The following is a 70776-nucleotide window of genomic DNA, read 5'->3' as shown; positions in this document are numbered from 1 at the left end:
ATGAGAAATGTAAGGTGTCGTAACAACCTGAAGCTTAGACAGGTAGTAGGCTAGTGCTAAAGAACATGGACACACTCAGTTAGCTGCTATATTAATTCCCGTTGTGTTCTGTGATCTCGCCCAGGTTTGTTAAAACAGTTATGGTTTCGGTAACGTTTCAGCTACGCTGGATTTAGATTTTATCTGCAGAAATCTGAGAATCCCCCTGAAGTAGCTGCCGCGTGAGGAGCAGTTCAAATATACGGCACAACAGATAGTTAATCCCAACGCACTTGGTCATCTGCTGGCATGTGATTAACTGGATTAGTTTGCGCTTTGTTACATTATAATAAGAACACAACATGCGTCGTATTTAGAAATGTCAGTAGATGAAACGTAGAGAATGAAAACAGTATCTTTTTATATAAGGCAAGAGAGGAATAGCACTACATGGATACGCAATTAGGACTAGAGCAAATACCACAAATATATCTTGTAATAAAGCATTCAGTTTTTCACAGAGCTGTATTATCTGTCAATTTAACAACTTCATTTATACAAAAAGACAGACACAAGTAAAACTAGAAAAAACGGTATTAACAGTATGTTTTCTGTCTGGGTTTATTTATGGTTGAGATCATGATGAGGCATGGCCAACCATTTTCAGGCTGTAGGTTTTCTGGCAGACATTGTCAAGGCCAGTCTGCAGAAGAACTAAGCTGACCTTGTCTGGCTGGCATACTTGTTGACTATCTACCAAGTATCGTTATCACTTGACTCCACGTCTGGTATTAGTGTATATAAGAGTCCAGGCAGTGGTTTACTGTAAATTAATACATATGCTGTCTGACAATGTCAGGCTGTGATTGTTTGTTTTGTTTTTACTACACCAAAACTTTATCAGTTTAGTCCAGTTATATTTCTAAGTAAAGACACTAACATACATATACATATAAAGGTTAGCATGTACTACTTGCATTATATTACTGCTTCCCACAATCATGTGTCATGTGGGCAGGCCTGTGGGCACATTCTAAGTCTAGCCAAACTAGACTTAGAAACTTTGGAGTAGCAATATATATTTTACATAACGCTAAACAAATATTCTCGTGGCATATTTTCAAAGCTGTAGAATCAATGTAGCTAAAGTATATATTAGAGGAGGAGTCGCTGTGACAAATTCCTGCCCACAGGCCTGCTGGGTCTGACCACAAACACCACATGCTGCCTTTCTTAAATAGCTGCCCCAGTTTTAACAGTCTTTCCTGGGGGTTTTACTGCAACTGATAGCTCATTAAATGAAAGTGAATACTGAAATTTTGATACATTTAGGTACACATATTACCATACTATAGTTTGATACAACATCACACATGATTCTGTAGCTCTAACTGTTAATGTATATTGAATGTATAATGAATATTCTCCAGGAAAGCCTTAAAGACACTGCATGCCCATAGAGGGCATGCAGTGTCTTTAATTCAAGAGGTAGAATAGACCACTTGCATAAAGTTATTGGCGCACATGTTGGCAAAGTGCGTCTCCTCTGTCCTCACAACATTTAAAGCATGTTCCCACTGTGGTCCAAATGAATGTGCCTTTACCACAAGGTAACTGTGGTCCAGTAGTTTCCAGTGAGTAAACCACATTTGCTTCCTCCATTTTATCTTTCTACAAATTATGTATCTTAATACAAATAAAAAAACTGGTCTTGTCAAGGGGACCATTTGACAAAGCTTTTTGAACTTGCCATTCAAAAGTCTCTTTTCTTTATCACTTTCTGCTCACCATACATATTGTTACTGCTGCGTCACTTGCAGACATCCTGAACTACGAAAGTGGCCAAAGTCACATACTGTGCGTGAATTCCTCTGTGCGTTAATTGTGCATCAAAAAAGAAATTAAATAAATACATATATACATATAATATAATATATATTTGCAGCATCTATTCTGGCAGTCAGCATGCTGCTTGCCTGATCCCTACTGATATGCTATTGTGGTACAACTTGTCATATTTGTTCCATCCAGCATGAAAGTTGATTGAAGTAGCATTTTCTTTCATTTCATTTCATTTGTGATTAAGAATTTTATGCTAACAAGTATTCTATTTGTGTATACCTTTTACCTTAATCTTAAAGTGTATATTTGTTTCTTACTCTTCTTATATTTATTGTTTGTCTTTTGCACTGAATGGAACTGGAGCCTCGTTGTCTCGTCTCTCTATATACTGTATATAGCACAGATGACAATAAAGTTTACTTTAACTTTGACCACAATAAATACAACATACAACAATATACCATTCAGAAATGTTTTTTTATTAGCCTCTGCTTAAATAAGGGGCTTTACAGGACTGCTTGAATTCCTTTTTGTCATATTTTAACTAGCCAGTACGCAAACATTTTTCATGTGTCTGTTCAACATTGCAGGTTCTGATTCAATGTCATGGTAGGAAGGGGTATTTAAAACTTCAGGCTTTTGTCTTTAATATTTTTTGAGACCTAACTTCAGATTCCAAAGTGTGGAAAAACATGCTGGAAGTGGGTCAATAGACATTTTTCAATAAATTTATATCTTGAAATAGATTTGATATATGAAGATGTCGGCCCACCCTTTGCAGCTATAACAGCTTCAGATATTGCCAGGCAGGCGGGCAGCATAGACACTCAAGTTTGTGAATGCGATAACTTAAGAAGGAAGTCACCGAGGACTTTCAAATCAATACTATAGGTGCATCTACCAGGAGGCTGCGGGGTACCACTGGTGCTTGCCAATATTTTTAAAATTTGTGTTACTATCCATACATGTGTGGAGAGAGACAGAAACATGTTACCGTTTGCAAATATTTGATAATCATAAGAAGAAGAGCCCAGCCTGTTGTTCTTATAATATTATGTTCATATTAAATGAACAGTAACTGTAACATTAGTTAGTGACTAGGCAGGCCCAATGACTTTTATCTGTTTCTCATATAAACAGGTTTAAGTGGCTCATCTTTAAGTACCAGCTAGAAGTCTTAATATCCTTCTGTTCAGTACAGTCAGAGAAGCCAAGGTAGTGTTTGAACTATAGTACTTTTAATTAACATTCAAGCTCACTCATGTGCAAGCAAATTCATTTATGTATTGTTACACCCCGGCCTAGGCAACCGGGGTGCAACGTAGAAAAACAGAAATAAGGAAAATAAAACCACGAAGACTCTCCACCAAAATCCCAAAACGAAAATATCCCATAACGAAAGCATTGACAAACCCATTCACAACTATTTACAACAAACTATTTATTTACAACACGGGGGAGATCGCGACCATGACATACTGAAACACAAGGCTTAAATACATAGAAGGAGCAATCAGGGAATGGACCACAGGAGGGAAACACAGCTGGGGCAAATTAGACCTGACGAGACAAGGAAACACTAAGATAACACAGACTTTCAAAGTAAAGCAGGAAATACATGACAGTCACGCAAAAAACAAAACACTGACAACACCGAAACGTAACAGTATGTATTAGTTACCAAACACCAGCTTTCCCCCGACAGCTCACTCCTCGTCTTGCCTAGCAAACTAAGAATATTGATTTACTCATTATCTTAGAAATCACACATTTAACTTACAGAAAAAATGAGACAATGAGGCCTCAGGTTCCATGTGTCAGTTAGTCCAGTTTACTGCAGAATACTTTACTCTGTCAGTTTGCAACAGCTGGAAACACTCAGTGCTTCTGCTTTATTTGCAGTTCCAGAAAAGAGATACATACAAGTTTCTCCATGACAGCAGCTGCCAATAAAAGCTTTCATCGTTAATTATATTCAGGCAGGGGAAAACAGGACATGGGAAGGACTGCTGCAAACTCATTAGGATTAACTAAGTAATTTTCACAATAAGAGTGAAGGAAATGTCCAGTAATAAGCAAACTTGTGACAACTTTTTAACCTGCAGAAAAAAAACTTAACGAGGGATAATTTGTTTAAAGTCTCAGAACCACACAAGCCAATCTGCTTCATATGTCCTCAAGCCTGATGGCAATAAAGTAGTCACTTTATGACACAACATATCAGATGGCACAGTGGTCAAAATACAGAGTGCTCTCAGTGCAAAGTAGTTTTTCTCTGAATGTCATTGTCTCTAATTGCCAGTGCTGTGCTGAGTCATTCAGTGTTACTCAATGAGACGTTACAGTAGACTGTGTACAGCATAACAGTACAAACATCAAGATCAGTCTATACTGGCAGTTGAATAGTTGAAAATCTAAAATAAATGATTGAAATATTTTTCTAAGTTACTAAAATGTGTTGTGTGTGCTTGTTGTCAGTACTGGAATTTAAAAAACAAAAATCCAAAGGTTTAGTAAAGTGCATCTTTATATTATGCGGTAAATGTTTGATTAAGAACATGTATATGTTGTGTTCTCACATTGATCGCTTACATCTTTCCTTACACATATCCCTGGATGTTCCACTTTTGCTTCAAGTGTGATTTTTTTATTGATCCTCCAGGTGCCGTGCCTGTGCAGCAGTGCTACATGCCTGATGTGTAGCTGCTGTCCGAGCATCAGAAACTCCACGGTGACCAGGATCATCTATGCCTTTATAATGCTGATAGGCACCATCGTTGCCTGCATCATGCTGTCACCGGGTGTGGATCGGCAGCTCAAAAGGGTAGGAGTTGACCATAAAAATACCATAAGATATAAACTTTATTGTGAATGTAAATGTCTATTATTTAAAGTTAAAATGAAATTATAATGGTTGAAACTGGTGCATAACTGATGCAAAAAATGAGCATTCATGCAAAGCCACCATGAGATTTATAACACGTGCATCAGCACAATTTGTTTCTCGTTTAAAACAATCGTTGACAATTGTTTAAAAATGGAGAAATAAAAAGTGATGCTGACATAACAATGTTGTTTCCTCTGAGACATTAACTGTGATTCAAGTAAAGTTTGTAATCAAAGTTCATATGAAAAAAGAAAAAGAAGAAAACAAGTGGAAGTCAAGGAGCAGATGACATGTCAGCCCCAGATAACACAGTCATAGCTCCCAAGAAATAGTACCAAGAAATTAGAATATGTGATAAGTGATGACATCCAGCAATAACAGAAGCTATTTTAATGAAAGGTAAAATCATTTAAGATAAGGAAAACTTGAATATGTATAAACCGAAGCAATTAAATTAAATATCAATCTGTCACTCCTTTCCGTGTCCGGGTGAGGTTTCCCGTGTTGGGTCAAATTAAGCCGCAGGCTCCACACAGTATTTACTTTCTTTAATTGCATTTTTTATTTCTATTTAATTCTGAGCATTTTTTTAGCTTATGGTGTTTTGGAAAATAAATAGTCAATAATAATAATAACTATAATAATAATAGTACTTTACACCTTATTTACTGCTAGTAAAAAGTTAGGATTAAAGTGGAGATGATGATAATTTTGATGAAAGCCAAACCGCATGTCAGCACAAGTCCAGGCCTCAAACCATCTCCATCAAGAGTGCTGTGCGTAAACAGATGTCTACAAACCTCAGTGTACTAAAGCAATTTCATAAAGATGAAAGAGCCAAATTTTCTCCTTATCAATGTCAGAGACAGATAAAATCTTGTAGAAAACCTATTACATTATTGCTGCTAAAGACCTGAGACTGGACTAGAGACTTTTCTTTATTTACTTCTGACTGTAAAAGAAGCTCGATCATCACAACCCTAACACCATAGCCCTAACTCGGAGTAGACATCAGCAGGTTTTTCTCCAAGTCACAAAGCTTTGACATCATAACAATCTGATTGTTCACATGCAATCTTGACTTATGCTGAACTAGTAACAACAATATCATGAGGATATATCAAATATATATCAAAACACAAAATTCCCTGCTGCGTATATATTGTCTCTCTGTTCTTTGTCATGTTGTTGTCATTTGTTCCCTTCGAGCTATGTTTCTTTCCTAGTGCTTAGTTTGTTCCTAGTTTCTACCTAGTCTCAATTTTTGAACTTTGTTCCCTGAATTACGGCAATAAAGCTTCCTGTTGAGTTTAGCTCTGGTTGCGAGAACAAATAAAATTTGAATCATTGGTGAAAAAAAAACAGTAACATCCTTCCTACAGGAGCTAAGTACAGCAACTGGTGATATTTATTTAGATGGCTTCTCTCTAATTGATCTCTTTGAACTAACTTTAATAATTACTTTCACCGTGCCATCAGCATGTCATTTCAGTGAGGAGAGATCATTAGAAGGAAAGTGGAAATGATATAAAGCTCAGATTAGAAAAAGGTTCTTGTTGTTTTCATTAGTTATACTTCTTAACAAATCAGAATCTGCAAAACGTACTTTAGAAATTTTGAAATCATAATCAGCTAAGAAAAGTTCAGGTGGTGTACCCGTACTTCTTATGGCCTCAGACAGTGGACTCTTTGTACCTGTCCTGCTAAATCAGTATTGTCCCAGCCAACATTTATATGTGGGGCCCATATGGTTTGGAAATGGGCTGAAAAATGGGCCCCATATAGGATTGTCCGCGGGTTCCGTAATGGCCCCATATTAAATGCCCATCTCGGTGTTATGTTAGGAAAATCTGGGAACTAAATGTGCCCCAACTGGGCAAAGTACACAGAAACCCACCTGGGCCCCATCTTTCAAGTTTTTTGTGGGTACCATGTGGGCACCACATAGGCTAAAAAGTGGGTTTTAAGTGGGATTGTCCGCGGGTTCCATAATGGCCCCATTTAATAAGCCCATCTCGGTATTATATTGGTAAAATCTGGGAACTAGATGGACCCCAACTGGGCAAAGTACACAGAAACCCACCCGGGCCCCATCTTTCAAGTTTTTGTGGGTACCATGTGGGCACCACATAGGCTAAAAAGTGGGTTTTAAGTGGGATTGTCCGCGGGTTCCGTAATGGCCCCATTTTATAAGCCCATCTCGGTGTTATATTGGTAAAATCTGGGAACTAAATGGACCCCAACTGGGCAAAGTACAAAGAAACCCACCCAGGCCCCACCTTTCAAGTTGTTTTGTGGGTACCATGTGAGTACCACATAGGCTAAAAAGTGGGTTTTAAGTGGGATTGTCCGCGGGTTCCATAATGGCCCCATTTTATAAGCCCATCTCGGTGTTATATAGGTAAAATCTGGGAACTAAATGGACCCCAACTGGGCAAAGTACACTGAAACCCACCTAGGCCCCATTTTTCAAGTTCTTAGTGGGTACAACATGAGGAAAACATGAGCTAAAAAGTTGGAATGGCATTAGCAAGTGTATTTGCATCTTATTTCTAGTTTGAATTGACTAAGTTCTGGCACTGAGTGGGCCCCATGTAGTAAAACAGTCACAAAATCAATTTTTCAGACGGCTAATACGGGTTCTTTGTCACAAAGACACCAAATATATTAAAGCTGACCGCAAACAAAATCTAGTTTGTAAATAAAACCATTTCAAAAATCACGAGGGTACACAAAACAACATTTTTCACATTTATTTTGTCCAACAACTGTGATTTTACGTAACTGTATTCCAAAGTGCGTAAACGTTTAAAAACTAGAAATGTCAAACTACAGCAAAATTCCTTAGATATTTGGAACTGTAGCAACATGGGGAAAAAGTCAGATGGAAAACTCAAAAGCTTATCTTGAATCAGCAGGGTTTGTTTTTTTACAGAGCCGTAAGTCTATTTTGTACCCTTGCAGCCCTCGGTCCTCCTCTGTCTTTAGCTCCACTGAACCACTTGGACAGAGCCTTCTCTGCTTCTTGCAAGTTGACTTTTGATGTTAAATAATTCTTCAGTGCCTCTGCAAATGAAGAAGAAGAAAAACGGGCAAGCCAAAGTAAAGTTAATCTTAGCTTACTTCATTTGGTGATGATTTTCAAAGAACAATGTTTATTTCACTTTATTGCCTCAAAAAATATATACAAATTGCATGATAACCAATCTCAGTTACACTTTCAAACACTTTATTAAAAAAGTTTCGTTTTCTAAAGTTCAAATGTCTCAAGTGAAACTAACTTACCATACACAACATTAAAAAGACGCAAATCTCTGAACTTTTTTTCCCCATGTCGGCCAAGCATGTTGTACTCCACAGCCAGCTCAGGTGATATGAGGAATTTCATCATCCTTCTTGTGGCATCGTCTACACTTGTTTCCCCTGTATCTGCTACCATGGCAACCTGAGGGGAACATACAAAAAGGACAGATTAGATACTGGCATCTGGTTAGGATGCCTCCCTGGTGAGGTGTTTTGGGCACGTCCCACCAGGAAGAGACCCAGAACACCCAGGACATGCTGGAGGGACTATGTTTTTCGGCTGGCCTGGGAATGCCTTGGGATTCCCCCGGAAGAGCTGGGCCAAGTGCCTGGAGAGAGCGAAGTCTGGGCCTCTCTACTTAGTACCGGATTGGGTCGAGGGGCAGCAGCCTAAGCTTAAGATAATGGACCGGAATGGAGGATAAATGGACACTTTACATATTACTTAATGTTTACTGTGTGGTGATAAAAAAAAAAATGGTAGTAAACACAAGCTAAACTAAAAAAATTAATTGCGCTTCCTTAACCCTTTATCCCCAATAATGTTACGCAGGATAACTGGTAGGTCTGGTAGGTTTTTTCCTCTACTGTATACTATATGAATGTAATCAAGGATTAATAACAGAAAGAAAAAAGAAATTGAAATTTTGCCATTTTTACTAAAGGCAATCAAAATGTACATGAATAAAATATTTAAATTAGTCAATTCAAATTAATAACTCTAAAACACTGAACAAAATTAAGTATTTGACCCTGTGGTTTATTTTCGGACATCTCTTTTCTTCTAAAAGTCCAGGCGTGTTGGGCCCCTGGCAGAGCTCAGGTTTGACGAGACAGGTTTGGAAAAACCTGTCGCTGGTTTTTTTTTTGGGGGCTAAAGGGTTAAAATAAATAGGAATTGGCCAAAATTTGTATAAACTATGAAATAGCAGAACAAAAGTAAAAAAAAAAATCATTATCTGTTATCAGAATCAAATATTTGATTAGAATAAAAAATTTAACTTTCTGGAAGATTTCTCGTTACATCTGTCATAAAAGTAACAACATCTCAGAAAAGAAACATGATAGCAACAGAAAAATATGATAGCAGTGTGATGTGATGGTCCCTGGCCAGATTTTTACACATATTATAAGCCCTGTGACACAAAAACCACAGAACTCTGACACGCACAGACTGTTTTCCTTCGTGCTAATGAAGAAAAATGCTGGTCTGGTATGTAAAAGGGAATTTATTCTTCCAGGACCTGAAGCTCCGTAATGCAGCCCTCCAACAGCCAAACCTATCTGTTCTCTGATTGTCTTGATGCATGCTCAATCATCCAGGTAAGTAAATCTCCAAAAGTTGATTCTGTTCATCTGGACGTAGCGCTTGCAGCATTTTCTCCCACTGAAAATGCTACGTCCAGATGAACAGAATCAACTTCTGGAGATGTTCTCTGATTGGATTGTTTAATTGGTGATTGACATGAAATTGACCAATCAGCTGAAAGGAAGAAAAATAGGGTCAAAATTTGGATGTGTAAGTATAAATCCACACATAGCCAGGAAAGCCGAGCGCAGAGTTGTTTGTAGCACCAATTCAGCCAGAGTGGAGCCAGATGGATTTTCCATCCATCCACACTGTAAAGTCTATAGACCAGCAAGTGATAAATTAACAGTGTTGTTGGTATTTTCTAAAACAGTTGTATGCAATAGGAATTGCTGTTTATAGTCCTCCTGTATATCTGCATGTTCCCTCCCAATTAAAACCTGTGATAATGGAGATTCAAATTCATGTCATACCTATACCAACAGTTATCAAGTATCCAGATCGACCTTTACTGATGTGCTCTGTCAGTGCGCCCCAGGGCAGCTGTGGCTACAATGTAGCTTGCCATCGCCAGTGTGTGATTGTGTGTGTGAATGGGTGAATGACTGAATGTAGTGTGAAGCGCTTTGGGGTCCTTAGGGACTAGAAAAGCGCTATAAAAATGCAGGCCATTTACCATTTAAAGGAAAATTGTTATTTCCATGTATTTTCCTGTTCTGCCTTCAACTTTGAGGACTTCCCCCCACATTTCTAGTTGTGACAGTGCACCTACAACAAAAAAAATCTGCTGTGATTTACATTTGTTGAAAGAGCAATTTTGTAAAATAGTCTATTTTTGTATGCACAGTTTACAAATCTGTCCTGTACAGCATGGACTGATTGCATGCTAAAAAGTTGTTGCTTAAAAATAAAACAATAAATTTTTAATTAATAACATCAGCAGAAAGCCTTGTTATTAATTAGATGTACAATTTCTATAGAATACGAAACAACTCAGTTCATTTTTGATCATATCAATACCAGCATATTACACAACTAGTGATGGGATTTTCGTCTCTTTTTAGAAAGCCGGCTCTTTCGGCTCCCAACCGGCTCTTCAGGTTGTTTTGTTGCTTTAATTAATTTATTATTAACAACAATATAAAATTATGAACAAAAGGAATTACTAATGTAAAAAAAGAAACGTGGTTTTATTTATATATGTTTATATATAAATATATATGGTGGCCCCTAGAGACAAAGCATGTACAAACTCCAAAACCCATTTCTAGCGTCAACTGAACTTCCAAAACAGAGCTATCTAGATCACTTAATTTACACAATTGAAATCATATGTGTATTTTTTGTGTATTTATACACAAGCACTCATATATATTCATAAAAAATTCCAAAAGCTGTTCATTTACCTGTTACTACCACACACCAAATCCGGTCGTTGGTACTTCCTGGCTTGTGTAGCCACTAGGTAACAAAATCTCAACACTGTGCCTAGCATCCTGGAGCACTTCTGTTGTGTTTTGTACGTGCTTTGGAGTTTGTACGTGCTATGGAGTTTTTACGTGTTTTGGGGTTTGTACGTGCTTTGTCTCTAGCAGCCACCGTAAATATACTTTTATTTATTCTCTCCACATAAAATGTAATAAATAAATCATATAATACAAAAAAAACAACTATTTACATTTCAACTTTTAACTATTTAAATTTTCAGCTTTTTCCTTTTAAACAAATTTAAAGTGAAACAACACAAAACACTGCAAACCACAACACAATTAAATATAAATTATAATATGAAAACAAACAGAAGATGCACATTCTCTGTCATATGGGCCTGCATGAATAAACTTTCTGAATCCTTTATCATCCGCAATTGAAAATAGTTGTGGATGGTTACTATACCTTTCTAATGTGACGTTGTTGTCCCTGGCTCTCTTTCTCTCTCTCTCCCTCCTGCTCTGTTACTGTGCTACTGCGTGTGTAACAACCGCCCCTCCCCCCTCTTCCCAGCGCAAAGCACAAGGCTCGCGTGCAGAGTGAAGCGGAAAAAAAGTGCGAGAGAGAGAGAGAAAAAACACGCTTGTGTCGTTCACTTCAAAGAGCCGTTTCGTTTTGACCAACACATCACTAACAACCATGATGAAAAACGCTCATCTGCTTCCATCACCATCAGCTGATTAACATTGAGCTGCTGCAGTCAACACCATCAAACTAATTTAGTGTTTAATGTTATGTTATTGAATGCTTTTATTTTTAAATCTTTACCAGCGCTTAAAGACTGTAGATGTTCACACCTGGTGTTAGAAAACCGAGCTCACAGCAGTATTTTTTTTTTATAACAGGAAATTTAAATTTTTATTGGTTACCGTGTTTATTACCACTTTTATCAGTAATGTACTTCCTATAAAATATGGATTTGATAAGTTACCGGTTTATTGAAATCAGCTAGTGAACACATCGATCACTTTATTGAACTACACGCCTTACACTCTTGTGAGCTCTGGTTACTAACAGCAGGTGTGAATGTTTGGAGTCCAAAACGCAGATAAAGATTAGAATAACAAGGCAATGTAAAATCAGTTTAATGCAGTTGACAGTAGCAGCTCAGATGGAAATCAGCCAATTGTGAGGAGAGCAGAGGACCAAAACTGTCAGAGTTGTGGGTCAAGTGAAGAGAACACTGTTGGCATTATTGTTAGCATAAAAGATGAAAATTAAATAAATGTTAAATTTTAAAATAGATCATTGCCTCCTGTGCCTAAATAAATATATATACTTAATACCAATAAAAAAAAAAGGATGCCCCAAAGACCATCACTTTTCAAAAATAATAATAATAAGTAATACAAATAATATGAAAGTTACTTACATGTCAAAGATGGTGCTTGTGATCTTGAAGAATCTAAACGTGATAAGGAAATGAAAGAAAGTGCATGAGAAAATACAAACATTTTTGTTTTTTCCCAGGATAATTCAATATAAAAGATTCTCTTACTAATGCACAAAATGAACAGTGTAATTAAAAGTTTGAAAGGCACTGCATGTGTTTATATGATAAACTGCCTAATTCAAGCAGCAAACACTAGCAGTGCAAAAATGTATCTAACTAGCTGACAGACTTTAAAGTCACAGGAAGATATATCAAAATGGTGACTTATGCCAGAACAAATGACTTGACAGACATAAATCCTAAATTCCTTTAAGTAAAAAAGGAATTACTTTTTTATAAGTGGTCCCTAGTGGTTTTCAAATTATTACATGGCTTGTTAATTTTTTATTAAATTATTAAGAAGCCAGATGAGTTCAAAACATTTACAAATTACTATAAAGCACTATCCAAACTTCAAATCAAGTGGCAAAATCTCCAAATTAAAAGTACTCGCAAACTATAAAAATTTGATTATACTTAAAAATATGCAAAAACTAATTTAGTGGAATTTTTACCTGCTCAAGAATACATTGAACATGCAATATTTAATTGAAAAGAACAAAATTTGTGTACTTTTAGAAAGGATTATTAAATATTTGGGGATACTAGACATAAAGAGGGTCTCGTACATTTACGGGCATCTAATTTCCTGGATTTAATGGTTTAAAAGTTTAATAGGTCTTTGAAGTTGATAATAAAATTGAGTCCATTATTAGCAAAAAGAATTAAAAAAAAAAAAAGAGCAAAAAAATGCTTAATATCGTTAGCTTCATAGCATAATTGCCTAAGTCATTTGACTAAGTCAATGACTTAGGCACTTATGCTATGAAGCTAACGATATATAATAATTGTTTTAAACTTAAGCTTTGTAATTGTAGCAGATTTCATTATGTCTGTAATTTTTTTATTTAGCCCCACAGTAGTAAAAGCCATAAATGGGAGTTAGATTTATTACTAGTATTTTACACAGCATTCAGCTATAATAACATGTTCTGCATTTTCCTACTTCACCATCTGATCTGAACAGCTGCACTCTCTTAATTAATTAATGACCTAACATTTCTCAGTAACCAATAACTAGATGGAACAGCACAGTATCTAAGAGAGTGATCAGACAGTGTTTGAGCTAAAGACGCTGTGTGTTTCTTTTGGGGGCTTTTTACACACTGATCCACCACCGTTTTCCCATAGTACAATGCATATCTGGTAACATTACCGTATTCAGATCAGAAAACCGTTTCAGCTGCAGGCATCTACTCCTGTAATTTAAACAATCACCTTGCTACACTGCACATGAATATTACGTAACATGGTATGACTAGCTCATGTTCAGACATTTAAGATACTGTTCAGCCATTTTGTTTACTGGGTAGTGCATAATGGCCGAGTTAGCTGAGCAGGAATCCACTAAAGCCAAAAAAATAATATAAATTTTTTAAATTAATTACAAAAACCTTATAGGAAAACCCAAGAAACAGTTGCAGAAGCACAGAAAAAAACTGCCGTGTACGTTATAGTGTGTAAATTCAAAAACTGTATAGAGAGAATGGTGCAATGAAAACAGAATAAGATAAGATGAACTTTATTGAGTAGAATATAGGCAGTAAGAGTTTTTTAATTAACTTTAAATTATGTTTGCCAAAGACAATGCAGCAAATTAACCCAGTTCTACCTGCTAGCTAAAGATGTTATGCTTCTCCCCCTTATACCGTTTAGGACGACTATAGAAAGTTACTAAAATAACCATTGATGAAAACGTATCAAACTTTAAGTATTTACCTTTGTCATAGTTTTCGATTCTTTGGTATCCTTTTGTCCTCCACGTTCTTAAACACCAGGGAGAGAAAAGGCGCAACAGACGAAAGACCGCGAAGACTAGACGCTAGGCGGTGCAATCTGCTCCTCCCTCTTTTTAAACGAGCCAATAGGAGCTGCTCACATTAAAAACAACTTTATTTAAAAAGTCGTTTTACACCTGATACAAAAATTTTAAAAGTCAAACAATGCACAAGTTTAAAAGAACAATTTTATTTTTAAAAGTTTTTTAAGCATAGGGATGGTTAATATGTTTTAAAAAGCAATATATAATATTTATCAAAAAGTGTCACCCAAATCAACATCATAATAAAAATATAATTAATAAAAATATAATAATGATAAGAAGAAGAATAACAGTTTACCTAAAAGCTCTTCTAACATTAGACTGGTTTTGAAAAGTTTCAATAGTGTCAATACACCATAAGGACAAGGGAGTTTCACAGTTGAAGTGTGACTGCTTGAAAGACCCCATTCCCTCTCCTTTCCACTAGTTCAAAGAAAATATAAATTATTTCTGGTTATATAATTTGAGGGCACAAGTTTGAAGAGTAACATTTTAACAGATTGGTAATATACTTCAGGAGCTTTACTGGATCTGATTAACCAAAACTTCCATCTTCCATGTAACTAACTGTCTTTTCTCTAATACAGTAGAGTGTGTCTGATCTACTAAAAATCCTCAACTGCATGTTTGCTCAAGTAAATAGTCTTAATTGTTTGAACAACCAGTAATCCTTAATTTGCAAATGCCAAATCTGGATTTTGTCTGTGTAATTCACTTTTATCTTAGGTTTTTTATTCGTATTTTTTGCTTTTCTTTTTTTCTACTCTTGTGTCCGTTTTAATCACTTATTATTGCTGCTGTGACAAGTGAATTTACCTAAGAAGAATCATGAAGTCCTTATTTTATCTTATCTGAGCCTCACCATGCAGCCTACCATGCAGAGTTCACATTAAGTACATAAAATGAAATCTAAAATTAAAAAGTAACCAGTTTCAAACCAGTTATTTGGAATAGTGTGCAGAGTGTTTTGAGTAACATTGAATGTTCAAAAACACCAAAGTTCCTATAGTCTCACTTGACAGCTGGGTTGTAGTGTCTGATAACACATAACATCTTGAGGTCTCAATGTGGACTTTGAGTACATTTGCTAGCCAAGGCTAAATACTGAGAGGGTCAAAAATGAAGGGTCAAGAACATCTGACTGTACGTAAGGGTAGCAAAAGTGATAGACTGAGGTTGTGCCAAATATGTTAAAGTTAGGGTGATTTCTTAGAGAATGGTACCACATGGGTGCCGTCTGCAGGTTATAAAAGAGAGTTATGTTCATACTTTCTTTTGAGATTATTTTTACAATTTGACTTTCAGAACTCCCTGGGTTGTGCGCAATCTGTGATGGGCTTGTTTGGAATAAATCCTCCTTTATTCAAATAACACTTTCTCAGGCTCTTCACAGAAGAAGAATCCTCACATAAGCATGTGCTACCATTTTGAACCAATGTACACATTTACCATCACTAACCCAACTAGGACCTACATTGGATGCCCACCCATATGGATTTGATGTTAGAAACGCAAGTGGGTCCCATATATACTAAACAATCTTGAGCCCATGTAAAATATATGCCCATATTAATTTAACACAACCCATTTGGGGCCCACATAGACATGTTTTCAGGGTCTGACTTGCATTTGCCCATGTGTGACACATATAGTTTGACCAGGTGGGCCCCACCTATGTCATCAGTACCAAAAAATATATACCGATTACCTCACTTTGCCCCACCTGGGGCACACAGCAAATGCTTTTCTTTAAATGACTGTGTTTGCCCATGTCTAACCCAGGTGAAAAACCCAAGTGGGTCCTACGTGTGTTTCCCATTTTGAAACAAGTGAAGTGTTTCCCATGTTTGACCCAGCCAGGACCTACTATATGTTTCCACTCGGTTTTGCCCATATGGCTTTAATGTGAGAAACCTAAGTGGGTCCCATATATACTAAACAATCTTGAGCCCACATAAAATATATGCCCATATTAACTTAACATAACCCATATGGGGCCCACATAGACATGTTTTCAGGGTCTGACTTGCATTTGCCCATGTGTGACCCATATAGTTTGGCCAGGTAGGACCCACCTGTGTCATCAGTACTAAAAAATATATACTGATTACCTAACTTTGCCCTACTTGGGGCACACAGCAAACGCTTTTCTTTAAATGACTGTGTTTGCCCATGTCTAACCCAGGTGAAAAACCCAAGTGGGTCCTACGTGTGTTTCCCATTTTGAAACAAGTGAAGTGTTTCCCATGTTTGACCCAGCCAGGACCTACTATATGTTCCCACTTGGTTTTGCCCATATGGCTTTCATGTGAGAAACCCAAGTGGGTCCCATATATACTAAACAATCTTGAGCCCACATAAAATATATGCCCATATTAACTTAACATAATCCATATGGGGCCTACATAGACATGTTTTCAGGGTCTAACTTGCATTTGCCCATGTGTGACCCATATAGTTTGACCAGGTGGGCCCCACCTATGTCATCAGTGCTAAAAAAATATATTGATTACCTAACTTTGCCCCACCTGGGGCCCACATAGACATGTTTCAGGGTCTGACTTGCATTTGCCCATGTGCGACCCATATAGTTTGACCAGGTGGGCCCCACCTATGTCATCAGTGCTAAAAAAATATATTGATTACCTCACTTTGCCCCACCTGGGGCCCACATAGACATGTTTTCAGGGTCTGACTTGCATTTGCCCATGTGCGACCCATTTAGTTTGACCAGGTGGGGCCCACCTGTGTCATCGATACTAAAACATATATTGATTACCTAACTTTGCCCCACCTGGGGCACACAACAACAGCCTATCCTTAAATGACTGTGTTTGCCCATGTCTATCCCAGGTGGAAAACCCAAGTGGGTCCTACATGTGTTTCCCATTTTGGACCAAGTTAAGTGTTTCCCATGTTTGACCCAGCTAGGACCTACTAAAAGTGCTCACTTGGGATGGCCCATATGGGTTTAATGTGAAGAACCCAAGTAGGCCCCATACAAAAAGCCCAGTTTGAGCCCATGCCCACATGGTACCCATCCAGCCCGAGCAAAAACCAGGTGGGGCCCATATATACATGTTGGCTGGGGTTGACTATAAGATTATACGAGACAGCATGGACCACACTGTTGGATTTGAAGGAAATACACTGAACTGCTTTGAACCATGTATATCTAATAGATTACAGTTTGTTCAAGTAAACAGGGTGCCTTCTTCACATAACAAAGTTAGTAATGGAGTTCCACAGGGTTCTGTGCTAGGACCAGTACTTTTTTATACGTGCTTGAGGCAGTATTATTAGAAAACATGACATACATTTGACCTGTAATTTTCTTCTACTAAATTCTGATAAAATTCAGGTTATTGTATTTAGTATTAAAAATCTTAGAAAACATTGTGTCTAACTAGAAACGTATTTCAAAGGTGGCTCTTCTTTACACTCTCTTAAAAGCCTCATATGCATATAAAAATCTCGTCTGGATGTACAGAAAACAAGGGTCTTTCTCTGATTTTCTGTAGATCCCAGGCTTTTGTGAGGATGGGGCAGGTTCGTCTGTCCGTGGTCTACAGGCGGATGTCAAGTGTGAGATGTTTGTGGGGTACCAAGCAGTTTACCGTATATGCTTTGGAATGAGTATGTGGTTCTTGGGGTTCTCCGTTCTCATGATAAACATAAAGAACAGCAGAGATCCACGTGCTGCTATCCACAATGGGTAAGTACTGCAGTAAAGCTAGCAAGATGTAAATATTTTTACCAGCACAGTCCTACCAATCCTAAGGTTCAGTTTTAGACTTTTTTAAACCATAGCAGGTACATAAACAAAGCAGCCATAGATCATTTGCATTTAAATATCGCATTTCCAGGCCTTCACTGTGTTTGCACTCTAGTCCACCTTGGCTCTTTAACACTGTGAGGTTGTAAAATGTAAATTATACAAGATGTGTTTTAGCAGAAGACCTTTGTTTTTTAGTTTACAAAGTTTTAAAAATGCAACAATAAATATTTATCATAGCTGTCCAATGTCATTCTAGCACATATATAATGTCCATTATCGTATTTGGCTGTAAAGGTCTTATTTGGTTTTATTTTGGTCTCACCAGCAGTGTGTCTTTCAAGTTTAAGTGTAAGGTCAGCATAACATAAAAAAAAGTAATAGTAATAAATTCTAATAAAGTCACTAAATAAGTATTAAATAAATACATGTGTGATGCACATTCATATCAAAATCAAAGTGTGTTTGGACCTTTCAGGGTAACTGATTGGACTCTGGATATACAGTGGCTTGCAAAAGTATTCAGCCCCTTGAACTTTTCCACATTTTGTCACATTACAGCCACAAACATGAATCAATTTTATTGGAATTCCACGTGAAAGACCAACACAAAGTGGTGCACACGTGAGAAGTGGAACGAAAATCATACATGATTCCAAACATGTTTTACAAATAAATAACTGAAAAGTGGGTGTGCGTAATTATTCAGCCCTCTGAGTCAATACTTTGTAGAACCACCTTTTGCTGCAGTTACAGCTGCCAGTCTTTTAGGGTCTGTCTCTACCAACTTTGCACATCTACAGACTGAAATCTTTGCCCATTCTTCTTTGCAAAACAGCTCCAGCTCAGTCAGATTAGATGGACAGCGTTTGTGAACAGCAGTTTTCAGATCTTGCCACAGATTCTCAATTGGATTTAGATCTGGACTTTGACTGGGCCAGTCTAACACATGGATATGTTTTGTTTTAAACCACTCCATTGTTGCCCTCGCTTTATGTTTAGGGTTGTTGATGCTGGAAGGGGAACCTCCGCCCCAGTCTCAAGTCTTTTGCAGACTCCAAGAGGTTTTCTTCCAAGGTTGCCCTGTATTTGGCTCCATCCATCTTCCCATCAACTCTGACCAGCTTCCCTGTCCCTGCTGAAGAGAAGCACCCCCAGAGTGTGATGCTGCCACCACCATATCTGACAGTGGGGATGGTGTGTTCAGAGTGATGTGCAGCGTTTTGCATTTTAGCCACTAAGTTCCATTTTGGTCTCATCTGACCAGAGCACCTTCTTCCACATGTTTGCTGTGTCCCCCACATGGCTTGTGGCAAACTGCAAACGGGACTTCTTATGTTTTTCTGACAATGGCTTTCTTCTTGCCACTCTTCCATAAAGGCCAACGTTGTGCAGTGCACGACTAATAGTTGTCCTGTGGACAGATTCCCCCACCTGAGCTGTAGATCTCTGCAGCTCGTCCAGAGTCACCATGGGCCTCTTGGCTGCATTTCTGATCAGCGCTCTCCTTGTTCAGCCTGTGAGTTTAGGTGGACGGCCTTGTCTTGGTAGGTTTACAGTTGTGCCATACTCTTTCCATTTCTGAATGATGGCTTGAACAGTGCTCCGTGGGATGTTCAAGGCTTGGGAAATCTTTTTGTAGCCTAAGCCTGCTTTAAATTTCTCAGTAACTTTATCCCTGACCTGTCTGGTGTGTTCTTTGGACTTCATGGTGTTGTTGCTCTTAGACAACCTCTGAGGCCGTCACAGAACAGCTGTATTTGTACTGACATTAGATTACACACAGGTGCACTCTATTTAGTCATTAGCACTCATCAGGCAACGTCTATGGGCAACTGACTGCACTCAGACCAAAGGGGGCTGAATAATTACGCACACCCCACTTTGCAGTTATGTGTAAAAAATGTTTGGAATCATGTATGATTTTCGTTCCTCTTCTCACGTGTGCACCACTTTGTGTTGGTCTTTCACGTGGAATTCCAATAAAATTGATTCATGTTTGTGGCTGTAATGTGACAAAATGTGGGAAAATTCAGGGGGCCGAATACTTTTGCAAGCCACTGTGAAAGCAGATGAGATATTTGATTGAGACAGTTTTCCTGAGACTTATGACAGTAACAATTTGTTTCAGATTTTGGTTCTTTAAGTTTGCTGCCTTGGTGGCAATTACAGTTGGTGCCTTTTACATCCCTGAAGGGCCTTTCACCTACAGTAAGAATTTGTATTTAAAATCCTTGATAACTCAGATCTCTTTTACACACAGATTTGTTAGTTTGTATGAAAGACGAGTAGTTCAATTACTTGTGTATTTGTGTTGTCGCAGTATGGTTTGTCATAGGCTCTGGTGGAGCCTTCTTTTTCATTCTGATTCAACTGGTGCTGCTGGTGGACTTTGCCCACTCCTGGAATGAGTCCTGGGTTGACAAGATGGAGAATGGCAACTCCAGAGGCTGGTATGCAGGTCAGTGACTCTGGCCCAGTTACATGCTGTATTCATCTTCTAAATACTGTTACATAAGCGAGCACTTACTCTGAAATTTTTTTTTAAAAAGCGTACATGTAGCACACACAGATTTCACAAATCTACTTTCAAATCAGTTTTTTGGTTTCAGCTTTGAACTGTTTCTACCTTGTATTTTTAGCTCTACTGGCTGTCACGATCCTGAACTACATCCTGTCATTAACAGCTGTTGTGCTGTTCTTTGTCTTCTACACGAAACCCAATGAATGCTTCATCAACAAATTCTTCATCAGCTTCAACATGTTGCTCTGCATAGTTGCCTCTGTTGTCTCAGTCCTGCCAAAAGTCCAGGTGTGAATACACGGCATGTCTGCGATGCACAGATAAACAGAAAACAAAAACAAGACACACTATTCTAAGCACTGAAGATTCTGCTTTGTGTTTGCAAATGTTTGTGCTACTAGCATCATCTCATGATGAGCATCTATAGTAGCATCTACATGGAATTGATGCTAAGGCCCCTTTGCTGAGTTTGACAGTGTAAAACGGAAAGACAGAATAAACCTGAAAATGGTTGGATATCTCTCTCATAATTCTGTTATTTCAAAACATTATGACTGTGTTTTGTAGCAGCTTGGTTTAGTTTTGCTATAGGAGATAATATTGAAAAGTAAACATAGCTCTATTGATAACATTTCTACCAGCTATTTTTGTGCAAAACTAACTGAACCGTGTTAATGCAATAATAAAATAATATCAGATGGGAATAAAAACATTATTTAAGTCTAAATTTTAATTCTAATAAATGTACTCAGGTTGAATTAATCAATTAGAACAAGAAAAACTCGAAAAAGAAGGAAAATGAAAAAATAGCTGTATTTTCTTTGCCTCAAAACAGAAACATGAGTACAGTCAGGGGTTAAGGTGAGATTCAGCGGGCAGGGAACCCTAAAATCAGTTTTACAGATGGTGACAAAAAGCACAATTCACTCAATGTACTGTGATCAGCTGACCTGCTGCTCAAAAAAAAGAAAACACAACCCACTTAAACTGCCCACTATGGCACACGACTGCGCCTCTTTGTTCTCTTTTATGCGATATCCCCTGGTGATTAATGCACGAACATGATTACCTTTCATTTTTTACTGTTTAGGCTTAAAATTGATGTGTTAAGGCCAGTGATGTGAAATGATAGCTTCCTTCAAATGCGTTAAACCAAAAGTAACAAGCCTGTTTTGAAAATGTAAGAAGTAGAAAGTACAGACAGTAAAAAGTTATCAGGAAAAAAACCTTTCATGTTAGAGTTTAGCAGAACAGGTTTGCCCAAGCTTAGGCTGCTGCCCCCGCGACCCGGCCCCGGATAAAGCGGATGAAGATGGATGGTTTTCCCAAGCTACCCACAAACATTCCCACTGTTGCTGGCCTTTTTTAACCATCTAGATATTTTCTAAATAATAAACAAAGGTTAATTTTTGTGTTTGGAGTGCTTAAACAGTAAACACAGGATTATGACTTCTTTTTCTATAATACATATGTACAGTTTCAGTTCAAACCTGTGGGAAGTAAATACTTGGCACTGATAAACCTTATCTGTGTATTTGCAGGAGTCTCAACCTCATTCAGGTCTACTACAGTCTTCTTTCATCACCTTGTACACTATGTTTCTAACCTGGTCTGCCATGACCAATGAGCCTGGTGAGACTGTTTATATTGTCTGGGAATTTCAATAGACTCAAACACTCCTTTATCTGCATATATTTATGTTCTTCTCCATTCATTTCAAATAAAAGATCTTTTTGTCTCATAACCTTAAGATTTATTGCTTTTTAGAAAAGCTTTGGGTTATTTTGTTCAAATTGTTTTTTAAAGTATTTTTTAATTAATATTGTTATTGTTTGTTTTGCTGATCTCAGACCGGGAATGCAACCCCAGCCTGTTGAGTATCTTCCAGCAGATCGCAGCCCCGACCCCGGGCCCTACAGAGACCGAGAACCAGACAGCCACCATGGCAATGATTACCACAATCACTGGGACAGAAAAACCTGCCTTTACATCTCCATACCTGCAGTGGTGGGATGCTCAGAGCGTTGTGGGCCTCATTATATTTATCTTGTGCATCCTGTATTCCAGGTAACATTGTAAATGTTGTGTAAAGCGCTTTGAGTGCTTTGTTAGAGTAGAAAAGCGCTATATAAGAACCCGTCTGTTTGACCTCTTTTTACTGTAGACTGCAGTGTTAATGAGCATTAAAAAAAACATGCTTACAGACTGATGCAAAAAATGATTTTGATCTCTGTAGCCAGTTTCCTCCATCATAAGCCAAAGACTTTTCTAGTCTTTGGCTTAAAAATTTCAACACTGTGCTGTTATTGGTGTAGAGTACTGCTGTAATTACTAGTTATGGTTCCTCACCTGGTGAAGGGTTGACCATTTCTAAGCCTTCCTTGTTAATGTGAACTGTGTTTGTGTCCGTTGTTTTTTCATACTGTGATCCTAATACTTGCTTTTCTTTCTTTTTGGTCAGTTCATTCATCTCTGTTTTGATTCCAGCATTCGTTCATCCAGCAACAGCCAGGTTAACAAGCTAACTATGGCATCCAAAGATTCAGTCATCCTTGCTGAGGGGGGCAGCACAGAACTGTCAGAGGAGTCGACAGGGCCCAGACGGGTGGAGGACAATGAGCGGGACATGGTCCAGTACAGCTACTCCTTTTTTCATTTCATGCTTTTCTTGGCCTCACTTTACATCATGATGACCCTCACTAACTGGTACAGGTCAGTGGCTCCCTTCTCTTTTAGCACAACACCTAAAGTGTAGTTTGAAGTGTTTGGGTGGTCAATAATCCTACAATATATATATGTGAATGGTAGTTTATTTCATTTCCTTTTTATACAGTGTGTGAAAAAGTGTTTGCCCCCTTCCTGATTTGCTATTTTTTGGTATGTTTGTCAGACTTAAATGTTTCAGAGCATCAGACAAATTAAAATGATGGCCCTGTGTGAAAAAGTAATTGCCCCCTAAACCTGATAACTGGTTGGGACCATTAGCAGCAACAACTGCAATCAAGTGTTTGCAATAACTGGAAATGAGTCTTTTACAGCGCTGGGGAAGAATTTTGGCCTGTACATCTTTGCTGAACTGTTGTAATTCAGCCACATTGGAGGGTTTTGGAAGGAAGCTGTTTTGGAAACATATTTGGTGATGCTTCATCCTCTGCATTGCGTTTGTGTGCTAGCAGTGTCCAAGCATTCTTCTTCTTTTCAATTTTTTTTTCAAGAGCTCACAAAAGCATTCTGGGGGTCTTTTGTGAGCTCTTGGATGAGTTGTCGCTGCATCCTTGGGGTAATTTTAAACAGACAGCCACTCCTGGGAAGCTTCACTGTGGTTCACTGGAGTCCCACAGCCTTAAAAATGGCTTCATAACCTTTTCCACACTGAAATATGTCAATTACTTTGATTCTCAGTTCTCCTGAATTTCCTTGGATCTTTATTTTAAAACCTTTATTGAAAAAACTGCATATTATTGTCAAATATTTACATTTGTTTGATGATGTGAAACATTTAAGTGTGGCAAACACTGTTTCATGCAATTGTATCCATTCAGATGCATGAACCAGACTGACAGAAACTAAACAACAGAAGGGATAAATGCTATATGAAGCAATGCATTCAAAATAGGTTATAAACCAAAACACATCCAATTATTTTTGTGTCAGAGGGAGACGTGATATGACACAAATGTTATGGTTGACCATGAGAGTCACAGTCTGGCACTAACATAACCCAGAAAATGGTTTAAATATCCAGAATTGCCCTTTATTGGTGTCTGCGGCTGGTATTATTCGGTCAAGTAGTACCAAGAAGAATGAGGACAACAATGGTCTACTGAATTTGCATATTCATGTCATTTCATTTCATTTCATTTCATTTATTTGTTCATTTTCAGGCACAACAAATACCTATATTGAACATAAAATGCACAAAACAAAAAACAAAAATTGCCTGAAAAAGGAGTGGGACGAAGAAAACTTATTAAATCCCACCCCTATACTCACTCATCAACAAAAAAAACAAACTTCCCGCAGCTACGCCCATCATTGCATACAGACACATCAACAGCCCCGGGCACATACAAGCATCTAAGCGGCAGCTCGCAAACAACAATTAGAGCCTTCATAACTGAATACAGAATATATAAATTATAAATTGCATTACCACAGGTAACAGGCAGTACTAACTACAAGTAACAAACACACATACATATACATACATATATATCTACACACACATGTACATATATGTACATACATACGCACACTTTTTTTTTTTTTTTTTTTTGGAATCCATACCAGCAATGGTAAGAGAACAGACATTACAGAGCACACTAAAACCATCATTGAGTATACTGTGACCAGACCAACTGTTTGTAGAGAAATTTAAATCTATGAATATTTTTGCATTGTTTCAATTGTAAACTCAGACTGTTCCAGATTTTCACACCACATACAGACACGCAAAAGCCTTTACGGGTTGTTCGAGTTCTGGGTAATTTGAATTCTCCAAAGCCTCTCACATTATAAACCTTTTCTCGAATTTCAAATCTAGTTTGTAAATTTGCCGGTAAAAGTTTAGTAAAAGCTTTATACAAAATTATGGATGTATTGTAATTAACCAGATCCTGGAATTTAAGTAACTTTGCCTGAAGAAAGAATTTGTGAGTATGATCTAGATAACCAGCCTTGTGAATAATACGCAGTGCTCGTTTCTGTACTGTGACTAATGGATTAGTTGTATTTTTATATGTATTTCCCCACACTTCCACACAATATGTAAGATATGGAAGAACCAGGGTACAGTACAGAGTACGAAGTGCATCAAGGAATTGTTTCACTTTGTTCAAAACTGCGAGGCTTCTGGAAATTTTGGTTTTTATGTGTCTGACGTGGGGTTTCCATGAAATTTTATTATCAATTACGACTCCCAAAAATTTGTTTTCACTCACATTATCAATTGGTACACCTTCAATGATAATTGGTAATTCTACATTATATTTTAAATTACCAAAAAACATTGCTTTAGTTTTATTTATATTTAATGATAATTTATTTATGTCCATCCATTTTTTTATTAATTTTAGCTCCCTGTTTACAGTCATTACAAGATCAGTATAATCATCGCTACTGAAAAATATGTTTCATCTTTTGTTTTGAACTCTTTTTTTGATTATGATCTAGTTTTCTGTGCAGCTGTCAGTCCATTGTGCTTTTATTTATATTAGGAAATTCATAACTCATTGTTAAAACTGTAAATGGTCCCACAATGTTTCATTAGGGGTTTAATGGCACCATATAGGCCAAGCAAAGGCATTTCCTGCTGTATAATTGATATGCTGACCTTATTTTTCTGAGGTGCAGAGATTTTGTGATTTCTGCTTGAACAAGTTAAGGAATTTCCTTCTTAAAGTAGCTTTCTCAGTTTTTTATAAATATACTTATTGCATTTTTTTGTTCTGACAGCCCTAATACAGACTACACCATAACAAGCAAGTGGCCAGCAGTATGGGTGAAAATCACCTCCAGCTGGGTTTGTTTGGCTTTGTACACATGGACACTGGTGGCCCCCATGGTCTTCACCAACCGAGATTTCAGCTGATCAGCCAGTCTCCACAGCGTGCTCTTATTTTTTGTCTGTTTTTACATTAAATTTGTCAATAATGCTATGTCAAGATGGACTCAGGTTTTACACTTTTAGATGGATTCTGAGTGAGTTGATTGTGTATGCTTCCAAAGTGCCCTAACAGTTGCTTCAGATAAAGATTTTTTCTGTAGTGATTTCACACCAGTCACATCACTAACAATAGCAATATATTGTTGTATTTTTGTACTTGGGCAATTTTCTGGTTAGAGCAAACCTTTTGGATTTAAGTCAGCTAGATTTTTCTTTATCTTCTTCCTCCTTTTTTTTGCTGTAACACCAATTTATGGTGAATGCTTAGTTGAAAAAAAAAATTCTCAACATCATGGAGTTACACCTACGACTTACTGTGGAGCTGGGGTGAACTGCATTCACTACGAAGAGGATGTAGTTGGCTGTTCAACCTTCATATGCCTTATATGTCTGAAAAATGTTAGAATATCAGATAACTAGGGAGTATGTACATGAATGTCGCAGACATAACTGCAATATGACCAAAATCAGCTCAAGTTCCTGCCAAATGTAAACGGACCTGCAGGTCCATCAGACCTGAAGATGTCAGGTGGTTTAAAAATATCCTTAGAACAAAGAGATACAGGCACACCTCTGAATAGCCTAGAATATCTTTAGTATTTATTTTGATTATTGTTGTAAGAATGTGTTTCTGTAATTTTAAAAAGATTTAAATTTTTAAGAAAAGGACTCCATAACTGAATAATTACAGATGTTTGAGAATAAAAAATCTGAGCATTTGCCTTGTGTTCCAGATTTACCCAGTGTGGTTAATAAGTTATGAATTCTCTGTAATGCATCTGCAGTTTGTGATTATACTGACCTACTATATAATCATTTGCTTTGCTTTGACTCAGAGATTCAGTGTGCTCATCTATGCCACAGACAGGAAAAAAAGCATTCTGAAAGTCATCAAGTTATAATTGGTTCCACACTTTTTTGTGTTTAAATGTTAATATTTTCCAAGGACCACTGTTTTTTTATTTTTTTGGCAAAGCTGTGTACTTTGAACCTTTGTTATAAGTCTCAGCAATGTGCTGTAAATGAATAAAGGCACATCTGGAGCTTTCTGTGTGCTTTTGTTTCACGTTTGATTGTTACAAGTGTCTCATCTTATATTGGTGAGACCCATGAATATAAGCAGCACCAATACAGGAAGCTCAATTATTAAGTGTTAACTTACTGCTTTGCAGTGTGCCAGAGAGCAGTAATTCCTTCAAATCAGTTTGATACACCAGTGCAATACCAGTAAAATACTAATCTTTCTGAGAAATAAACATTTAAAACCTGGTACAAATAAGTACAGATAACTGTTTTAATCTCTATGGACACTTTTCATAACAACTATGGCTTAATCTTTTTTTAACCATTTGGATGATACGTTAAATTGACGGGGCGTGTGCACAAGCAGCACCCGACAGTCCTACGTTTCATCTGAAGGGATGTCAAATGCTATCATTCTTCTGTAAAGTAAATTTACCTACAGGTATAAGTAAAGTAACCTTAACCTTAAATCAGTGGCAGATTGGCACTGATTTAACAGAGCAAGGCCACTGCCTCTTCTTTCACCACTCTGAGATCAGCTACAGTTGTGCAGAAAGACATCCAGCAAATAAACAAGCTTCAGAGATTTATCATTGTGACAGATGAGTTTCCTCATACCTTGGTGATATGGAGAAGATGGCATGTGAAGAGGTTGTAAATAACTCCTTTTATTAGCAATGATGGACACGATGATGGAGAGGGGACACCAGCTCTGACCATCTGTCTAATAAAACAGGCAAATCCAGGCTCAGCAGCACTTTCAGAGTAGCATCTATATAAAATTAATAATAATTTAACATTTCTGCATCCAGCAAGAAGATATCTTTTCATCTATAGTAACTAAAGTATAGTTACCTTCTTGTGACGTCTAGGACACAGGAGTATTAGGTTATTGTGTACATGTTGGTAAGCTGTCTTGTGGCAACTGATGAACTGAAACAAATGAGTGTACTGTGTGAGCGACGAACATTACCTGTCCTTTTATTAACTGCACAGGGTGTCATGGGTCTGTAGCTCTGTCCACCGTTTTAGGGAACATATTTCGTTTTAAAGTAAGTTACAGGGCATTTCCCTGCTTTACCTTACCTGATCACGGGCAGGGCGTAGGTGTTGATAACCCGGATCTTGTTCTTACCGTTCAGCTGACTCCTCAGGACTTGCCTGACCCTCTGCAGGTACTTCGTGGTTGCAACTTTCCTAGCAGCTTCTTCGTGGTTGCCATTTGCCTGTGGGATTCCCAGGGACTATTAGCTGCCCTTGATGTCTGCAATGTTGCCTTCTATTTGTACTGTTATTTCACGGTAGAAGGTAAATAAAACTGACAAAGCCAACCTGGTAGATTTAGTAGAATTGTTTTGAACCAATAATTTATAAAATCAAATGGCTATGAACCTCGAAACAAAAGAAATCAGCAAAATACTAGCTTTACTTTGCCAGCAGTATAATAATGACATAAAACTGCTTCAATAAAGCATTACTACATTTTCGCCTTTAAAAAAAAAAATTCTTCTTTTTTTTTAATGTTGGGTTGCTTTATCACATATATCACCAAATGGCAGAGCTTGGTCCAGATCCAGACGAAGTGCTCGTTCTGTCCAGACCAATAATCAGTGACAGAAAAAATTTGCCCGTAATGCATAAACCCAGAGCACTGTTTTATCAGTACACCATAAAACAATGGTCGCAGGTAAACCAGTCCCTACAGTAATCGCCTACTGTTTACGTAGTTAGGTAAGCCAATCAAACCCTAGCTTACTGCAGACACAAAATAGAGAGGAGCAGACAACTGAAGGTGAAAAAAGTTGATTCAGAAAATAGAAATTTTAAAATTGAAAAAGAATATTTTTATTATTTGCAAGTAAGGCCTGAGGTTCACTCTGTTACTCATGTGTCCTAATTTGAACAAAAACTTAAATATTACTATAATGAAAGGGAAATATATGGTTTCGATTTAACCCTAATCCATGGGATGAAAAAGACTTGAGATCTGGACCTTGTTGTGAAAGAAATCTTAGTAACCGGACCTGTTGGGTTTGTAATTGATTACCCCTGCTTTATCACATCATGTAAATTTTCACTTAATTAAAATGACATTGTGACACTGTAACTGGAATACACAAATTATAAATTGAAATTAAAATAATAATTTTTAAGGAATTAGAACACACTTACTTGTGTTTCAACATTTAATTCTGTTAATAGAAAACAACAACAAAACAATTGTCCCTCTCTCAACAATCTTTGTAACAAAACTTGAAATTGTTTGCAACTACAAACTACAGTTTCCTATACAAATAAAAATGTTCTGCACAAAAAAATAGAACAAAAAAATATGCAGCAATTAGAATACATATAGGAACATATAGCAATGAAACCAAGGTTACTCAAAACTTAGAGTAAATTCAAAGCAGCGTGTGCACTGACTGCACTAACTCTGCAGGTAGCTTAGAAGGTAGAGCGCCTAGCATCACCTTAGAAGAGTTAGTTTAATGGCTTAATAGTTAACTGACACTGTTAACTATATGAAATACAATATTGTGTGTGATAAAAACAAAAAATAATAATGAAATGGCTATTGTATTATCCAGAGGGCATCACGTGGTCTTTAAGATTGTCAGAAAAGGTTTATAGCAGTCTTAAATGTGGATAACCCAGCCTGTTTAACCTAAAGTGATATTCAGGCAGGATAAAATTTGCAGATATCAAACTAAAGCATTTCAATTTTTTTTGTTTTCTGTTTTACAGTTTTGTAGTCAGCAGAACTGCAGAATTAAAACTAAAATTATTTACTCCCCAGATGTGAAATGGTCCAAAGTAGGTTTAGACATCAACAGCTGTCTGTCAGGCAGAGTTTTGGAAATATGAAGAGCCTTTCCTCAGGCTCCTTCTGAGCACTATGAACCACCTGGCATTTGAATGTGCAGCCTTGGTAATTCTTGGTGGGATTGAGTTTGAGGAAACTGAACATGGAGTACAGGCCGTTGACGTTCAGGCTGGGGGGAGTATTAAAGACACCAGAGACAACCTTGTCTCCATCTTTAGTCCATGTCACCAACACCTCCTCAGGACAAAAGTCTTTTATGTGCAGGTGCAAAGTACACTCTTCATTCACTTTAGGACACTGAGGTTCGTGGTTGATGAACATCACATCAGGGGGGGTTCCTGTTTGAACAAAGCAACACATGTAGTAAAGCATTATGGATATATTGATATTGAAGGATCATTTTGAATAACTCTTGTTTGTATAATTTTCAATGAGAAAGAAAATGCAAACTGTGGAATGGAAATAAAGTAGTAATTCAAAGTAAAATTTTAAATAATTAAATTGCTAATTACAAGTCTAAAGTATCCTACTGGTAACAAAAAAACCCAAAAAACTATAAGATGTGGTTGAAATTTAGGATAGTAAGTAGATTTAGGATAGTGAGGCATAGACAACAAAAAAGATACCATGACCCGCTACTTTCTAAAGTACCATTTTAAAGCTTCTGTCATCACCATCCTGGTTGTAAAACCCCAGATGTGATGAGGAGGACAAGTTGTTAGCCAATGAGTGTACAGTTTCACAGATCATCAGTAGCTAAAGCTAGTTTAGTCACTTTGTTTTATTTTCTGACATTTGGGAATTTGACTCCAGTTTCTTTTAACACATCAAAAAGAAACATAAACCTGTCATCATAGCTGATAGAAAAGTAGTCCTTTTTAACACTGACTAGTCTATCTTCCCAGAGCATCATGGTCTCTGCTACCTTTGACTCTGAAGGTCAGGTTGTGATTTACCATAAATTGCAATCAATTTAATGCCAGAAAGGGACCTCTTATATGCCTCTGACCATTTTCAGACTGATCTCTGACCAGTGCTGTGTGAACATATAACAGAAAACTTAGCAACAAACCAATTACAAATTGTATCTTTAGGCACCGTTTTCAGCCTGTGACACACACACCTGATTTATTCCAATTTCTATAGTTCAATTTTGAATCTATAACACAGTTATAGTCTTTTTACACCAACAAAAATTTCCATTAGCTGTCATATCTTAGCAGAAAGGTTCAGCGTGTCCTTAAAAACTTTGAGGAAACTACAAAACACGAAAGAGGACAAAAGAAAAAGTGGGAGGCCTTAAAACTATCTATAGGATTAGTATCATGTCCTTGAGAAATAAATTTGTAAACATTGTGGAGACTGCCATGTTTGGGGCTACTAGTGGTGTTTGGGATGTTGTCAAAATTGATAGAATTATGACCATGGAAAACTATCGGGAGCTATGCATGGTGGTATTTTTACTGTAGACATATTTCCATTTATGTCTGCATGTTTCATAAATCACTGCATCTAGGTCCCATTTCCTAGCAAGATATAAAGAAATGAGGGGGTGTCTCAAGACCTTTGCATACTACATCATCACCAGGACATTTTCTTAACCAGCTAATCTAATCAGAGAGGCTGAGGTCTTTTAACATCTCCAGGAAGCTCCTGAGGATGTTTTACCAGCTGGTGTTTGCTGGAGTACTTTTCTATGCTGTGGTGTGCTGGGGGAGCAGCACAGTAAAGAAGGACTCATCCAGGCTGGAAAAACTGATCAGGAAGGCTAGCTCTGTGGTCGGCATGAAGCTGGACACTCTGGTGACAGTGGCAGAGAAAAGGACATTAAAGAAACTGCTGGACATTACGGACAATGCTGGGCATCCTCTGCACACGGCCATAAATAACCAGAGGAGCCTGTTCAGCGACAGGTTGCTTCTCCCAAAGTCAAGAACCAACAGACTTAAAAACTCCTTTGTCCCTGAAACTGAATTTCCTGGAGGAACCCACCCGAGGGATTAATAAAGTTTCATCTAATCTCATCTAATCTAAAACATTTGAAGCTGCTACCTTGAGTGTTGATGTGGTAAAAGACATCCTTGTACCCCGGAGCTTGGAAGCTGGAGTGGTAAACACGGCAAGTGTACATGGCCCTCTCATCCTCTATGGCCATGATGAGCTCGATCTTACTCCACACATTGTAGAGGCGGCTCTGGTCAGAGAAGGGGCCAAAGTGAGTGACGAGGTGGACCTTCTCCCCATCATTCCTGTACCATTCCAGGTCGATGTCCTGGGGGTAAAAGTTCTCCACGCGACAGCAGAGAACCAGCAGCCTCTCCACCTTTGGGATCTGAGGAATGCTGGAGATCTTAAGAAAAGATGGTTCCACTGGAAGTATGTGTGTGTGGTGGGAGGAGAGTACATGAGAAGAAAATGAAGTCAGTCAACAGGCATAATTTTATAATTAAATTATGTAGTCAAACATGCTAATGGTAGAAAAAGCTAAGATTGTGTCATACCACAAATACAGTTAGGTCCATAAATATTTGGACACGGACAACTTTTTTCTAATTGTGGTTCTGTACATTACTGCAACGGATTTGAAATGAAACCACTCAGATGGAGTTAAAGTGCAGACCTGCAGCTTTAATTCAGTGGGTTGAACAAAAAGATAAAAATAAAATGTGAGGAACCAAAGCAATCTTAACACAATCCCTTAATTACAGATGCTCAAAAGCAACAGGACAGATTGAATAACTGAAAATAAAATGTTCATTTCTAACACTTGTATGAAAACCCTTTGCTGGCAATGACAGCCTGAAGTCTTGAACTCATGTATGAACTCAGATGTTGGGCTTCCTCCTTTTTAGTGCTCTGCCAGGCTGTTACTGCAGCGGCTTTCAGTTGCTGTCTGTTTGTGAGCCTTTGTGTCTGAAGTTTAGTCTTCAGCAAGTGAAATGCTCTGTTGGGCTAAGATCAGGTGACTTGGCCATTCAAGAATATTCCACTTCTTTGCTTTAATAAACTCCTGAGTTGATTTGGCTGTTTGTTTGGGTCATTGTAAATCCATATTATGAAACACTGCCCAATCAATTTGACTCCATTTAGCTGGATTTAAGCAGACAGTATGTCCCTGAACACCTCAGAATTCATTCGGCTGCTTCTATCCTCTGTCACATCATCAGTAAACACTAGTGTCCCAGTGCCACTAACAGCCATGCACACTGCCTCTGCTGTGTTTTACAGATGATGTGGTATGCTTCCCCCCTGGAGAGTGTTGTTTACTTAATTGCTATTGTGAAGGGGTTTCTCATCGCCATGGAAATAATTCTGCAATCATCCACCACTGTTCACAAGTGCTTCTTTCTTTCTCAGGATGTACCAAACTGTAGATTTTGCCACTCAATTTATTGTACCAATATTAGGAGTGGTTTTTTTCTGTTTTCTCAGCTTCAGGATGGCTTCTTTTCAACGGCATGGAGCTGGCCACCTGTTTTCTGTTCACAGCAAAATCTTCCAAATGCAAGCACCAAACCTTAAATCAACTCCTGGCCTTTTATCTACTTAATTGATAATGACATAACAAAGGAATTGCCCACACCTGCCTGTGAAGTAGCACTTTGAGTGAACTGTCCAATTACTTTTGTTTTGATGCATGCTCAATCATCCAGGAAAGTAAATCTCCAAAAGTTGATTCTGTTCATCTGGACGTAGCATTTTGTGGGAGAAACGTTTCATCACTCATCCAGGTGACTTCTTCAGTCTCAGCTGACTGCAGGTTTCCAATCTTATAAACAGTACATTTGCATAATGACTGAAACCAGCCCACTGAAGGAACAATGGGCTGGGAGGTCAGTTCCTTAATCTTAACGTTTCTCCCACAAAACGCTACGTCCAGATGAACAGAATCAACCTTTGGAGATACACATAATGTTCAATGTCCATTGTCAAACTACAGTAAACAGGTAAAAAAACAAAACTTGTGTTAGTGTTCTAATATATCTGGACCAAACTGTAAATGATTGTCGTTAAATAACAATGAAAGTAGTTTTTTTCAGGATTGGCAAGACATGCAGCCCCAAATGAGATTGTTTAATTTAAATACAACAAAACAAAAAAAAACCAGAAGTTTCCAGTAACACAAACATTTAGTGCTTTCTTACAAATCCCCTTTGGGGTTGTGACAAGAAGATCTAGCATAAATTTTATCGTTGAATCTTTCATTAACCTCATGGGAAGTAAAAGCCAAAGATGAGGACTTTTGGAATGATGTCATCGGATATATGAATCAAAGATGTTTGGTGCGATTATGTCGCCTTATATGTAGACACCACTTAAAATAGGATCATGTGTTTATTTTCCCAAAATCTGGCAAACTTCCTATTTCATTTCATTTGTCTCTGGCTAACACAGAGAGACAGACAAACATTTATACTCACATTCACGCCTATGGACAGTTTAGATTCACCAACTAACCCCAATAACTGCATGTCTTTGGGGACATGTGGGACTGTGGGAAGAAGCCAGAGAACCTGGAGAAAACCCAGCACATGTATAGAGAACATGCAAACTCTACAGAGGCCACAGCCAGTGCATTTGAACCAAGCCACTGTGCCTCCTAGTCTGGTATATAGCTATATATACTATATGTATATAAATTATGGTACAGAACTTAATTATATAATGTAATATAGATAAATAGAATTTCAACACAATCATTACTTCTTTTCTATAAATAGGATTAAATATGCCTACTGCACTTACTGGTACACGTGGATTGGGTCACGTGTTTCTCCAGTTAAACTTTTAGTTAGGATGCATGGCATTATGGGATTCCAACACAGTCTCATGACATTTCTCGAAATAGTTGTAATATTTAATCTTTAATCTATTGTTATTTGTTCCTGGAAACAAATTTTATAGTTTTTTTTCTGTACCAGTTCATGTCCATTTGCACATATTGAATATTTCCCACTTTTAAAGGTTGCATTTTAGTGATAAGAGGAATTGGGGGCGGAGTTAAAAACTTTTGCCACTGTGCTGTGTACGACAATTTCAAGTCATACACATCACAGATTTTCAAACAGCTTGTTTGAGGTTAGGGATTAAAAACTTATAATTAGAAAAAGATTGTGGTTTGGGAAGAATAGCTTTCTTTTCTCAGTGTGATACTTTGTGTTTCTCTGAAACATCATGCTTCTGTCATGAAATATCCTCCCTATTAAAAGAACTTTAATTACAAATCCATGCTCACACTCACATAAAACGTAACAGTTTGTGTGCACATGAACATGTTTTCTTATGAAACCGGGCTGAGGATTTCCCCACTGAGCTGAATTCTCAGAGTGCCCTGTCTGATAATCTGCTCCCAAAGCCAAAACTACTCACCTTTAACCTTGACTGTGGTCTCCCTTCTGAAGCTCCTGTCCTTGCACCACACTACACACTGGTATTTGGTTTGGTCTTCAGTAACAGTCAGAAATACAGGCAGGAGAGATGTGTGATTTTTGCCATCTGACTGCAGACTAGCCCATTCGCTGAGATCCTCAGTCTCCAGCAGGGAATCTGAAGAACCTGACTCTGACTGAATCACTGAGTCTGGACTGGTTCTTTGTTTAAACCATTTCACTTTGAGCTCCCACCTTGTGGCTCCCTGAATGGTGCACTTCAGTTCTGTGGGTACCTGAGCGTATATGATGTTGGGCTGACTGATTTCCGAAACATTAAATGGAACTGTGAAGAGAAATAGCAGCATTTTCTTTTCATTTTAATGAAATCAAACTTTTTCAAAATCAAACAAACTTTATGATATCTAGGTAAAACTTTAAAGGGATGGTAATAAAGGGATAAAAAAGGCTCCCTAAATACAGAATTGAATTTAAAATCCTTCTCATCAGATAGAAGGTCTTGAATAATCAGGCTCTGTTTTATCTTAAAGGCTTCATAGTATCGTATCACCCCAACAAAGTAATTCACTTTCAGACTGCGGGCTTACTTGTGGTTCCTAAAGTATTTGAAAGTAGAATGGGAGGGGTAGAACAGGAGGTTTTCAGGCCTCTCTTCTGTGAAACCAGCTTCCAGTTTGGATTCGGGAAAGAACACCCTCTCTACTTTTAAGATTAGGCTTACAACTTAAGCTGTAGTTTTTCCCTTAATTTACACATAGTTGCCAAATTTGTTAAATCTGTAGACATCTTTAATGTGAACATCTGACATTATCGCATTCAAATAAGACCAAGCAAAGCAAATTATCAAAATTTAACAAAAGAAATGTGCTTGTGTTGATACATACCTTTGTAAAAATATCTGTAGAGATATAAAGATCCTCCAGTAACACAGGTGACCAGTAGCAAAGTTATTGCACTTGTAACAGCTATCACAGTGGCTGTACTGTGAAGCGGCTCTGATGGAGCTGAAGGAAAAGCACATGAAAGTAACATAGTAAATATTAAATGGAATGGTTCTTATATGGTGCTTTTCTTCTCTACTGGAAAACTCAAGTGAACTACAGGCGCTTTTGCTTTGTACTTTGCTTTTTTGTGCTTCCTGTCTAACATTCACACGCACTCATACGCCAATGAGCAACTTTTGGTTCTTGTCCAAGGATACTTTGCCATGCAGACTGGAGCAGCCAGGGATCAAACTATCAATCTTCTGATTACCTGCGCTACAGTATACCACTATGTATCTATGAAATCAAGCGATCCAAAGAATAAATGAATAAAATCCCACCTTGAACAGCCAGTGTTACAGATCGGTTGTACAGACCATTGTAGGTCTGGTGCTCAACTTGGCAGATGACATGTATTTCTCCACCCCTTAGAACTGAGGAGTGCAGCGTGATGCCACTACGAATGCTGTAGGTGCCATCTGGATTGTGTACAGCCAGCTCATTGCATACACGGGACAGTTGGCCCAACCCTGCATGGATGGTCTGGGTGCCATTTTGGATCAGCCACGTCACAGCCACTTTCTCTGGGTAGAAACCTGTTACATCACACTGTATGGTTTTCTCCTGTCCTTCTCTCACTGTTGCCTTTTCTGGGAGCAACACTGAAGGCAGAGCTGAAGGTGTACGGTTCAGAAACAGATATTACATTGTTATCATTAAAATTATTTAAAATGATTGTGCTTGAATTCGACAATTTGCACAAAAATGGATATAATGTCACTAATTGTTTTGTGCATCTTGGTCTTGAAGCTATGAAGACCATAAAGTCCTCAGTAACACATTTATTATTAATCAAGTGAGCAGTTGGGTAATTTTCTTAAAAAGAAAGTACACCCTCGTTCAATGCTAAGGTTTTATAGGCATAATAAAAATATCCAGTAAAGACAATCACAGATTAACATGGCATGTTACGCCATTATTTATTTAACAAAAACTAAGCCAAGATGCAAAACCACCTTTAGCTGCACCCATCCATCACTTATGTAACGAATGACCACTGTACAGGATTCAGTACAGCCCAAGTTTGTTATTTTCATTTATCAAAGCTTAACATGGAAGCTCTGTAGAGCACTAGTGGGATCTTCCAGCAGCAAACACAACTGGCAGATCTCCATACCGTGCTGCTGATAAGCTGCACGCTGGAATTTTTACAACTTTGAGACAGTTCATTTAGGTTTGCAGGCAACTGTTTGTGCACACACACATATATATATATATATATATTACTGTAAATCTTATGAGAATACTACCTTTTTATAGTTCAGCCTGTTCCACAGGGTCACCTTGTTTAAACTTTGAGAATAAATTCATGCATGCATAAATTTCATACAGCGTGATGTCTTAAACAAAAAATAACCTGCAGCTTGTCTGTTTGGTGAAGCTCGCTGACATCTGAAATGTCAATTTTTAAATTACCTGCAACTTCACGTTAAAGTTCCTCCTTTTTTGTATTATTAAGCTAGATAAACACTGTGGCTTTCTTGGCCCATATAACTCTCAGGCGTACCGAGCACTTTCAGAGCAGTGGACTCTGTGTAGATCAGAGGGTTGATGACTCTGCAGGTGTACAGTCCTTCATCTCCTACAGTGACATTATGAAGCTGCAGCGACGCATCACTCTGACGCAGGCACGTTTCATTCACCACAGAGCCTTCTTTGTACACATGAGCTCTTCCATCTTCCAGCGTGTACACCATGCTCTTCTTTGCGTGTTTGTCCACCATGTTCCATTCAATACTAAGAGCACTCCACTCCACTAGCTTATGCGGTGTGTCGAACATGCAGCTGAGCGTTACCTCATTGCCCACTAAGACACTGAGCTCTCTGGTGATCTCAGCCAAGGAACCTGGAAGGAGTCATGTAGACTTTGAGAACGAAAAGGACAGAGCTGTCATTTACAAGCCGGAACACTGACAAACACTCACCTTTACAGTACAAGGCAAGAACCATGAGTTTAATCGTCATGTTTGTAATACGCTGCTGATCCATGGGGTCTCAGATGTTACCGTCACTGTAAATTAAAAATGAAAGCAACATGTGACACATTCGTTTTTACTTGGGTGTGTTCGCACAATTCAAACACAGCTAACTGAAGATCACGTGGTGCATTACAAATCCTGTGTTATTAAGCATGGTTGTGGTGGCTAAACATTCACCTTAAGTGTCTGCTTATCAGTCATAGTGCACCTCCTCTTGGACTTTGACCTGCCTACCTGACTTCTAGTGCCATTCAGACTCAGAATTTTAACTGCAGAAGAAAACCAAAGAGGCACAAGGAGAATCTGCAAACACTATCCACAAAGGCTCCAGCCAACCATGAAATTTAAACCCAAAACCCTGTACGTATGTCGTCACCAGTAAGTTCTGGTTTGGTCTAACCATTACAAATTGGTACTCGTGAAAATTTCTGGTAATTTCTATTCCAAAGTTTGTTCTGCATCCAACATGTTCACTGTATTGCTGTAAGCTCTTTACCTTACAATATAAAGCTCCTTGAGGCAACCGTTGTTGGAATTTGCTGCTATATAATTAAAACTGACACTTGAATAGCTGACTGTTCTCTACAAGTAACCTTCTCCGTGATTGAGGAAACACTCATTTCTGCCGTCTTTAAAATCCTGCATGACTGCTTCAGCTTATCAGTGCTCATGTCAAAAGGAATGCAGTAGTTTTATAAAGTTCTTAATACTAAATTGATCCACTTGTGTGTGTGTTCATAAATTCAGTTTACCGGTTCCATTTTTCATGGAACACAAACTACTTGATATATATATACACACATATCTATGTCTCAATTCCCTTTCGCCCCCTACGGGCAGTCTATCCTTCAAGCTTGGGTCCTCTACCTGGGAGCCTGACCCTCAAACCTTGAGGATACTGAGCAGTACCTTAGGTGCTTTTATATAAATCACCACATAAACTGCAAGATCTGAGGCCCCATTTATTAGAAATATTGTTATATTCAATTACAATTTTTGCATAATGTTAATTTACAGACTGTGCACAACAGTGTCTTAATTTCAGCGTTATGAAATTCCACAAGTCTGCCCCTGTACACACATGGGGAGTATCTTCACCCCACCATTGACCTCTTCCTTCCCCTCAACCGAACCTCGTCAAGCTTTTTAATGACAGCTGATGACTTCTTGGATGACGCTGTGTAGCTTTTCAGCAGCTTCTCAAACAGTTCCTCTGTGTTGGGGTGGGTACTGAGGAAGGCTTTCTCCAGCACATACAAGTCCACACCCTTATCCTCGGGCAGAGCAGAGATGTAACTCAGACCAAAATCTATGAGGACCAGGTCGGATTCTCCTCCCTCTGGGCTGGGTCTCAGCAGCATGTTGGAGGTGGTCAGGTCTCCGTGGATGACATCTTCATCGTGCATTTTAGCCAGGACCTGCCCCACGCGCTCGGCCAGCCTCTGCAACTTCAGCTCCTTGCAGGAGTCAGACTGTTGAGCAGATGCAATATAGTCACGCACAGTTGAGGAACCCACAATGTCCTCCAGGAAGATACAGTGGCAGGTATAGTCCACAAAGTAGACTACAGGGGCAGATATTCCTGTGAAGAAGAAAAAGTCTGATTTTACAAACTTTGTGTGACTACAATACCATTCAATTATCGATTAAGGTTTGTGTGTGGCTAAAAGATGTTTCAGTGTGGGCGGAGCAGATTTTAGAGAAAATGTTCAGATCCATGTTGAATAGATAACACAGAAGTTGAGAATGCACAACAAAACATAAGAGATAAAATGTGAGAAGGGTTGAATTTGTAATTTTTCATGAAGCTGACTTTATGCAGAAGCTGTGACTAAACATCTGTGGAAGCATTTGCTCATCTATTGTGCCCCCTTGTGGAGAAGAAGGGGTTTGTACACAACATATACCAACTATGAGTTATGTAGGGATCACTTTCTTGCATTTGAATGAAACGAGCAAAGGAATAAACACATTCCACTTTGTTGTTGGCTGCTTAATCATTTGGTCACAAACCAGAAAACTAAATCATCGTGCAAGTATAAATATTCACAGATCTGAAGCTTCCAACAAGATAGAACCGCTGCTGTGTACGTCTCTGCAGACTGAATATCGTCTGTTGTTCAGATAATAAACGCAATTTAGCTGAAAAGTCAATCTGGCGTAATCATTGACTCACGACCAGCAAAGCCAACAGTCTATCCAGTGGGTTAGTTGGCTACAAATATTCTTAAACCACCTTAGGGTGGTGCTAATTGGATCACCTCCACCAGCGGAGGACTTGCCTGCTCTCCGACACCGTAATATGGCGCGGACCTCCTGCACGGTCCTGCGGTGTGTCAGCTTTTCGTCTAAGGCTGGGTGTCTGTAGCGTTTAGGGAACCTTTCCTTCACTATTGTTGGCGTTCCCAGAAACTCGGCCCGGTACACCCGGGCTTCTGCCCCTTGCTTCAACAACTCTGCTTGCCTGAGGAACTCAGGGACCGCCATGTTGCTCTCCCGCGCCATGTTTACTTCCTCCTCCTCCGTGCTCTTTTTTTACGTCTGCCACCTAGCGACCACAAAAATACCTACACATAAATACAGAGAAACGTTTTCGATGTAGAGCACATACACACAAATAATACACAAAATATACACAAATAACCTATGACTCACAAAGTTCACGCCATCTAAAACCGGCTTCTTCAACATGACTCGGGTTCACTGTACATAAAGAGGCCTTCATTGTTACTATTAATGCAATAGACCACCTTTTGAATGCGATTCAAATCATGGAGCTGACAAATCTGCAGGAGCTGTGTGATGGCAGCATGTCAACATGGACCAAAGAATGTTTTCACCACCTTGCAAAAACAATGCCTTTGAAAACTAAGGCAGTTCTGAGGGGAAAGGCGGTACAACACGGTGTACCTAATAAAGTGGCCAGTTAGTGTATTCATTCAATTCGATTCATTTATATAGTGTCAAATCATAACAACAGTCGCCTAAAGGCACTTTATAATGTCAAGACCCAGCAGTAATAATAGTATTAACATTTTAAGTGTAGCTTGCACTGATACAACCTGTTACATCCATATCAGCATTTTCAAATTGAAGACAGCCGTCGGCCATTCTGCTGCTTACCTAAACCCTTCAATGTGTGTGTGTGTGTGTGTGTGTGTGTGTGTGACAAAGCGAGCGGACTGGTCCTCCTCTCTGCTCTGGCCGGCTGTGGGCGGTGCTTGCAGATCCTCTGCCTGGATTACCTTCCCGGGGAACTTCCATAGCTGACGACCTCTGGCGTCAAAACTTGGCCAAGAAATTCTTCTTTGCAATCCGACACTGCTGCCACGTAGCCCCAACTTCCTGGAGGGCCAGAGGTTTTCCAGGAGCATTTTTGTGTATTGTTTCCTGCTGCCAGAGGTGAGTCCATTTCTCTGTCCTACCCCAAAATATATAAATTCACAGCGGATTGCCCTGTGTGTGTGTGTGCGTGCGTGCCCACTGTGCTTGCTGAAATACAGTGGGAGGGATGAATAATGGAGCTACATTTCTCCACAACAGAAGAAGCTGGAGCGTTAAAATAGGCTGCAAGAGAGTTGTGAAGAGGAATTTTTACGGAATTTTGAATTTTACGTAAATATGGTGGCATTTACGTAACTATAAGTAAAAATGTTATTGAAGTGTTTTAAACAGGAAATATTTTACTTTTTACTGTCATGGTTTTAAGTGTGAACCCCAGCCGTGCTACAGATTTCTAAACATCGTATTTAATTCCAGGTGGATTGCTATTATTATCATCATCATTATTATTATCATTATTTTTGCAATAATAGTCGGAAACAAATATAATAGTTGTATAACGTATTTACTGCCTTACTATCGAAAAAGCACAGCAAATTTTGTAAAGAAACTTGTGAAATCATTCTACTTGCAGATTTTAAATATTTAAATATTTAATAAATTGAAAGATTAAATTAATCCACCTTTTACACAAAAAAGTTTGTCAAAAAAATTAATTGTTTTAAGAAAAGTGATGAAAAGTTACTCTGTTAAACTAGTCAGGTTATTCTCATAGAAGGCTCTTATACACCCTGGACTGACACTAGCACAAAAAGACAGACGACTCTGCCAACATACGTCAATTAAAGCGTTAAGTTGAATCGTTGTCTTTTGTATGTTAGTTATGAGCACTGTCCAAGTTATTGATCAGTGAATGAACTGTTGAATGACTCATCCACCAGTCAGGAAAGTCTGGATGTTTCGGTGACAGTTCAGTGTTCCAGCTAATGAATACTGAAGCTTGTCGGTGATAATTAATGTCTTCCAGAGTCAGTAAGCAGAGACACAAGTGCTTTTTAACTACAGTAGTGGTGTTCCTCTCCCTCTTGATATTTCAGAGCGACACATCAAATTCTCCACTGCCTTGTCACTGTCAGGTGACAGGATGTCTAGTAGAATTATACTTTGACGAGCTAACTGCTTTCTACACAGACATGTTTTATTTCATTCTTTTTATACCTTCTTTGCATGGACTCCCTAATGAAATCATTGTAATCAACAAAAGTGTTGTCATGGCAGCGGTGCTGCTACAGGCTCTGATGGGCTTCCTTTGATTTTCTGTCAGCAGGGCTTCCTGTTGGTGCCAGAGCAGGAGGACAGTACACGAAATGGAGATGATCTTTTTATTGTTTCCCATATACTCTACAGTGAATGTCTTCTGAAAGATGGATTTAGAGCTGCATGGTCTGGCTTAAATGTGCACATAACAAGACAGAAGCAATGAGTAAGTAATTTTATGTAAATCAGTTTACCACAATCAAATGCTGATTTTTACTGTGACATAAAGTAAATTGGTGTAAATATTGTGTGAAATGCATTAGTGTTGACTAATGTGATCCGCCAGTGCAAATGCTTGCTTGATTGTTCTAGCTGCTGATAGCTCACATTTCACACTGAAGCCCTGAATCTACATTCAGAACATGGTTATTGAACAGCACAACATCTTTAATTACTCAAAGGTGCAAAGGTGAAAATTAAATGACTATCAAGGGAAGACTGAACTCCAGCAGCTTACATCTTCATCTTTTTCTGCCTCATTTGCATTTCAATCAATAGATTCTGAACATCAGAGAACCACAGGGTGATCACAGTGACCAATGTGGCTCATTTATTAGGGTACTTTCTAAAGCTAAAATGCACCTGTTGTTCTAACGTGATCAGCAAGATGAAGTTGTAGTACCACTTGCTGATGATGTCAGGAGTTTAGTAAGTTGTAAACTAACTCCTGACATCTGAAGGATTTAAGGTTTTGTCCAAATAACATCATCTAAGTATGCATCAAACCAAGCTGTTTCAAGTTCCATCTTTATTTCTAGACGCTAACCCAACAAACACAAAGAAAAAGAATGTTTCCAATTCAGTTTACCACAAATAACATAAAATGAATGGATTCAAATCTTATAACCGTTCAGTAGTTTTCTTCTGTGTAATTCCTTACAACTGAGATTATTTGGGAGGCAGTACATTTTCTTTTATACTTTAAAAATTAACCATCTTAATTTTTCTTTCCTCACAGGTTGTCCTATCACGCCATTGGCCAGTGTGGTGTCTACTCTGGGCGGACTTGTCTTTGGTTATGAGCTGGGCATCATATCGGGTGCTTTACTGCAGCTCAAGGTTGATTTCAGGCTGTCATGCATTCAGCAGGAGGCGCTGGTCAGCTCCTTGCTGATAGGAGCCTTGCTGGCCTCGATCATTGGCGGCTGCTTAATTGACCGTCATGGCTCCAGGAACTCCATCCTCATCAGCAATGTCATGATCCTGACAGCCAGCCTGGTTCTGCTCATCAACTCATTCTTAGCACTGGTCATAGGAAGGATCACAATAGGCTTTGCCATGTCTGTATCCTCCATGTCCTGCTGCCTCTTTGTGTCTGAGGTAGTAAGTCCAGACCGCAGAGGTTTCCTGGTAACACTGTATGAGGCTGGGATTACTGTGGGCATCCTGTCAGCTTATGCCATTAACTATATCCTGTCTGGCTATAAAAGAGGGTGGAAGTGGATGTTTGGTCTAGCTGTGGTACCAACACTGGTACAGCTCATGTCCATCTGCTTACTCCCTTCCAGTAGTAAGGATTCTTTCAACCAGAGTCAGTGCTTTCAAAATGACAGCACTGAAGCCCAAGAAGCAGATGACTCAAAAGTGCAGTCTAGCAAGAGAAATAAGAAGGTTCAACGCAGCACTTTCTACTTGTTCAAGCGCCAGGACAATATGAGGACTCGGACTGTCATCGGGCTGGGATTAGTTCTCTTTCAGCAGTTCACAGGCCAGCCAAACGTACTGTTTTATGCCTCCACCATCTTCCACACAGTGGGATTTCAGAGTGACTCCTCAGCAGTGTTGGCATCAGTTGGGTTGGGGTTGGTCAAAGTGATTGCTACTCTGATATCCATGGCGTTTTCAGACAGAGTGGGCAGAAGGCCTCTGCTCATCGGAGGCTGCTCTGTCATGGCTCTGTGCCTAATAACCATCGGACTCTTCAGTGGACATTCGCAGGTGACCGCTATGAGACCTTGTAATGCTCAAAACATTGACGTTAACGAAACACGGGCACGTCACTCACCTGTTGGCAATTACTCTGTTTTTGATACGTCTCTGGCTGGAAACCACTTTCTTTTTAAAAACACCACACAAGATAAAATCGGCCACATTTCTTTGGAACCCACTCCACAAACTTTTACTAAAGTCCACGGCAAAGTGATCAACTGGATCATCCTCCTGTGTATGATGGGTACTGTCAGTGCATACTCTGTTGGATTTGGACCAAGTGTGTAAATTTATTCAATATTATTTACTTTATAGATTTAAAGCTTAAATAATTTCTGTGTATTTGTCAAGCATAGCTTTACCTCCATTACAATTTTTACCTGTGGGTTATCATAACGTTTTTTGTTGTTTTTTTTTGGATCAGTGACATGGCTCCTCCTGAGTGAAATATTTCCAGCTGCTGTTAAAGGAAGAGCATTCGCATTCACAAACTGCTTCAACTGGGCTGCAAATCTGCTGGTCACCTTCACCTTTTTGAATGTTATTGGTGAGTCTTGGAGTTTCAATAGCACTATAGGTTTTAAAGTAGCTAGATGTTTACCTTTAGTTTACCAGAAAAAAAATAAATGAATAAAAAAAATCATAATAATTATAATAATAAAATGCTTCCAAAAAAAAAGTTCATTACATCTATTGATTTCATGATGCATGATAAATGGACTGCTCAGTCAAAGCGCTCTAAACTACATGCCACATTCACCCAGCCTCTGATTGATGCATCAGAGAGCAACTTGGGGTTAGTATCTTGCACAAGGATATTTGCAGAGTAGGGCCAGGGATTGAACCACCAGCCTTCCAATCAGTAGATGATCGGCTCTACCTCCTGCGCTACAGCCACCCACAAAAATGTGGAACGCTTCACGAATTTGCGTGTCATCCTTGCGCATCCTGGCCATCCGGTGAAACTGCTGGGAAGACAACGTTGGAGAAACGTTAACATTTTATGCTAAACTTCTCTGTATTGTATCCAATTTAGTGCGTACCCTAAAATAAAAGTACTGGATACAATAAAGTGTAATTACATTGTATTATGTGGTGAATATACATATGACCTCATATATAATGTACAAAAAGATAAGGATCCACTGTTGCAAACACATTAAATGCCTGAAAAAGCAACACGCTAACATTAACATTAACTGCTAACATTAAGCTACCAGTGGTGATCCCACCCTGACAAATGGCTCGACTTGCTAAGTCAGACTCATTACTGGTGGGAGTTGGACTCTGCCAGGGCTGTCCTTTGTTAACAGTTCTGTTTATAACTTGTATGTGAAGTGGCTTGGGATGAGAATTAGCATCTCCAAGTCTAAGACCATGGTCCTTAGCTTAAAAGCCACAGAGACGCAGTGTTTAGAAAAAATGCATCTCAACTGTTCCAATACTCCTGACACAGGAGGCAGTGGTTGTCCTTCTTTCCTGGATCGGTTGGAGCTTTCTTTAGGTGCCTTCCCAGGTTTAACAAATGTCCAGCAAGGATAACCACGTTTACTCAGGGCCTTCTTGATGTGATGTTCTTACATCATTAATGATCAAGGAACTGACCTCACAGCCCATTGTTCATTAGTAGTGCTGGTTTCAGTCATTGTGCAAAGGTACCGTTTATAAGAATGGCAAAACCTGCAGTCAGAAGACTGAAGAAGTCACTTGGATGAGTGACGAAACGTCTCTCCCACTGAAAACGCTACGTCCAGATGAACAGAATCAACCTTTTTGGGATTTACTTACCTGGATGATTGAGCATGCATCAAGATACCACTGTTATCATGGGTAGTATTTAAAGCAAGTTACTCTCTCATTCCCACCTCCAGTTTTTATCAGCTTTGCTTCTGGCTGTGGATAATACTCAAATACTACAATTATTTGTGCTTCTTGAGATGGGAATTTGTGATCGGTGTCATGCTGGCATATAAAAGTTGAAAGCTGCTTGAAAGCTTGTTAACTGTTAATTATGTGAAAATTCAGAGTGACTTGTTTATAACTGAATGGAAACAAGTCTGAAAGTGTGAAATATGGAGAATTATACTTTTTGTTTCTCCTTTTTTTTAAAAGTACGATAGCTATAATGTTGACTTTTAAATGAACCCAACCTTGACCCTAAAAGTTCAGCATGAAATGTAATGAGCTGGATCTCCTGTGCAGAAGGACAATTTACATGAAGTTAATGGTATACCAAAATAAAAGCTCTCCAGTTTGAAGTTAAATGCGTTGCACAAAATAGTTTAATATTTTTTTGATAATGAATAACCAAAAAATGCAAAATATAAAATCTATAAATGCAGATTTTTTTTAAAAGCTCAAAGTTTAACAGTTAAGATTACTTGTTTGATTTAAAATCCACTGTTGTGATTTACAGAAGCAAATTTGTTTTTCTTTATTTATTTTCATTATTCAAAACGTATGGCCCTAATTGTATGTCATTGACCTAGAACCCAACACACAAAGTAAAAACATATCAAGACCCACAGTGTAAATATGTTTTTGAACATGGTAGCAAAAAGAAATGTGTTTTAATTCTGCAGATATGATTGGCCTGTCAGGGATGTTTCTTGTGTATGGGCTGACTGCTGTGGCAGCTGCAGTGTTCTTCTACTTCATGCTACCAGAGACAAAAGGGAAGACTCTGGAGGAAATAGACAAGGAGCTGCGTTTAAACAGGTATGATCTGCAGTCTATTCACCTGATCAAATACAGAGTCCCGAGTGATGCAATGTGAGGCCTCCACTGTTGTTTTGCAGGTTTTACCACCATCTGGAGTGCTGTGGCTTCATCAGCAGCAGAAATACCTCCTCACAATACCAGAGAGTGCACTGTCAGGTTTGCACATCGGGGTGAACCAAAAAGATAATGAACTGTTTAGGAAGACATCACCTCAAACAGCTGACCTGAAATCTTTAGTCAAAATAAAAATCGACAGTTAGCGTGTGCCTAAGTTCATGAGGGTTGAACATGAATGATATAGGACTTTGTAACATGTCTTTGAGTTTAACTGGGTGACATGAGCTTGTTTTTTTCTTTACCACTGTGGGCTTATTGGATTTCTTTGTTAAGAGAACTTAACAGGTCAACATCTTTCCAGCTCTTGCTTTAAAACAAACAAACAAACAACCTTTGTCACATACACATTCATACAGAGTACAACATGTAGTGAAATGCTTGTGTCCGAGCTGCAGACAGGCTGTAGACATAGCCGCGCCATTCCAGGACTTGGCTTTAGCATTGGGGGGGGGGGGGGGGGTCTAGCCAGGACCCTTACTGGATACCAGGTGGGGAAAACGAACTTGCGACTCTCATTCCAAAGGTGTCTAGTCTTACCACTACATTATCCAGATGCAGGGGATAGTGGGGATGAGAGGGGACTGTTAAACAAAAGGTTTGCTTGTTTACCTCAAAATATCAACTTTAAGATGTTAAGTCTTCGGAAAATGTGGAGGACGGCAAATTTTTTTGGGCTTTTGTTTTCATAGATTTTACAGCTTGTCCTACTGAATAAATCTTTCATACTACACCAAAATAACTGTTTTCCCACCATCTACAACAGAAGCATGTGTGTGTGTGTGTGTGTGTGTGGGGAGGGGGGGGTTATATTCTATCACAACTGGGCCTATAAGCGGACCCATCCTTATGGTAGACTTTTTTAATGGAAAAAGGAAAATTAATGGCAGGAAAAACAACTGTGTTCTATCCATGTGAACAGGCTTCAAATTCTTGATATTGTGCAACATCTGAAGAAAAGCATCCACTTCAACTGGACACAAAGATTTGTTTTTGCACAGAGAGGTAGTAGATTTTAACCACTAGTAGAAACGGCATCCTAGTCATTGTTGCTGTAGGACAGAGTTGTACACACTGAACTCGAGATGGCAACACCTTTCAAAACTGAAGTTGCACTTTGGGATACACAAATATTTCTTTTCCATATTTATATTTTCAGTGTTCATTTAGCATCAGTGCATCTTTCTTAAACTCTTAATTTAGAGCATTTGTGGCAAGACATCCAGATGTTGCATTTGTAGCAGCCCAAGTCTGTGTAATCATGAGAGACATGAATCAGACAGATTTACCTGATAAATAAAACACATGTTTATTTACACAAATATTCTCAAATACTAGTCTTCTACATAAGGACAGAAAAATATATACAGTGATGTAGGGATTTAAACTGCTCCATTGTCGGGTCAATGTATACATGTTTTGATTTATTTGCATTTTCAGGTTTTGAAATGGAAAAAAGGCGTATGTACAGCAGGATCTAAAACTTGCACTTCCAAACTCTGGCACTAAAACATTACGGGAAACCATCTTTCAAATGCTATTATACTCCACTGCTTCCCTCAACGTGTTGGTGAAAGCCAACAAACTGCATGACTCTTCAAAAACGTCACTCACTATACATGAGAGGTGAACTTTTCTCTAACAGTCACCAGCAGGTAGGGCTGTCTCAGTGAAAGGATTATACCTGCCCTACGCAATGCAACATTAATCTTAATTTACTTTACTTACTCTGGATTTTAAGGGGTGCATTTCCCTCATTTAAGCACACTCCTTTTCAAATAAATGGGAGTCTATCCCATTTTGCTTTCATTTCTGGTTGCACTTGCGTCTCAATTCCGTTTCATTTGTGGAGAGGCACGTGAAGAGAGTTGATGACAGCCCCTCATCTTGTTCTTCAGCTCCATAAAAAGTTCAGCAGAGGAACATAGAGGGCCAACAATGTTCCTCCTCTGATTGTGACGTGATTACACAAATACAAATCCTCGCATGTGGCTTTAAAGCACAAAGGTGTTCCAAAAAAAGTAAAAGAAAAAAAGAAGATATACATCACTGTACTTCATTTTGTTGGTATTGTGACAGCCCTACCAGCAAATGACAATGTCCTATGTTTTCATTTCATTCACTACACATATCACACTGTCCACTCTGTGAGCAACTCCTACTAGCTTCCCACTGGAGGGGAAGGGAAAAAAAAGCAATTGGTCAGCCTCTTCTTCCAAACAACTTGAGTAAACTTTGGTTAGATCTTGAAGTATTTCAAGGAACTGGAAAGCAGCACATTTAGAGAAACCATTTCTTTGAGAACCTGAATGACCCTTACCTGGCTTCTTAAAAGATCGCACAACAACACTTGAGTCGAACAGACACCTTGATGGTAGAGAACTTTTATCCAGCAGTCCACAATGTTTTGGATTAGAGAAAATAAAAAACAAAACAAAGGAGGATGACGTGACAGGGAGTCACATAGCAAAAGAAGTCGAGTGATCTTGTTTGGTAAGAAAGGCAAGACAAAGCTACTCGGGCAGAGAAAGTGTTGAAGTGTCATTGTGTTTACATACACCTGGGGTACAGAACAGCACCAAAATACTGTGATCTGGAGGGTGTTTCAACTCTCCTGGGGAGGTCAGATGAGTGTTCTCATTAGGTTGTGTGTTTGATGCTGCTCAGTAGTAAACTATATATATCCTCTTGGTCCTGACAGCCAGCATCTCCCTTTACCTTCTGCTGATATTCTTATTGACCAGTGCCTTCTCTCGCCAAACTAAAACACACAGTGGGGAGGAATGACCATTGCTTAGTCTCACCACCCAAAACATACTTGGGGGCAAAATGAAAAAAATACCAGATAAACAACATTCATTTCATATGTCATGTTAACACTCTCATTCACAGGAGGGAAAACAGCTCTTTTTTGTAAGATAACTGCTGCCTCCAGCTGCTGAAGCGTAGTCACACAGAGTTAAGTTGGATATGGTGACGGCTGGCAGAGAACTGCTAAGACACCCCTCCCCCATCCTGACTGGGTGGTGGTGAAAGTGGGAGATTGATAACACAGGGAGGGGTGGGGGTGTTTTTAGTGTGAATCTGGGTGAGGGTGTCACTGTGGGGCGCCAGCAGCAGCGGGCACCGGGGTGCTCAGGGCATTGGTGGCAGCAGATAGGACAGGTGAGCCAGTGAGAGGCCCCAGGGCAGTAGAGGCTGGCAAGGCAGAGATACCTGAGAGAGAGAAGCCAGATGAGACCATCAGGACAGTCGAGCACTCTGAATATTAGCATTTCTACCTCGGAGCTGACAGAAATTTTTCAACAGTTTAAAATTCGCATGGGAATCGATAAGAATTAACCAATTCCATTATCGATTCTGATTGGGTGCTCATTGACCCGCTTGAAGAGTCACCACCATCGCATTGCATATCAAAGGCTACGTTCACACTGCAGGTCTTAAAGCTCAATTCCGATTTTTTGATCAAATCCGATTTTTTTTGTCTGCGTGTTCACACTACAAATAAAATGCAACAGCAAACGTGCTCTAGTGTGAACGCTCAAAGCGCCCGCATGCGCAAAAGAAGACGTCACGCACAACGCGCTCAGTTTAGACCCAGAGCAAACAGTATGTTTGACTGATGGCTCTTAATATGAAGACTTGTTTCGGACTTTACGTTTCCCAATTTTGCTTTAAGTTATAAAGTTATTTTGTTATTTACATTTGGCCTAATAATGATCCTTACTGCTGTTTTAGAGGAGCGGTGCTTCAAAGGATAGCTGCAGATTTCTGTCAGAATCTGCAGATTATACAGTACAAATAAAATGTTCACGTTTCTCCAACGTTGTCTTCCAAACAGTTTCACTGACATCTACACTGGATGACCAGGAAGCGTTCACGATGTCTTCTCCGGCGCTGATAATCGGCGTCTGTCTTGTGTCAGTGACGTAAAAGACGGATTTAATGCGACATGACCGTTCAAACAGCAGTCGCTTTCTAAAACATCAGATATGTATCGGATTGAGTACCACATATGACAGTGACCCAGGTCGGATTTAAAAATATCGGATTTGTGCCGTTCACACTGTCACACCATGATCGGATACGAGTTGCATAGGGTCAAAAAAGTCGGATTTGATGCGCTTTCGCCTGCAGTGTGAATGTAGCCAAAGACATTTGTGCAAATTAACTGAATGCTGTGTGGCCAAATGTGTTGCATGTTGGAGGTATCAGCTTTGGGGTCATTATTTTAAAAAAGTAATGTATTACACATTACACAGAACAGTTCTGCAGTACAGTTCTTACTCCCAGGAGAAAGGGTTTTTTTCTGTAAAATAACATGAAATGTATTATCTCATAATTACCTTTTAATAATATAAACCTATGGGTTACAGTCCCACACAGCAACACAAATCCCTATCCTAATAAGACAGAGATGATATTTCTCTTAGTATTTATGTGTGAACATAAAGCCAACAGCACAAAGCAAAGATTAAAACCCAGCCCACAGTAATTCTACTTTAGACATATGATACAGAAGCTGCAGCCTGACTGCTCATCACTTTGCTGAAGTTCAGGGTCTGGCTGCTGGGCTGGGGTCAGCATTCACTCAGCTTTGGGTTCTTGACTAGCTGTGGCTAGCATGCTGCGTGTGCAGCTGCTTACAAAGAGTCACAGTTGTGTTAATGGGATAATGTAGTTGTTTCTTTCCTGGAAACAATTTAAAATTTACCACTGCACTCTGATCCTTTTGTGCAATAGAAATAAAAGTGATGCCCATATCTATGCTGTAGACTGCACTACTAGTTTCCTCCTCCAGCACACAAACTGCCCAACTGCAAGTGAAACCAGTAAGCAAAGCAGGCAGCTTTATCAATTCCAAGGATTTGAACTACTGGTTCTGTACAAGAAGAAATAAATCCATAATTTAATGCAATCACACTGTGTGTGACCAAAGGTAAACCAGGAAGTAATATTACGAATCTGAAGTAAATTTTTACTTTAGGACAACAGTGGATATCCTTAATATGGCCGTCCCAGGTACACACCTCCCTTTTTAATAATAATAATAATAATAATAATAATGGATTGCATTTATATAGCGCTTTTCGGGGCCCTCAAAGCGCTTTTCAATGCCACTATTCATTCACATTCATTCAGCTACAGTTGTAGCCACAGCTGCCCTGGGGCAGACTGACAGAAGCGAGGCTGCCATATCGCGCCATCGGCCCCTCTGGCCAACACCAGTAGGCGGCAGGTGAAGTGTCTCGCCCAAGGACACAATGACAGACCGAGACTGTCCGAGCCGGGGCTCGAACCGGCAACCTTCCAGTTACAAGACGAACTGCCAACTCTTTGAGCCACGACCGCCCCATTACATGACAGTAAACTGACATCCAGATTTTTGACATGCATCTTAATGAAGCTAATGCATAATAACTCTGCCATATTAGTTGAGGAAAATGTAAACCTAAAGCACAAGGATGCACAAACCCATAAGTTTTGTTTTTTTAAAGAGAAACTTGGATGGATTTAAAGGCATGGGGATTTAAATTGTAGGCCAGTATACTATCAGTATAAGTGCGCGTTCTCACCAGTTATCATGTTTGCTGTGCTAACAGCAGGGTTCCCACTGGGTAGGTTGGCTGATCCGGTCACACGAGACTGATCTTTCCCAATAGGGACTGTAGAAACAATAAATAAATTACTTCTTGTCATGGCAACCTTCATTTTATTGTTAGCAGAAAAAATAAATAACCATAGATAGACACAGAGGTGATGGTGAGGGCTTACAGAAGTATGGGTGATCCATGGCCTCGCGGGCAGTGAGTCTGGCCTGGTGGTCGTAGCGCAGCAGTTTGTCTAGGAAATCCAGAGCCTCGGGGCTGACCAGGTGCTGGTTCTCACTATGGACAAATCGCTCCCACCGCTTACGAGAATGCCTATTTTGGGGTGGGGGGGATTAGTGCCTTGTGTTTGTATTCGTTTACAAAACAGTAAACACTTTAGATCACAGTGGGTCAAAATTCAAAACTGGAACAAAGTCGCAGGCTAACATTAATATTTATTGAAAAAAAATATAAGAATCAATCTTTTCTTATTGACTCAAACAAGTTTTGCTGAAAAATGGCCCACGGGCCAGAGTTTGACACTCATGCTTTAGATTATCCCATTACAAATTTCTGTAACATTTTGTGGCCACCAAAATGGGTATACACACATGAATGAGTAATAAGATGGGAGTGGAGAAGATATACTCAGTGGATCATCAGTCACCCAGGAGCTAAAACTCTTCTTTTGAACTGTGATATTTAACTTAAAATGTGCAACATAAATACAATTTTATTCACATTGATTCTTTGTATTGCTCTGTTCTCTTGTGGATATTTCAGTCTTTGTGGAGTTTGGTTGTGTTTGTTTCTGACTGGAATATCACAAACCATGAAGAAATTCCAATTTGACCCATCTTAGATTTACCTGACCAGGGTTTTAATAGTTTTGCAATTTTCATTAGTTTTTATTTTTATTTAGTTTTGACTTCAGATTTTCAATTTTATATCAGTTTTAATTAGTTTTTACCAATTGTTTGCTAGTTTAGTTTAGTTTTTATTTTTTGAAAATCCTTAGTTTCAGTTTAGTTTTGATTAGTTTCTGTTATAGTTTTAGTTGTATTTGCAATAATTAAGTGTAACAAAATCCCAGTTTCATCATATCAGTCATTCTCTTCTGCTTATTCTTGGGTATGTTGCTATTCCAGCTACCATACCCTGCACCCTGGACAGGTCGCCTGTCTGTCGCAGGGCTAACACGCAGAGACAGACAACTCACATTCCCACCTATGGGTTAAATAAATAAATAAATAAATAAATAAATAAATAAATAAATAAATAAATAAATAAAGGCAGATGAACAACCATTGATACCAGGCAACTATAAAATGTATATCTTGGCCCCAATGACACTATTAACTCTTGCAGCACCGGGTGTTCGTAATTTTGGTTCAAGTGAATTGATAAACTTTGTGAAGGCAATTGACTCACACAGTTATGTAGATATCCCAGTCCTGTTGTCTCGGGATGCATCACGCTGCCTGCCTGGGGTTAGTTTCTGTTTCTGGGGATGAGGGTTGAGTGTGCTCCCTTACCTTCTCAAGGTAAGCTAGGTTAGCCTTCTTGTGTGAGCTTTTCAAGTGCACTTTAAGGTTTGTGGGATTTTTTCCCCTTTAGAAATGTCCCTCATAATTTGTCTCTTTCCACTACAAGACACTTGTTTTATCCAAAACACAGTCATATTCAAAGTAATCCCAAATTGGACTCTGGCGCTTTCTCCCGACTTTTCCTGACATGATTCTGCGCGTGGACGGAGCAGCAACACAGACGACTCAACTAACGTGCTGCCACCTGCTGGCATAATTAGACAGCAAGAAAAAAATCTGGAAACTAAACTTCATTTTCACCCTTGACTATTGTATGACACGCACACATCAATGAAACTAAACACATTTTTGCTATAATTTCAGTTAATTTTAGTTAGGGCTGCTCAATTAATCGAATTTTAATCACGATTACGATCTGGGCTTTCAACGATCATTAAAAATGACTGAGCCGATTATTAGCCCCTCCCTAATTTATCCGCGACACCTTAAAGGCCGGTCCGTGAAAATATTGTCGGGCATAAACTGGTCCGTGGCGCAAAAAAGGTTGGAGACCGCTGATTAAGAGGACCCGAGGGAAGCTCGGAAAGCTAAGCAGAAGTTATTTGGAGAGTGACTGCCGTTGGTTGAAAAGAGAGTTAAAAAAAAAAAACTTCAGTGGTGTTGCACACTATTTTATATTATTTTTTAAAGTCATTGTTAACCCTTTAAAGCCGGTCAGAGCAGCACGCTCCGTTTTGCGTAACTATTTTTAAATCCCTGTAGAACCTGAACCGTGTAAGCTAGCGCAATAATTTGTTTTCCATATGAAACCGGAGGAGTTGTACTTACATCTGATGCCATCAGCTTGTCCTCGGTCACGGTTTCGTTCCACATATAGCTTTGCAAAAACTGCATAAAAAGCGCTTGCAGGAACAAAAACATAATATTCCAGAAACACGCTTTGCCGTTCCTATCAGCTGTTCGTAACACTTCCCACAGCGAAATGATGCACATGCTGTTTTCTTTGCAAATTTGCATCATAGGATTGTTTTTTGTTTTTCCTGCAGTATATAAAAATTGCTGTATCTCCAAAATAAAACTATGAAGACACTCAAAATAAATTTCCTGTTGTTGTAAACTATTTTTTGCAACTTTATTGTATTTAAAGTTTTGAGGGATAAGCCTCTTAAATTTCTCCAAGTAGAAATATATGTAAACAAAACAAAAGCGATTTTCAATTTTTTTTGTAGTTTATTGCACTTTTTTGCAATTTATGTAATTACTATGGACTTAATGCATACATATTATTAAAATATGGGCTATAACAGTTGTATTGATGTATAGCAACTTGAAATGCTCCCACAAATGGCACTACAGCATGTAAAAAAAATAATATAAGCTCTGGTGGACTTGGTTCTATAGTAGGTCTTAAAGGGTTAAATAAATATCGTCAAATAATCGTGATCTCAATTTCAGTGAAAATAATCGTGATTATCATTTTTGCCATAATCGAGCAGCCCTAATTTTAGTTAGTTTTGTGAACACTCATGACAGCTTTAGTTAGTTTTCCTTTTTTGTTTTTATTTTTATTTCCGTTAACGAAAATGTTTTTTTACTTCTACTTTTCGTTATTTCGTTAGTTTTCGTTAACGATAATAACCATGTACCTGACAACATGACCACCCCCCCCGCCGCAGGTGTATTTGCTAACAATAATTCAGCTGAACCTAGTACCTGCCAAGAATGTCATTGAAGCGAGGTTCCAGCTCAATGTTGTATTTGTCTATGTAGTCGTAGAGGTCTTCTGTCCCCAGCACCTTGGCTATTCTCACCAACTGCAGGAGAACATGCAACAGTCATTTAGAAATCATCAATCACACACATGCACTATAATAAAATCTATTTCCCAGCTGTTTACAGAAAACATCTAGACACTTAGTAGATCAAAACCCTATTAAACAAAGCTCACGGTAATATCTATAAATCCTGCTGGGAATTAATTTAATAGTCGTTTAAAAAAAGAAAAAAAAAGAAAAAGAAACTACAGTAGTTGACTAGTTTGAAGGACAGAAAACATCAACAGCCAAAATAAATATTCTGTGTATACTTTATGTGCGTTATAAAACTCATCATCTTTAAAATTAACAAGTACAGGGAAACACAATAATAGCTTAGATTTATTCACCTGGTCATAATTGTCATGACCATGAAAGAAAGGTTCCTTTCTGAAGATCATGGATGCCAGCATACAGCCCAAGCTCCACATATCGAGGCTGTAGTCATACATCTGAATACAGAATACAGTGGAAGAGCCAATGATGAGGAAAGATGAGAGAAGATGACTGAAACACTACTCGCTGAAATCTGTTACAAAGTCTATTTATTTACCTTACAATATAAAGCACCTTGAGGTGACTTGATATGATTTGGCACTATATAAATAAAACTAAACTGATTTGACTTAAAATACAGCTAGAGCTGGGCGATATGAGATTTTTTCATATCACGATATGTTTTTTTCATTTCAGGCGATAACGATATCTATCACGATATAAGCCAAATAACTATATTTGTAAGATTTAAATGTGCCGTTGCTCACAAGTAAAATGTGAAATAATCAGCAGCTTGTTTTTATTTAAATATTTATTTCCCATAATAAGTTCAACAGGGTAGATGTACTTAAGGAACATGAGACTTTTTCAGATAAATAAAGGCAAATATTGCAAACTACACAAAAGGCAGCCGCTAAAGCGTTTAAGTTTCAAAATAGAACAAACGAAACAGACTAAATTGTCAATTCCACTTAGAAACAAAATATTAATTCTAAAAATAAATCTTAGTTTGTTTTACAGAAGAACAGACAAAACTGACTAACCTTTGTCAATATCAAATAAACTGAGAACTAAAAGGAAATTCTCAATCTCTCCTTGTTGTATAGCTTAGCTTTTCAAACAGTCTTAACAGTTACTTTAGTCTGACAAAAGCCGAATGACGAATTAGCGCTTCCAGTCAGAGACTGAGGCTACGTCCACACGTACACGGGTATTTTTGAAAACGGAGATTTTCCGTTTTCGTTTTAAAAAATAATCCCGTCCACACATAAAGGGAGAAATGAAGGAAAACGCTGCTATGAACATGCCAAAGCAGCAGGTGGCACTATATTCCTAACCGTGCAGAAATGTTGGCCAATCAGAAGTCTAGAAGCCTCGGTGGGAAAAAGTAAACAAAGCTGGGGCATAGAAGCAGAACAGAGTCGTATGTGTGGAGGGACAGTAACTGTGTATATGTAAGCATTTAAACACTGCAGAGAGTAGAATTAACAGTAACAGTATTGTAGAAATTCATTTCACCGAAACAATAACGTGGCGCACAGTGTGACGCATGCACCAGTTTATTGTATTTCCAGACTTGCTTTCGGCACAATTTACAGTGCACGCTACTCTGTTTTTGTCAGACTTGAAATAGCCGAAATACCTTCACACTACGGAACTTCTATGGCTCTTCCGTTCGACAATCTCTCCGGCGTTGGAACCATCATCTGTTTTCTCTTCGGTCACGCTCGGTTGATTTTTCTAGTCGGCACACTCATTTCCTCCATTACGCGCTGGCTCCATTACCCGCTGGCTGTTTCCCAAACAAACACACGTGCGGCTTGGCACTTGTGCTGTACGTAACAAGTCACGCGACGTGACGCTGCGGCTGTGATTGGTTCGGCTCTGCGCTGCTTAATTTGGATTGGCTGACCTTTTTTTTTTTTTTTTTAAGAGGACAAGAGCGGCGAGGTCTATCGCGATAGCTTAATTTCTCTATCGAGTAAAAGTTATATCGCGATACATATCGTTATCGTTCTATCGCCCAGCTCTAAATACAGCCTAGCAAAAGGAACAAGACTGTAATTTTGGACACAACAGGTTCATTCAGTGACTGACAAAGACTCAAAATTCAGTATCCACAGTACAAAGACCTCCAACTGCACTCCAGAAAAACGCTAAAGCACACGCTACTACCTCACTGCCATACCTGATAGTCCACCAAAAGTTCGGGTCCTTTAAAGTAGCGAGATGCAACTCTGACATTGTACTCCTGTCCTGGATGGTAAAACTCAGCCAGACCCCAGTCAATAAGACGCAGCTACAAAGAAATTAAGCGATTAGCACTCAGAACCAGGGTACGTACTAAGTACAAGTAAAGTAAGTGGAAATTAAAATATTGTGCTTCAACCTGTGAATGCAGTAGAGGGACTGTGAAGAATAGGAATCCACACAGAGAGGCAAACAGAAAAGCACAACAGCAATGACAATGAACTTGATCATGTTGTTACATTGCAGAAGCAACATTATCTCTCACCCACCTTACGGTGCTCATGATCTATCATCACATTATGTGGCTTCACATCTCTATGCATTATTCCCATGCTATGGCAGTAATCCAGAGCCTACAAACAATACCAAAGGGACTTTGTTAAATACTGTTTAAGTTTTTCTTCCCAAGATTTCCAAAAGAGCTAGAGATAATTAGTTGATTCTCCCTTCAGGAAAATGCTGATAACAAAATGAATTCAAGTATAAAAAGCCAAAGAAAAACACAGTCAAAGAACATTTTCCAGGGAATTAGTGTCTTGTGAAAGGTCTTCATCTAAACATGTATCACAACGTTCTGAGTTTGACACATCATAGAGTGAGCTGGAGGACTCACCTTGAGGATCTCATACATGTAGAATCGAATATCATAGTCCGTCAGGGTCTGGTATAGTTGCTGAATACCAAAAATAAAATCATTAGCCTTTTAATGGTAAAGTCCTACAGCTAAATGACAGCACCCATGTGTCACACAGAAGGAGCACTGTGCCAGTGATTGAGGATAGAACCAGAAGACTGTTGACTTTCTGGCACCGAAGACATAGCACTGGACTATCCTATTCCTCCATCACATACACACACGTGTATGGTAAAACAACGAGTATGCCAAGAAAGGAGGGTGAAATATATTACAATAAAATGCGCGACAGAATAAAAATCATAGTGTGTTCCTACCTTGAAGTCTGTGTTGTTAACATGTTCAAAGACTAAGGCAGGTGTTCGGGACTGCAAGAGAGACATTTCGTGTACTTTATTTTTCGTTTGCAGTTTCATACAAAATCCAAACAATTGAAGAAGAAGAAGAAGAAGAAGAAGAAACAAAGAAAAAGCACTAAATCTATCTCTGTACAAGCCAAGCAGACAGCCACACTGTGAGCCTTACATTTTGTTTTAATATAAAACATCAAAAGTCTAATCAAACTGTGGTCTCTCTCACCATAGGCTGCACAACCATATCCACAAATAATGCTAATCACAGTGTGAATCAGAGCTACCAACTTTCACTATTAAATCTTTGATGCTCTATTAAAATCAGTTTCTATTTAAGTAGAAATAACCATGAAAGATATTCTCCACTCTCACCCAGGGAGATGAGTTCTGGAGATTTCTACCCTCTGCTTTTTGGACACATTTTTTTTTTAACTGGTCGCAGAAGGTTTGTCCAAAAATAAATAAAATAGGTACTCAGAAACCACATGTTACAATAGGGTAGATATTTCATAAACAGGGTACTTCTGCTCTTGACTTCTAAAATTCTAAATCAGAAATCTTAATCTGTATTTGTTTAAATCTTGAATGACCATGATGGCTCAGACACAATGTGTTGCTCCACTGCTTGGACAGAGCCCTCACTACATTTTATTACTATAAAACTGCTTACATGTATCTATCTAGCCGTGGTTATTTAAGTACTTACAGACACAAATTTCCCAAGTGTAACCAATAAGCTGGCACAAGTGGTAGGTTCAATGTGCTATTGGTACAATGACACCATCCCAAAATTTAATGCATCTTTTTTCTGAATAACACATTATGTAATCAGAAAAAAGAAAACGCAAATAAAATATAATTTCTGCTGTACTTGTGAACAAGACCTTAAATGTTCTTCATTAATAACTATGATACTTACTACAGGGTCTTTCACTATATCAATTAGAGAGATTATGTTAGGACCTCCACGCAGGTTCTCCAGAATCTTAATTTCACGCTTTATTTTCTTTTTCTTTACAGGCTAAAGGATAAACGAAGAAAAAGAATTAGGATGCATAATGACTTCATGAGATATAAAAGTAAGCCTTTGTACAGCTTTACCTTGAGTATCTTCACCACAACCTTCTCGTTATTGGTGATGTTGATTGCCTCAAAGACTTCACTGTACTTGCCACGTCCTAACTTCCGCACTAACTGAAAATCATCCTGGTTTCTGTAAAATACAGTAATTTTGCAACCAAATATCAGTTACGAACATTTCTCAACTAGCATGTGTAAATTTGTCTAGAAGTCAAAATATTTACCCCCATTCAACCACATGGGACTCATAGTCCCAGTACTCCCTTGGCCGGTGAGTGTTGACCTCTGTGTACACTCGGGCCCGGCTTGGCACGGGTCCTGACATGTCCGACAGCTTGGCGGATATGATGGGGAAATCTTACTGCAGCGTATGACAGCCAGAGGGATGGAGGCTGGGGGGGAGGAAGAGGGGGTGGGGGAGGGAGGTAGGGGTGAGGGGGTAGATCCCACAAGGGAATGGGGTTGGGGGGGGTTTTGCCTGAGGATGGGGGGAGGGGCCACCAGGGGCAAGGTGGGAAAGCTGACAAAAAATGATTGGAACAGAAAATTAATGATCAAAGAAACCTGGTTTAAGGTATCTGGTTAAGATAACATACGCTAGCCTGTTTCAGTTCAAGGTTAAAGGAGCTAGTAAACACAAACAGAAGTGATTAATTAGTCAAATGGTTTTGGCCAAACCCTAAGAGAGAACATGACATCAACAGGTGGATTACCTGCGATGTGCGATAACTGTGATCAGTATTGCGATAACGATATGACTTCTGATAAAATAAATAGCAAAAAATAAATAAATACATAATTTCCGTTTTACTGCAACAGTTTTATTTAAAGAAAGCTGCTGTATTAGCAGTGTAACAACAAAGTGCACTTTAACATTGAAACATTGCCCCCATAAAAGATTTTCTGAGGCTTGAATTCTGAAAGACATCCTTCCCGATCTCTATAATTAGTTTTAAATAAACATAACTTAAATTATACTGCAAATGATCTCAGTGCAGTTGTTCATCATTTTACCACTCACCAAGTAGTTATGTCTAGAAAATACACAGTCTCTAGACACCGTGTTTTCAGTTCAAAGTCTTCGGTGAGGAAGTGCACTGTGAAACTCATATATGGTTCCGTTGTATGACTTGACCATAGGTCTGTAGTGCTTGCGTAGTTTTCAGCTTGGCTTAGTTCAAACATGACGGTCTTGCGGCATGTTTCGTACATTTGTGGAATGGCGAACTGGTGAAGCCCTCCCTGCTAACTGTATTTATAGGCATCATGTCTTTAGCCAAAAAAAATGTGTAATGGCCTCTGTTATTTCTTTGTACCGCTTCGACGTTTTCTCATAAGGAGTTCCACTTGAAAAACTCTGATACAGAGACGGCTGTTGGACTGCGGTGCTCTTTGTCTTAACATTAGCAACCTTTGTTTGGCTAGCCCTGTCTTTCTGGAACTCTTCAAACAGTTCTCTGTGATTGTATTGAAGATGATGGTGGAGATTAGTTGTGTTTCCTCTGGTGGTTGCCACGAGTGTCCGGCAAGTTTTGCAGAGTACCTGTGTTTGGTAAAGGTCGTGTTTATTAAATCCAAAGTACCTCCAAATAAGCGAGGTACTATTTTTTTTTAGCCACGAGTTCATAAGTCAGTAGCGCTTTCGTCATGCGTCTCGCTCTCAGATGACAGAAACCCAGTAGTCAGTCGAATAGGTACTAGGTGAAAAGGGCTATTAATCCCAAATAGGGCAGGGCAATATGGCCAAAAATATTTATCACAATATATATTTGAAAATTTGCGATAACAATATAACTGACAGTATAATTGACGCAAGACAAAATACTTTACAACTCCACAACTTCATTAGTGCAAAAAAGAAAAAAAAAATCCATCAATGTATTTTCACTTAAACACGCAGCTGTTTTTATGTGCATTAAAGTTATATAAAAATTTAACAGTGCAAATGAAAATTCTTTGCTGACAGTTTAACCAAAAGGCATTTACAGTGGAAATTGGCCAACATATCCTGAGCATAACCATGTATAATATCCACAAAACTTAAAGAGGTTATACACACACAATACGGTAACATTATGTTGAGCCACAGTACGTATCACTCCACGAGGTTCCTGACTACGGTAGCCGTAATTCTCCGACAATCCATCAAGCGGTGCAGCTTATATATAGCATATCATAGCTTATCAAAGTCGTACTAAAACATTTTTTGACAGATTTTTGGATCGGATCAGTAATAACGACGGTCCGGTTGCACGCGCTTTGGTGTGTATCTGACGGACGAAAGCCAAACCAGTTCCACACCACTGAAGTTGCACCATGCACCAAGTTAGCACATGATTCTCCTTATGGGGACCTGATATGTTTAATATGCTGCTGAGAATATAGCCCAGAAGAAGCGTATAGTATAGCTTTTATTTTGGAAAGAGCCATTTCTCTGTGATAAACTCTCTTTTCCAAAGATGAGTGATTTCTCGATCAGTTAATTTTTTTATTACTTTGTTGTTTCAGCAACATTAAATTTAAAAACTGTACTTTTGAGTTAAAATATATATTTATAATTTTAATAAATGACAAATTAAAAAAGGCATGAACATTTTTTTGTATCGAAAAAAATATCAAAACCGTGACACCAAAGTATCGAACCGAACCGAATTTTGTGTATCGTTATATAGCGATATATTCTTTTCTTCTGTATAACGTATTTTACACACTATAAGGCACACTTACCATCTTTTAATTTTCTCAAAAATCGACAGTGTGCCTTATGTATGACTTCTGGTTGTGCTTACTGACCTCGAACCGATATTATGTGGTACACAGCGCGCAGATATCTGTCAAATTTTTTTTAGTATGACTTTGGTAAGCTATGAAGGCGCACCGCTGCCGTAGTCAGGAGCCCTGCGCACTAATCTGGGTCCAAAACGCCATCCACGTCAGGTCCCAAAGTCAAAAGGAACACTGCGGCATCACTGAGAGTTAAAAACTGTCTAAATTCTTTCATCTGTAATAAAATGATCAGCGTTCTGCTCTACCAGGTGTAACAATTAAGTTTAACATCCAGGCATCCATGAAAACAGAATTTATTAAATTTAAAGTTAGAAGTTAGCAGGAAGTTAGCTCGCTATTTACCAACTAAACACGATATGCCATGTTATGACTGAGAGATTTCTGAAAAAATTCAAACGTACAGCTCTGCTATCACTTCCAACATAAAAGAAGACAGAAAAATAAACAGCAGTGACGTTCGTAGGGTTACTGAAGTTGGGCTAGCTGCTATATAATGATCTCCTACGTGATCGCTAGCAAAACATCTATGTTAGCATAACATTAGCACAGTGAAGCTGAAAGATGAACATTAACTTTTTTCCACTCGATAAAAGTTAACGTGAGGGTTTCTGGTGGTTAGGTAACAAATGCAATCGCATGGCAGGATGCTGTAAACGGACCAAACTTCAGTCAGGAGAACAACTGAGAAAAGGTTAGTCATTAATAAACTGCAACAACATGGGAATAGAGCAGCTGCGAGAGAATTCAGCATTAATAAATCAATGGTATGGAAGTGGAGGAAGCACAGTTTTTGTCTTTCCCCATATTCCAAAAGTGCTTCGTCTTAGGGCTGCGCGATATGACCAAAATCTCATATCCCGATATAAGAATTCTATCGTCCAGATAACGATATAAATCACAAAAATGTAAAATTTTCTGTAAATTCTGTGAATCTTGGGCAGCTCGTCTTGCGGGAAGTGTTTCCAGCTGCACGTCATGTGTCAAGTGTTTTAACCGATGCATGAAACGATACATTTTTAGACGTAAGTTGTAAAGGCCGCAGTTTTCTTTGTGAGTATTTATTACACGGCGTGCTGCGGGGAAAAGCCTGTTCTAACATTTGAGTCTAAGGTTTATTTTTTAGCACCTGGCGGCTCTTTTTTGCTTCTCATCCGTAAATAATCTGCTCTTTCACGTGATTCAGTTTATTTTGAAAAGCCTCAACAGGATCTTGGGCTTTATTGTGAAAGGTTTATGTGGAACATAAGCAAGCGGACACGCGATGGTTTTACTGTCGTTGTTGCTAACCACAACGCATAAAAACAGGTGCTTGTCTGTCCGTAGTGTGGTTATATTAAATATAAGAGAAAGAGAGAATTTTAAGAAATTAATATAACCACTACAGTGACCATCAAAACCATGAAAAAATATTGCCGTAAATAGTTTATTTTGCGACACCACGAAACAAACAATAGCTAAAATGAAACGATAGACGTTTTTATATCGTCATCCGATATATATCGTTATATCGAACAGCCCTACTTCGTCTCTTTGCTATTTCTGTTGCCCGGCATAATTTGCAGATGTTGTATGCAGCCGCTGCAATGCTTTCGACCAAAACAGGTGCGGCTTGATGACACCATCAACATGCGCTATTGTGGTAGAGTGGTATAGTAAAAATCTCTACCGTTGGCCAAATTTCTATTGTTTCTACCGTATACCGTTTATACCACCTACCCCTACTCGCTAGTTTCCACATAAACATGCTATAGCATATTCTGACAGGGAGGTTTCGGGTGGGGGGGGGGGGAGGGGGAAGCTCTGCTATCACTTCCAACTAGGGCTGCCACGATTAGTCGACTAGTCACGATTATGTCGACTATTAAAATCGTCGACGACTGATTTAATGGTCGACGCATCGTTTGAAGCTTTGTAAGATCACAAAGGACGCAGGAATGAGTAGTAGGATTTAAGAGTGTAATAACGGACTGAAACAGAAGATGGCAGCACTGCATGTACAAGGATGCCAGCTGCCGTTAAGAAGAAGCTGTGTCCCAGAATTCATAGCGCAGCCCAGCGCAGTTGTCAACAATGGCGGCAGCTAGTTAGTTTTAACTTTACTCTTATTATTCTTTCTGGGTCACAAAATAAACGTTTAACATATTTTCAGGCGAGAATGTAGCTGTGTAAACCTCAAATATCTGCTCAGTTTATCAAGACACCACGTATTTTCAAAAGCGCTCCGACGTTTTCGGAGACGTCTGTTACCTACTAGCTCGTTAGCTAGGCGGGGGCAAGGCTAACTAGAGCCGTGAGAACACCGGACTCCCGGCAAATCGTTTTCAAACCCACCGCCGTCTTTCGCTAGTCAGGTTAAACATATATATAAGTCACTTAGATAACTTAAAAATGTTATTGTTTGGCTTTCTTTAGTATTTTATTTGTTCCTGAGTAAATCGGTTTGGCTGAGATTAAAGTTATAGTTTTTGCACAGCTAAAACTGTCAAGCAGACAGCTGATTGTCAGAAGTGTGAGACGCTGGAGAATATACTCCGGTGTCCTGTTATATTTTAGAAAGCAAGGAGTTTATTAAACTTCACCGAAACAATCTGCAAATTTCATTAAAAATTAATAAACTACCATCTTGTCTTTATTTTTAGTTAGCACAAACACTTCAAGCTGTAAGCTAATGATAGTTATATAAGACCAGATGCTTCTGGTGCAATAAGCTGTACGCTGTACGTCCAATGGATGATGATCTGATTAGTCGACTAATCGCAAAAATAATCGGTGACTAGTCGACTATCAAAATAATCGTTTGTGGCAGCCCTACTTCCAACATAAACGAAGACAGAAAACTAAACAGCAGTGACTTTTGTAATTTGCAGATAATATTGCTTGCAGCCGCTGCAATGCTTTCGACCAAAACAGGTGCAGCTTGATGACACCATCAACATGCGCTATCGCGGTAGAGCGGTGTAGTCAAAATCTCTACAATTGGCCAAATTCATATCGTTTCTACCATATACCATTTATACCGCCCACCCCTACTTCATGGGATGGGCTTCTATGGTCAAACAGCTTCACCCAAGCTTTACATCACCAAGCACAATGTAAATTATTGGAGACAGCGCTGTAAAGCATTAAGCTGGACATGGAGTGACAAATCACACTTCCCTGTTTGGCAATCCAATGGACAAGTCTAGGGTTGGTGGTTGCCAGAATTGTCCCGCACTGTGCCGAATGTGAAATTCGTTGGAGGGGAATTATGATGTGGGGTTGTTTTTCACGAGTCCATTAGTTCCAGTGAAAGAAACTGTTAACACTTTAGTATAAAAAGACATTTTTAAAAATTTCATGCTCCCAACTTTATGGGAACAGTTTGGAGATGGCCTATTCCTGTTCCAACATGACTGCACACTAGTGCACACAGTCCATAAAGACATGGATGAGTTAAGTTGGTGTAGAAGAAGTTGACTGGCCTCAAACTTTACCAGCACTTCATGTCCAACATCAGTGTCTGACCTCACAAATGCACTTCTGGAACAATGGTCACAAATTCTCATAAACAGTGCTAAACTTGTGAAAACCTTTTCCATTAGAGTTGAAACCATAATAATAATAATAATGGGATATCACTCAAGGTCTTACGCATGTCAGGCAAACAAGTAAAAGCAACATAATGTATATAACGCCAACTGGATGTTATCACTTCAGCTTATGACCCTTCGTTTTGACTGATAGGTTGCTCACCATTGGGGATTAAAAAAACCGTTAGCTCTCTCTTTCACACGTGATTGACACAGTCTTCCACATAGGGTAAATACAAAAACATCCCGAATGTACCTTTCCGCATATATTCCTAAATTTAACTTAACTTTAAGAAATGAATCGTCCCTCACTTATAATCAACGAAGAATCATGCACCGGGGACCTTTTTTCAGATGAACCGGTGATAAACTCGTGGGTTCAATAGAAATCCCGCTAACTTTAGCTAGATGGAGGAGTTAAGTAGTCCTCTAGCACATTTAAGTATTGCCAAATTGAATTAACCTTTTGCACAAGGCTCGCATACCACCTTTCACCGAAAACCGCAACACTAGATATAACGGTAACGTGGACTAGAGTCATGTTATCTTTCAATTAGATAATTTGCGTACTCGTTTGAATTCGACATTCGGTAAGTCAAATGTAATGCGGTGGATATTGTGTTTATCGATAGTTCAAGCACTTGATCTAGTTCGTTAAATCCAAGACCGGTACTGCTTTCTGTGTATTGAGGTTTCGTTAACTTATGGGCTCTGGGCAGGCCCTGTCTAATAGCCTGCTAACCTTATCATGGCTAACATTAGATTCCAACAGAAAAGCTGTTTTTGCTAAATCAACAGTGAACACAAAATTTGGCTGGTATTTACCCCCTTGATCAGTTCTAGGACCGAAATGCTTCCAAATAATGAGGGCTTCTGCAAACTAAGAGTCCTCGCCTCCCTCCTTCACCGGTGCGCCCGTGCCAGTGTATGATTTCTGCTGTATCAGAGACAATATGGCTGACCACCACCTACATCCTACGTCCCAGACATTTTCTACGGGGGCACTCGAGGGACAAACTTGTAGAAAGTTGCAAAACCATAGACTGTAGTACTGGAGACTCGTTAAACAATTATTAAGATATTCTGGATTGTATTTTTAAACCAAGGTAGTATATTTTTGTACACAAAGAAAACACGACTGAAAGACGTTATTGTCCTTATATTTTCTAACTGTCCTGTATTTCACAAGGAATGCTTGCTGCCTCTTGGCTTAAAGAAACAAGCCAAGAGTCAGCGTGTTCCACAAAATATCCCATCGTCAGTAACTCTCCTCAGGCTCAAGCTTGCGTATTGGGTGTTAGTGTGACAGATAAAAACTGAAAATACGAGAAGGAGAAGAAACATTAAACTAAAATGAACTTACAGAAGCATATTTTTATTGTTTTCTTGGCTGAAAGGTGTGTCAATTTCTTTGGTCCAATTATCTGAGGCTTGTTTCTAATGAATACTTAAATATCAAAGGTGTTTCTACAAGCAGCTGAATCATGGTGTGCACTTAGTCATTCACAAAACTGCACAGAGTGCTGTTAAAACCTCTTTTTCACATGACTGTAAATGCATGAAGCCGGAAGAGAGCTTGTTGGAATAATATGGTATGCTTTGAGGTCCTTGAGGAAACTTCAAAACTATGCTAGCTGTGTCTAAAAGGGGGCGCCCCAACATTAAGAAACATGCATGCTGTTCTTCAGCCTGTCTCCTTAGTGGAAAGGAGTAGTGGAAACATAATATAATGTATACCACACAGCTGTGCATCAGGATTCTTACACAGTGTTGGCTTCTTTTTGGAGCTCACTGGTTTATTGCAGTCTTTGCAATGATTTCATAAATTAGGCCAAAACGACTTTCAAATAATTGTGTTTTGAGTAATGATTTATGCACATGTGGTTTTTAACCACGAAATTTTACATTTTTAAAGCAAACAGAATTTTTGCTCTCTTATCTCTTACTGAAAAAATAAGTATCTTCAAATATATTTTTAAAATATGTGCCTTTAAAATGTTAAATATTCTAATATTATATTATATTATAAATAATAACTATTATTTTGAAGTTGGAGTGCTGAGAATTTAGTCTGTTTTGTATGTTTTAAAAACATTTTAGATCGACTTTATTAAAAATAAAGACCTCAAAGTGCGCAAACTAGCATTAATATTTTTTTTGTTTGTCTTAATTTTTGATCTTTCAAACCTTAGTATTGGATCACAACAAACTATTACAAATCTGTGTATACATGTTTGGAGGTGGAGGAGAGGTTCTGTTGCAGTTCCTTGTGCATTAAAATGGTTGTATTCAGTTTCATTGTTGTGTTGGAAAAATCGTCTCCTGACAAAGTCTCGAGCTGGAAGTCATCTTTTCATCCAGTATAATCTGGTTCACCTTGTGCATCCCCTCTCAGCACACTTTTGTTTTGTTTTTTGCATGGCATCCTTCTGTCTCTTGCACGGTCTTAGCATGTCAAAAGCACTTACTTTCAAATTTTCCAAATCAAAAAGTCATGTTCTTTACTTTCATATAATCTCCCTTTTATAGCATTTCTGAAACTTCCTTATGATCAGGATCTTTAATAGCTTCTTAATATTCTAAAATGGAAATAGGATTCAGTCATCATATCGCACATCAGCAATTTTAATCAAAAATAGTACAAAAACATTTAACAGGAAATTTGGTTAATGTAACTTGTTTATATTCCCAAATACCCTGCTTATCAGATAAATGAGATGTTTAAAACAGCAGGAGCCTATTTTTGCTTTGTTCTCTGAGAGGTAGTTGGAGTAGAAGATGACATATTCATTTCTGATGGCGCACAGCGTGCAGGTCATGGAGGTTGTTAGGGGCAGTAGGTTTCTGTCAGTGAGACTATTCATTGTGCTCTTTGGGGAAACTGATTGAGGATATCCTCCAAACAATTGCTGTGGATGTTGAAATTGGTTCAAAAGTTTTCCAAGGTATATTCTTCCTCCCATCCATCTCCGAGATTCAGGAGGCTCCAAGCAGCGAACAATTGTATTTATTGGGTCCAAGCTCATTCTTCATGTCTAGTTAAAATGTAGACTTGCATGCTTCCTTACATCTAGGATACATTTTCCTATGTGATGTCACAACTTAATATATGTTGCTTTGTGTGTGGGGATTTGTCGGTGTCGAGTGGACAGTTATCGCTTAAAAATCTCTACACAAGCACACTACCTTTAATTACTCTGTGGTGACACAGAGGGTCAAAGGGAAGTGCACAGTAGAGTTTGATTATATGTCACAAAAGAGAATGGGAATTTAGTTACCCAGGAAAAATCTGTTTTACTTATCTAGTAAGGGTTAGATATATAAATATTTAGGGAGCATGATTCTTTTAAAAGCAAAGGAGTCATCAAACAAAGCCAAAAAAGAGAAAACACAATAGCATATGAAATCTTTAGGGACCATTACAGGCATCAGGTTACTGCGGA

At 38.7% G+C, this 70776-nt stretch overlaps 5 protein-coding genes, 1 long non-coding RNA gene, 1 other non-coding gene and 1 pseudogene across 10 annotated transcripts in view; 2 read left to right on the top strand and 6 right to left on the bottom strand.

Annotated features, from left to right (window-relative positions):
• serinc3 (serine incorporator 3) overlaps positions 1–27132 on the top strand; it is a 27395-nt gene extending 263 nt beyond the window's left edge. Inside the window, exons 2-10 of the mRNA XM_026169118.2 lie at positions 4484–4645; positions 17647–17840; positions 20032–20111; positions 20224–20361; positions 20543–20712; positions 21966–22056; positions 22275–22491; positions 22912–23136; positions 25879–27132. Of these exons, the coding sequence (XP_026024903.1) occupies positions 4484–4645; positions 17647–17840; positions 20032–20111; positions 20224–20361; positions 20543–20712; positions 21966–22056; positions 22275–22491; positions 22912–23136; positions 25879–26014 (1413 nt within the window). The 3' untranslated portion in view covers positions 26015–27132. The remainder of the gene's footprint in view (positions 1–4483; positions 4646–17646; positions 17841–20031; positions 20112–20223; positions 20362–20542; positions 20713–21965; positions 22057–22274; positions 22492–22911; positions 23137–25878) is intronic.
• LOC113023055 (uncharacterized) lies at positions 7447–14209 on the bottom strand. The gene is made up of 4 exons (XR_003272490.2): positions 14023–14209; positions 12184–12216; positions 7994–8153; positions 7447–7774 (listed from the first exon to the last, which is right to left on the bottom strand). It is a non-coding gene; the product is annotated as an uncharacterized LOC113023055 (long non-coding RNA).
• Positions 27133–29302: 2170 nt separating the features above from the next.
• Positions 29303–38860, bottom strand: LOC113022354 (uncharacterized). Its single transcript, XM_080302165.1, has 7 exons — positions 38295–38860; positions 37877–38215; positions 36651–36983; positions 36211–36330; positions 35307–35651; positions 31989–32306; positions 29303–30274 (listed from the first exon to the last, which is right to left on the bottom strand). The coding sequence occupies exons 1-7, from the start codon at positions 38356–38358 to the stop codon at positions 29940–29942; spliced, it is 1854 nt and encodes a 617-aa protein (XP_080158291.1). The 5' UTR covers positions 38359–38860; the 3' UTR covers positions 29303–29939.
• Positions 38861–39290: 430 nt separating this feature from the next.
• tp53rk (TP53 regulating kinase) lies at positions 39291–41502 on the bottom strand. 2 transcript variants are annotated; one of them, XM_026169123.2, is made up of 3 exons: positions 41472–41502; positions 40631–40896; positions 39291–39930 (listed from the first exon to the last, which is right to left on the bottom strand). In XM_026169123.2, the coding sequence occupies exons 2-3, from the start codon at positions 40851–40853 to the stop codon at positions 39443–39445; spliced, it is 711 nt and encodes a 236-aa protein (XP_026024908.1). In that variant the 5' UTR covers positions 40854–40896; positions 41472–41502; the 3' UTR covers positions 39291–39442. The 2 variants fall into 2 exon arrangements, with proteins under 2 accessions (XP_026024908.1, XP_080158292.1); XM_080302166.1 differs by having other exon boundaries at positions 40631–40915; positions 41472–41490.
• A 105-nt stretch (positions 41503–41607) lies between these two features.
• Positions 41608–48450, top strand: slc2a10 (solute carrier family 2 member 10). 2 transcript variants are annotated; one of them, XM_026169115.2, is made up of 6 exons: positions 41608–41750; positions 42955–43113; positions 43906–45156; positions 45301–45423; positions 47459–47594; positions 47675–48450. In XM_026169115.2, the coding sequence occupies exons 2-6, from the start codon at positions 43071–43073 to the stop codon at positions 47769–47771; spliced, it is 1650 nt and encodes a 549-aa protein (XP_026024900.1). In that variant the 5' UTR covers positions 41608–41750; positions 42955–43070; the 3' UTR covers positions 47772–48450. The 2 variants fall into 2 exon arrangements, with proteins under 2 accessions (XP_026024900.1, XP_026024899.1); XM_026169114.2 differs by having other exon boundaries at positions 41609–41750; positions 42958–43113.
• Positions 45779–45933, bottom strand: LOC113023112 (U6 spliceosomal RNA; annotated as a pseudogene).
• Positions 48451–48995: 545 nt separating the features above from the next.
• On the bottom strand, positions 48996–68317 carry LOC113023052 (casein kinase II subunit alpha). 2 transcript variants are annotated; one of them, XM_026169119.2, is made up of 13 exons: positions 68159–68317; positions 61202–61497; positions 60999–61110; positions 60817–60918; positions 59862–59912; positions 59524–59583; positions 59180–59263; positions 58849–58959; positions 57014–57115; positions 56563–56663; positions 53487–53635; positions 53288–53377; positions 48996–50927 (listed from the first exon to the last, which is right to left on the bottom strand). In XM_026169119.2, exons 2-13 carry the CDS (start codon positions 61300–61302, stop codon positions 50809–50811), a joined length of 1182 nt encoding a protein of 393 aa, XP_026024904.1. In that variant the 5' UTR covers positions 61303–61497; positions 68159–68317; the 3' UTR covers positions 48996–50808. The 2 variants fall into 2 exon arrangements, with proteins under 2 accessions (XP_026024904.1, XP_026024905.1); XM_026169120.2 differs by lacking the exon at positions 68159–68317 and adding an exon at positions 61999–63283.
• On the bottom strand, positions 59669–59805 carry LOC113023114 (small nucleolar RNA SNORA57). Its single transcript, XR_003272508.1, has one exon. It is a non-coding gene; the product is annotated as a small nucleolar RNA SNORA57 (small nucleolar RNA).
• Positions 68318–70776: the final 2459 nt, after the last annotated feature.

Source organism: Astatotilapia calliptera, chromosome 5 (genome assembly GCF_964374335.1).
Source record: "Astatotilapia calliptera chromosome 5, fAstCal68.1, whole genome shotgun sequence".
In the NCBI taxonomy this organism is placed as follows: Eukaryota; Metazoa; Chordata; class Actinopteri; order Cichliformes; family Cichlidae; genus Astatotilapia; species Astatotilapia calliptera.
The sequence above is the reverse complement of the archived record's forward strand: the minus strand, read 5'-3'. Positions and strand labels throughout refer to the sequence as shown.

Bases quoted from the DNA above. Each gene is read 5' to 3' on its own strand.
- slc2a10 (XM_026169115.2), top strand. From the start codon at position 43,071: ATGGTCTGGCTTAAATGTGCACATAACAAGACAGAAGCAATGA. The intron at 45,157-45,300 runs GTGTGTAAATTT...TTTTTGGATCAG, and splicing joins CTCTGTTGGATTTGGACCAA to TGACATGGCTCCTCCTGAGT. The intron at 47,595-47,674 runs GTATGATCTGCA...GTTGTTTTGCAG, and splicing joins AAGGAGCTGCGTTTAAACAG to GTTTTACCACCATCTGGAGT.
- LOC113023052 (XM_026169119.2), bottom strand. From the start codon at position 61,302: ATGTCAGGACCCGTGCCAAGCCGGGCCCGAGTGTACACAGAGGTCAAC. The intron at 60,919-60,998 runs GTAAAGCTGTAC...TTTATCCTTTAG, and splicing joins TTGTGGTGAAGATACTCAAG to CCTGTAAAGAAAAAGAAAAT. The intron at 59,264-59,523 runs GTGAGTCCTCCA...TATTGTTTGTAG, and splicing joins ACATGTATGAGATCCTCAAG to GCTCTGGATTACTGCCATAG.
- tp53rk (XM_026169123.2), bottom strand. From the start codon at position 40,853: ATGGCGCGGGAGAGCAACATGGCGGTCCCTGAGTTCCTCAGGCAAGCA. The intron at 39,931-40,630 runs GCAAGTCCTCCG...TCTTCTTCACAG, and splicing joins ATTACGGTGTCGGAGAGCAG to GAATATCTGCCCCTGTAGTC.
- LOC113022354 (XM_080302165.1), bottom strand. From the start codon at position 38,358: ATGGATCAGCAGCGTATTACAAACATGACGATTAAACTCATGGTTCTT. The intron at 32,307-35,306 runs GTGAGTAGTTTT...ACATACTTCCAG, and splicing joins GACCACAGTCAAGGTTAAAG to TGGAACCATCTTTTCTTAAG. The intron at 30,275-31,988 runs GTAGCAGCTTCA...TTGTTCAAACAG, and splicing joins TTACCACATCAACACTCAAG to GAACCCCCCCTGATGTGATG.